General features: G+C 48.1%; 1 long non-coding RNA gene across 1 annotated transcript in view; it reads right to left on the bottom strand.

Moving 5' to 3' along the window:
* Nucleotides 1-71,664: 71,664 nt before the first annotated feature.
* Nucleotides 71,665-72,089, bottom strand: part of LOC140422791 (uncharacterized) — a 3,392-nt gene continuing 2,967 nt past the window's right edge. The window contains exon 2 of the long non-coding RNA XR_011947608.1: nt 71,665-72,089. This exon is cut by the window's right edge and continues 203 nt beyond it. This is a non-coding gene — a long non-coding RNA (uncharacterized lncRNA).

Genomic DNA, 72,089 nt, shown 5'->3' with positions numbered 1-72,089 from the left:
CTGGTTGATTCATTGTGTGCGAGACTGCCTGGAGATGGATTCTAATGATAGTTTCATTTGATTATGCAATAATGTGCATCCATTCGAGTGACGCGATTACATGTTTGAATCTGTCCAGGAGAATGAATTGGTTTTCTTCTGTTGAAGGATGAAAAAGAAGTAAACATTGGCCCAGGGGACGGGGTATTTGGGTGGAATCAACTATTGCAATTTTCTCAGGATTAGAACCTCCTTTGCCTCACCCCTATCAAGGCACTCTCCGGCAGAGCCTTGAACATCTTGCTGCCGAGATTTCTTTAATAAGGACATGGGGAGTCCACACCGGGTAACAATAAGAACAAATTTTTATTTACAAATTATATATACACACTCCACGGTAAACCCTGACCAGGTTCCTTTATGGTCGGTGTCTTACTGGCCACCCTTATATCCACCGGATAATTGAGACATCCTGACCCTAGCATAGGTCCCGTGTGGGATATTGCGGTTTTCCCACCTCTTCCTCTAACTTCTCATCAGAGGAACAGCTAGACCCACATGACTCGTCATCTGACCGTAGAGCACCTGGTGGAGAGGAAAAAGCTACAAATGGATCTCGATCTGATCTCCACGAGAAACGCAGTGCACCAAATCTGTCAGGCACGGGGGATCCTGTACGAGCATGGAGACAAGGCCAGCCGCCTGCTGGCTCACCAGCTGAAAAAGCAGGCAGCCATGAAAGAAATAGCCCAGATTAGGGACAACAGAGGCAAACTAGTAGCAGAGTCGCGAAAGGTCAACAAAGTATTCAAGGCCTTCTACCGGGGCTGTACACTTCCGAGCCCCCAGCAGGAGACTTGAGGATGAAGCAGCTCCTCGGAGGACTGGACATATCAATTGTGGGGGAGGATAGGAGACCGGGATTGGAAGCAGTGCTAGAACCGGGAGAAGTCATGGACAGCATCAACTCCATGCAGGCGGAGAATGCACCGGGACCAGGTGGTTTCCCAACAGATTTCAATGAAAGGTTTGCAACAGCACTGCAGGTTGGCCCCCACCTGCAGGAGATGTTCACAGATTTACTTGCAAGGGGCACCCTGTCACCGCCAATAGCACAAGCTTCAATCCCGCTGATATTCAAGAAAGGCAAAGACCGAACAGAATGCAGGTCTTACAGGTCTTACCCGTATCACTGTTAAATGCAGACACAAAACTACTGGCCAAGATCCGAGCCAACTTCGTACCAAAGATGGTAGCAGAAGACCAAACGGGCTTTTCAATGGTAGACAGCTAACATCGAACATCAGGCACCTGCTAAACGTGATCATGACCTCATCCGGAGGGAGAAACCCTGGACGCAGAAAAGGCCTTCGACAGAGTCGAATGGAAGTACCTCATAGAGGTAGAGAGGTGGTTCGGGCTTGGAGCGGGGTTCACCGCCTGGGTGAAACTCTTGTACAATGCTCCCACAGCGAGCGTTCGGACAAATACCACCAGCTGTAATTACTTCCAGCTGCAGAGAGGCACAAGGCAGGGCTGCCCGCTGTCCGCTTAGGGCGGCAAAGAGGGGAGGAGACAGAGAGCACCTAGTCCCACTCTCTGTGGATGACCTTCTCCTCTACATCTCAGACCCACAAAGCAAGGAAGAAAGGCGCTCTTGAAAGAGTTTGGAGCCTTCTCAGGCTACAAACTCAACCTGAGCAAAAGCGGGATTTCCCCGGTGAACCTGCAAGGGGGAGGGGCAGAGCTGAAACAAATGCAATTTAAACAGGCCCAATACAAATTCCACTACCCAGGATCCAAATCGCACATGACTGGACAGGGATCCACAAGTGGAACCTAACCAGCCTGATGGAGAAAGTAAAAAAGGACTAGCAGAGGAGGAACACACTCCCACTTTCCCTGGCAGGGAGAGTGCAGATGATCAAGATGAACATGCTGCTCAGGTTCCTCTTCCTGTTCAGATCTATTCCGATCTACATCTCCAAGGCCTTCTTCAACTCACTGGAAAAACTAATTATGCCGTTTGTGTGTGTGTGTGGGGGGTGGGGGGGAAGAACGCAAGGATCCCACAATCACTATTAGAGGATCTACTGGACGCGGACATCCTAAGGAAGGGGAATTGCGGCGACATGTATGGGCGACTACTGAGGAGGGCTATCACACAACTGGATGAGAATAATGTGGGACGAGGATTTGAGATATTAAATAGGATGTGGACTCTGGAGGAAGCATTGCATAGTGTCAACTCCACCTCCTAATGCAACTAAAAATGGTACACAGAGCTCACTTAACCAGAACCCGAATGAGCAGGTTCTTCCTGGAAGTGGAGGACAAATGCAAGTTGTGCCAAGGAGGCCCGGCCAACCACGTCCACATGTTCTGGTCTTGACCCAGACTTGTTGGGTTTTGGACAGCCTTCTTTGAAGCAATGTCCAAGGTGGTGGGTGATGTGTTGGGTGTTCTGGATCACAGACAGGTCACCAACACTTGAAGTAGTGCAACACTATTTTATTCAAAGGTTAACTATTTAAACATACTTGAACTGTGGGTAAATACGATACTAGCTTTAACTAAAGACCTTTGCCTTGTCCTAACCAGTTGATGCACTCAGCACATGGTGAATGTCTGTGTTGCAGGCTGTGAGTTCTGTGCTCCTAGCTAGCTGCTACTCGAATGAGCGGGAACTCTGATGCCCCCTGTCTTTATAGTGCGTGTGCTCTCACTGGTGATTGGCTGCGGTGTTGTGTATGTTGATTGGTCCCACTGTGAGTCCATCAGTGTGTGTCTGCACCATGATATACTGGTGTATATTATGACAGTGGGGATGAGGGTGGAGCCCTGCCCAAAAGTGGCAGTCTTCGGGGTATCAGAACAGCCAGATTTCTTCATGGGGAGGAAGGCCGACACCTTTGCATTTGCCTCCCGAATCGCACGCCAGAGAAGTCTGCTCAGCTGACAACCAGCAGCACCTTCCAGAGCTGCAGACTGGCTGTCCGCCCTAGCGGGATTTCTCCAAATGAAGAAAATTAAATTCCACATCCGGTGGTCAGAAGAGGGCTTCCTCAAAACATGGGAGCCATTCATCCAGTTGTTCCAAGACCTGTTTGTAGCCAATAACCAATATGCCAAACGAAGGGAGAGGGTAGCCATGGTAAAACAATGAGAGGTGTGGGGGGAGAGGGGGGAGAATAAAGAGGCATGGGACCCAACCATGCCCAGAAAATAACAAAATATACGGCATCACCCCAACCCAACTGGAACAGAACATAGGAGCGGACGAGGGAAGAAGTCATGTCAGTCGGTCAGAGTGAGAGAGAAGTCAAGAAGAAAGGGGGGATAGGCAGCACGATGGCGCAGTGGTTAGCATTGCTGCCTCACGGCGCCGAGGTGCCAGGTTCAATCTCAGCTCTGGGTCACTGTCCGTGTGGAGTTTGCACGTTCTCCCCGTGTTTGCATGGGTTTCACCCCCACAACCCAAAGATGTGCAGGTTAGGTGGATTGACCATGCTAAATTGCCCCTTAATGGAAAAAAAAATGAATTGGATACTCTAAATTTATTTTTAAAAAAGAAGAAAGGGGGGCGAGGGGAGCAGGGGACCCAGCCAGAACCAAACGCCGACCGGAAAATGAAAAACGAGGAGCTGTAACTATTGTGAATGACAAAAGATTATTGACATAAATAACAGAAGACGATCGATGTATATATATTTCTCTTTATTTTTCCTTTGTTTTCAATGTACGTCAATGCTTACCTTTGTTCGGTATATTACAAAAGATCCTCAATGAAAACATTTTTTAAAAAGACTTGAGTTATCCGCACAGGCAGATTGTCTCTGGAGAATGAGAGTCGTCGTCCACTATTATTAAGAAAATGTGTATTAATTCAATTCTACGTAGGCCACTGTGGTATGGTAAGGATGAAGAAGATAGCCAGGAGCTATTTTTGGTGGCCGGGGCTAGATGCCAAAATCAAGGAGAAGGAGGGAATGTATTTATTTTGTGCAAAGGTGGAGAACCTGCCACCATTCGCCCCATTGCACCCGTGGGAATGGCCAGAAGAGACTTGGCAACGGGCACATGTTGATTACACTGGACATTTGGATGGGCACATGTTTCTCATTCTAGTCGATGCTCATTCAAATTGGCCTGAAGCTGCCATCATGAAGTCAACGTCATCAGTGAAGACTATTGCGAGATTGAGTGAAATCTTCAGCAGATTTGGTTACCCTAAACAACTGGTGAATGATAATGGACTGCAGTTTGTATCTCAAGAGTTCATAAACTGCTTAAAGGAGAACAGAATTCAACGCATCCGGTCCGCCCCTTATCACCCTGCCACAAAGGGGCTGGCAGAATGTTTTGTGCAGACGATGAATCATTGGTTAAAGGTAACCAGTGAACAAGGTTCCTCGACTAAACGTTTGAGTCAATTCCTGCTCAAGTCCAGGAATACTGCGCACTCAACAACCCAAGTTTCTCCAGTGTTTCTAATGGTCAAACATCAACTACGTGTGGTGGTATGTATTAGGGGTAATACGGTACACCACGTGTCGACAGGCTATTGGTGGAGGGATGCCAGGTCCTGATAGGATCTGCCACCTACTGGACTCCACCCAGAAATGCCGGTATAAGAACCCAGTTTTTCCCTCCATTTCCCTCAGCAGTTGCATTCTGTAACCACGCTGCTGGGGATAAAGTTCTGCTTAATAAAGCCTTCAATTGACATTACCTCAACCTGCCTCACGTCATATTGACGGTGCTACAATTTATTAAGCAGAATTTAAATTGAAGAAAACGACGTGGGAACATGGAGCTCCCAATCACCCCGGAGTGCCTGCGCATCGCACCCCAAGCAGCTAACTCGGCCTCTATCTTCAAACACTGGATGGCATGCTTTGAGGGCTACCTCCGAACGGCCCCCGGCACACCGACTGACGAACAAAAGATGCAGGTCCTCTATTCCAGGGTGAGTCCTGACATCTACTCCCTTATCGAGGACGAGGACGGTTTCACCGGTGCCATCGCCGCGCTGAAGGATATCTACATCCGGCCCGCCAACCAGGTTTTTGCTTGCTACCAGCTCGCCACACGACGGCAATTTCCGGGGGAATCGCTGGACGAGTTTTATAACGCCCTGCAGATCCTGGGTCGAAACTGCAACTGCCCAGCGGTAACAGCGAGTGAACGCACAGAGCTCCTGGTCCGCGATGCGTATGTGGCAGGTTTGGCCTCTTCCCAGATCCACCAGAGGCTTCTGGAGAAAGAATCTCTGGGACTTACAGAAGCTCGGGCCCTGGCGGCATCCCTCGATGTGGCCTCGCGTAACGCCCGCGCTTACGCCCCCGACCGCACTACAGCCCCTTGGGCTCCGTGGACCCCCGCTGCGGTCGACTCTCCGACACCCCCCCCCCCACCCCAGCAAACCTGCGCGGCCAAAACACCAGACCAACCGGGGGGGCCCCGCTGCTATTTTTGCGGCCAGCCGAAACTCCCTCGGCAGCGATGCCCGGCCCGCGCGGCTACCTGCAAAAGCTGCGGGAAGAAGGGCCACTACGCGCCGGTGTGCAAGTCCCGCGGGGCCGCCGCTATCTCCGGGGAAGAAACGGGACCACAGACCAGCCCCCCCAGCGATCCACGTGTGACCAACGGATGCCGCCATTTTGGACCCCGGACGCCACGAGGGAGAGATGGGCGCCGCCATTTTGTCCACCCCCGACCGCGCTCGATCCGTGGACGCCGCCATCTTGGCTGAAAGACCCCGACACAGACGGCCACATACTGCCTGATTACGATGCTCAACTTCAACAACCACGTCTGGCTTCGACGACCCTCGATCAGTCGCGACCCCGGACTCTCCAGACTGCAACCACTACAGTCCTAGTGAATGGCTACGAGACGCCATGTCTTATCGACTCTGGGAGCACGGAGAGCTTCATTCATCCAGACACGGTAAGGCACTGTTCCCTCGTATCTCGGCCAAGCACACAGAAAAATTTCCTGGCGGCGGGATCCCACTCCGTTCAGATCACGGGGTTCTGCATCGCTAACCTAACGGTGCAGGGGAGGGAGTTCCGAAATTACCGGCTGTATGTCCTCCCCCATCTCTGTGCTCTGTCCACTCCTAGGGTTGGACTTCCAATGCAACCTCCAGAGTTTAACATTTAAATTTGGCGGCCCTATACCCCCACTGACTGTCTGCGGCCTCGCGACTCTCAAGGTTGAACCGCCTTCCTTATTTGCGAACCTCACCCCGGATTGCAAACCCGTCGCCACAAGGAGCAGACGGTACAGCGCCCAGGACCAAGCATTTATCCGGTCCGAAGTCCAGAGGCTGCTGAAGGAAGGCATCATTCAGGCTAGCAACAGTCCCTGGAGAGCCCAGGTGGTAGTTGTTAAGACCGGGGAGAAACAGAGGATGGTCATCGACTATAGTCAGACCATCAACAGGTACACTCAGCTAGATGCGTACCCTCTCCCCCGCCTATCCGACATGGTCAATCGGATTGCACAATACAAGGTCTTTTCCACCGTGGACCTCAAGTCCACCTACCACCAGCTCCCCATCCGCCCCGGTGACCGCAACTATACTGCCTTCGAAGCAGACGGGCGGTTATACCACTTTTTAAGGGTTCCATTCGGCGTCACGAACAGAGTCTCGGTCTTCCAACGAGAGATGGACCGAATGGTTGACCAGCACGGTTTACGGGCCACGTTCCCGTATCTCGACAACGTCACCATCTGCGGCCACGACGCCAATCTCCAAAAACTCCTCCAGACCGCTCACGCCCTGAACCTCACTTACAACAAAGAAAAATGTGTGTTCCGCACCGATCGTCTAGCCATCCTGGGCTACGTAGTGCGTAATGGAGTGATAGGCCCCGACCCTGAACGCATGCGCCCCCTCATGGAGTTCCTTCTCCCCCACTGTGCCAAAGCCCTGAAACGTTGCCTGGGCTTCTTTTCTTATTACGCCCAGTGGGTCCCCCAGTACGCAGACAAGGCCCGTGCACTAATCCAGTCCACTACTTTTCCCTGACGACAGAGGCATGCCAGGCCTTTGGCCGCATCAAAGCGGATATCGCAAAGGCCACGATGCGCACCATCGACGAGTCCCTCCCCTTCCAGGTCGAGAGCGACGCATTGGATGTAGCTCTGGCGGCCACCCTCAACCAAGCAGGCAGACCCGTGGCCTTCTTCTCCCGAACCCTCCACGCTTCAGAAATCCGCCACTCCTCAGTGGAAAAGGAGGCACAAGCAATAGTGGAGCAATATTACCTCAACCTGCCTCACGTCATATTGACGGTGCTACACTACGCACAGCATTTGATTTGCTAAAACTACCCAAGACAAAATAAATTGTTAGGAAAATGCAGCAGGATCCGGTGATACAGTGGGAGAACAAGGAGAAATGTTGTGTTTCTAGGCAGGGTCAAAGCGTTCTGGCGAGAAATTATACCACAAGTGAAAAGTGGATTCCTGCCATCATCTTAGCACAGACAGGACTGGTCTCCTGCACCGTACAAACCTAAGCTGATGTATTATGGGACACGCATGCGTCATCCTTTGGCGACAAGACAATCCATCAGTGGCAGTACTACAGAGAGTCCAAATCCAGCTGTGCCAAGAGACGGCCTAGACCTTCCCAAAAACCTGACACAAACCGAACCAGTTGGGGAAAACAGCACCTCAATTGGTAATTAAACACAGAGTTATCCTCAGATCACGTTGACTCCAGTTAAAATAACCACTGATGATGCTCACAACCAGCCAAAGACACCAGAAGTGGCAGCAAGTACTAAAAAGCAGACGCCTGATATTCACTGACAACCACACAGAGGATTTCTTGTCCAGCCTTGCCGGATGCCAGGCTCATGACAAATCCCATGCCCATGATGTCAATCACCCACTCTTGAACTGGGAACAGCCCATAGATAATTTGTGGCCTTTCTATTGAAGCTGCCAATTCTCCATTGGTATAGAGCAATGAAACGTTTTGAGGACATGTTAACGTATAACCATGTTGCTGGGTTGTGAAAGATGGCAGCGGTGAAGGAAGTTAAATGGGAAGAATTGCAAGTGCAGAATACTGCAGCGGGAAGTGGATTGAGGTGTTCCACATTGATTGCGGCAGAATGTAAGCATGTAGGGGAAGGGTTATGAGCCAAGGGATGATCGACAGTGCAGGGTTATGCAGAGAGTAATGAGACATACGAGTTAGGAGGCTTACTTATGCTATCATTGTGATATCACTCATCTTTTTTCAACATTTCAGCCATGTCCCGTTGGAGGCACTTTTTGCACACAGGTTGTCTGCTACACCAGGACACTCATGAAGAGTAGCTGGCGTGGGTATCTTCTTATCCCCTGCTGGATAGATCATCTTCTTTCTCCGCCAAAACCTTGAGTGCAACGTCTGAAAATTGCAGGGCCTTTGCCACTGATGTTATGTTTGCCATTGCGCAGAACACTCACATTTTCATGCAACTGAAGTGCATCTGCTTATAAAGAATTCAGGCTGCATTTAAATGTTGTCTGCAATGCGCAGAACAGTGCCACTGATTAGGCAAGCTGCCAATGAAGAGCCCAAGTAACACTGGTTGCTCACCTATATTATTCAAATTAATATGGGGCAAAAATTTGAAGCCTTCTTTGTAGAAACATGATGAGGAGCACGGTATCCATTCTGCATCTGAAACTGCACTTCTAGCCCCTAGATCTTTTATAGTTTATGTGTCCCTTGTGCAACTGCTCTATTGATTATGTTTTCACTGGTTAATTAATTGAGAAAAACATTTAAATCACTTGTGTCACAAGCCAGGTGCAATGATCTCATTGAATTCTTGCAGCAACATTACAAATAATTTGAACGCTACACCAGGCTGCCAGGAATAATTGTCCGATTCCCATTGTGTATAATGATACAAAAACTGCACCAGTAGCACTCCAGTTTCATCTATTTACTCAACATATGTTTTGTTAGAGCAGTAGTTTGTGCTGAATGTTTCTTAATTCCCGTCAATGTTTTGTGGCAGTGGTAAACAAGGCAATCCAACACCATTAATGCCACAGTGAATCAGTGATAGCTGACGTTGCTGTTGATAATGCTGCATGTGTCATCTGCTTGCTCGGCTCCCTCAGAGTAGTCCTTGACATTGACAGAACCAAGTTTCATCTCGCTCTTAATGCAGCCAAGCTAAATAACAGCCGATGAATTAACACGCGGGCCTGATGTTTGAGCATTGCTGAGGGATATGTGTTGAAGCAAATAACAGCTGCTGCCATGAACCGATTAGAAGATTGTTTCTCAATTATTATGAAACCACACTCAATCAACAGTGATCTTGTACAATTGAGTTTTATAGATGCAGTTACTTAGACGCTATTAACCTTGTAGAATTCACTTCAAGCGTCAGGGAGCTTATCTTTTCTGTTCTCCCTACGGCCTGTGGTATATTGGTCCTGTTAGATTTTTAAGTTTGCTTTACAATGTAATAATTGACTGGTGCAGTGAAGCAGTATGTAAACAAAAGCATTGCTTCTCTTAAAAGTACGTTCTTCACATAACTGTCCATGATTATTGATGGGTGTTTGTGTAATCTCACAGGAAACTATGAGACTTTAATTGATGCTCTGTACAAAGCTATGAATTCTGAACTCATGGTTTTCTTGGTTGGCATTTTTTAACAGTATGTCGCTATAGAACATCTAAGTGGGTGATCACTACTTTCCATTAATTAGGCGTAGCTCCTTCAGTGAACGTTCACAAGCACAAGAGGGAGGGACAGAACGATCTGAGGTAACCTGTAAATTAGAATGGTGAGATTTGAACTCAGCCTTGGCTGAATCTGCCTGAACTCTGCCAATCCATGCAAGTTCGAGCAACTGAAGACTTTTAAGGTCATTTAAACCAATGCCCTGGAGCAGCACAAATGCAGCCAAGGAGGAATTCCCCATTCTAGATGAGATGGATCTTCAATTGAATCAAATCTGAATATAGCTGCCAAATTTCAGATGTTCAAGGAAAGTTTGGTAAAAGAATCATCTTTTCCAGTGCAACGATATTGAGATAGTTGGCAGCTTGAAGACGTTCACTGTACATTTCCCAAGATTCTTTATGATATCAGTTTCTAAATCATATTCTGTTTAATCAATACTTCTGAATCTATTTTCACGATCCACTGATCTAATGAATAGAAAAGTCATGCTGTCATCCACAGAAAGTAACACATTCTGACAAGCCAGATGTGGAACTTGAGCAACATCCCTTCTATTATTGGAAAATATTGAATGATAATTAATTATCTGTTGCGACGGGATGGGAGAAGTGTGCAGATTCTCTAGTCCCACAACTCCACAGGTCGCAGCAATGGAGAAGGGGTTAATTCACCCACCAAAATGGACCCCATTGCTGCTAGGCCCAAAATAAAAGAGACTTTAACCAGACTTCTTTCAATACGCTCAGAACAATTGATTTATTATGAAAAGAGCCTTATTGTTTAAAAACATCCTGCAAAGTTGTTTAACATACAATTTGTAATCCGGAAAAGTAATGATTTACCCCCTTTTTAAGAATCCCAACACACATGCTTTTAAAATAAAAAGCTAACGTTTGAAAAGGTCTTGATGCTGTCAGACTGGTGCTGTAGTTGCCTGGAAGTCCTTTCCGAAGGATCTTTGGTGAAATATTGGGCAAGATTTAACCATCGCGTTGCGCCCAGCACGCCCGGAGCTGTGCCGAGTGAATAGTGGAAAGGCAAAAGTGTCGCAAACCATTCTGCTAATCACGTGGCCCGCTTCCGGTGGCAAGTTCCAGATCTCGCCCCAAAATGGTGAGAATATCATTCAGCCTCATTTACATTCATTTCAATCTCATCCGCGAGATTGAAGTCGAATGATGCGGCCTTGCGAGTATTACCAGACTCCCCAGTGAGAAATCGCGCTGATGTTGTACCTTTTCAAAGATATGAAGCTGGCATGATGGCTACTGAGGGGAAGCGAGGAGGTGAGTAGCCATTTCTATTTTCCGGCATGCAGCTCAAGGACCCCAGAGCTGCTGTCCCAGTGTCCCGGGAGTTTGGTGGTGAGGGAAAGATGTTGGTTGGTCAGCAGGGGTTGGTCAGCAGGCTGAAGCATTCTAAGTACCCCCTTTGACTGTGAGGAACCTCTAGCTTCACAGCTGAAGGCTATTTCAAATGAGTAATTAGCCTTGTGAGTGCTCCTCAGCTTCCTCGAGGGTACATGAACCACGTCTCAGAGGATTATTAATGCATACCATGTCAAGCAAACTTTGATGCCTGAACAGTATGCCTGAACTCATAGAGACAGCTGCCAATAGTTAAACACTAAAGAGCTGGGCTTCACTAATGTGGATCTTCTCACGACCAAAGGATAAGTGTGTGATTTAGGGGAGGGCACCTGAGCACGAACCCCTGACCTTTCCCGGCAGAAGTCTGGGATCTGGGGTCGAGGGGCTCCTGATGTGGCCGGGAGAGAGTGTGCAGAGCAAAGTTTGCCAGCACAACTGGTTCGCTGGATGGCACTCTCCAGAGAAGGCAGGACACATAAAATGGGGAGGATTGGAGGATTTGAGGATCACGGGATGGAAGCTCTAACTGATTGCCAATCTCTCTCCTTCTTCAATTCATTACAGATCAAAAACTGTTTGCTGGTGTCGAGAGGTTGCCCTCGCTGGTGGCAGCCGAGGTGAGCAGACGCCGAAGCAGGCAGCAGCGTCGACGGTGGCTGGTAACGGCACCCCATGTGCACAGAGTCACTGCATACCCCGAAGACTCGGCCACCCATCAGGCTAAGGAAGAACCCAAGAAGGAGAGGACAGCGGTGGCCCATGATGTATAGGTGTCGTTGATCATTCAATGAGCTGACGGACATCATGTGCTGCAGGAGACTCCGTCTCAGCAGAGAGACAGTGCAATACCTGTGTGATGTCCTCGCGGACTTGGAGGAGGAGGCCACCCATCGCCAGTGGCTATGAAGGTCACCATAGCCCTCAACCTTTATGCCACTGTGTCATTCCAGGGCTCGAATCGGGACCTGTGTGGCATTTCACAATCTACAGCCCAAAGGTGCATCCAGGAGGTGATGGATGCTCTGTATACCCGGCATCCAATTTTTTAAATTAAATTTTATGCCAAACACAATCAACAAATAAATATCACCCACTGATATAATAAATATCTACCCCAACATCCCCCCCAACCCATGGCGACAAACAGATCTTCAAATAGAGACGGAAAGAGTCTCCAGCTCACATAGAACCCCTCGTCCCATCCTCTGAGAGTGAACTTAATCTTCTCTAGTTGTAGAAATTCTGTCATATTCCCCAAACACACTGATATCTTCGGCAGCGCAGCCGACCTGCAACCAGGTAAGATCCGCCGTCAGGCAATCAGAGTAGACAATGACATCGGCCCCTTTTCCTTCTAGCAGCTCCGGCAGCTCTGAAGCACTGAAAATAGCCACCAAAGGGCACGGCATCATCCTAACCCCCACAGTTTTTGACAGAGTCTCAAAAAGTGATGCCAAGAATCCCCCCAACTTCAGGCATGACCAAAACATATGAACATGATTCACAGCTCCCCATCCATACCTCTCGTATTTGTCCTCAACCTCAGGGAAGAACCCACTCCTAGGAGCCCGACTCCTAAGGGCCCTGTGTACCACCTTGAACTGTATAAGGCTCATCCTGGAACAGGATACTGTTGAATTTACCTGGTGCATAATTTCACTCCAGGTGCCACCCCCCCCCCTCCCCATCAAAGCTCTACCCCCAATTCCTCCTTCCATTTCCATCTCCTATCCTCCACTAACACCTTCTACGTCTCCAACAATCACTCATAGATATCTGCGGTCCTCCTTTCCCCAGCTCATCCTGAGTTAAAAATTCATCCAATACAGTATACTTTGGCAGCTGAGGAGATGAGGAGAGCCCCTTCCATACAAAATCCCGCACCTGCATGTACCTGAACACCAACCCGTCTAAGAAATGCCTCATCTCCGTGTCCTTCACCCGGGTCTCAGATCTATACAGCCCTCGATAGGAGGCCTCGAATGTCTCAATAATTTTCTCCAGCATCATCACCAACCCTCCTCCCTCTTCCATCACCTGTGCAATCTCCCTTTGAGCTGTCTGCCACCTCAACTGATGGGCTAGCAGCCGACTAGCCTTCTCCCCATATTCATAAAGCATCTCCCTCGAGCGATGAAGCTGACCCAATGCCTTCCCTGTCGTCACTAAGTCAAACTCCCCCTTCAGTTTCTTCCATTCTGCCAGCAGCTCCCTAGTCAGGGGCACCGAGTTCAAAATCATTATCGCTGCATATTCCGCCCCCTCAATTCCCACAGAGTACAGACTGCCCCATCACATAAAATTCACTACGGGAGTATACCTGAAGACATGGGAAACAGGAAAGCTCCCTCTCTCCCAGATGCCTAAACCTCCATGGATCCACCCTGCCCATCGAGTCCATAAATGCTCCCAGCTCCTTCACCATACCCAACCTGGCTACTGACTTGGGGCTCGACCTAGGGTCTGTCCTAGAGTCTAACACCCAATTGAAATCGCCCCCTCCTCCATTGTCAGCTGATTGGGTGCATACGCATTTATTAAAACAAAGGCCCCCCCGCCAAGATCCAGATCCCGCTCACCATCAATAAACCTCGTTCTTGGATACCATACCTCCCTGGCCATCACAAATACATCCCTTTTACTGAACAGTTTCGCACCCTCCCTCGACTTGGTGTCAAACCCTGAGTGGAATGTCTGCCTCACCCATCCTTCTCTTCGGCAGGTTTGGTCCTTCACCCGCAGGTTGTCTCCTGAAGGAAGACCACATCTGCCCTCAAACGTTTTAATTGCGCGAACACCCAAGACCATTCAGCCCCTGCACATTCCACATTACTATCCTCAACAGGGGTTTCTAAAACCTCCACCTGTCGATTAAGGTCCGCCATCCTCACCTTACTCCAATCTCTTCCTGTCACCAAGCTTCCCTCTAGTCAGGGCTCACCCAAAATAGCCACACCCTCCATCCTCTCCTGTACCCAACCGAAAAATCGACTGTGGCACCCGTGATTTTCTTGGCGAGTTAAGCATTTTGAGCAATTTGCTATTTGGTTTCAGAGCGGCTTGCACAACATTTACTAATTTTTGCCAAACATTCATTTTGGAAAAAAAGTGATCGTCTCGGCGAGTTACGTCTCTGACTACCCGCCGCAGCTCCCTCCCCTACACTGCTTCCATTTACTAGCATCTACTGCTAGCATGGCAGCTCCCACCTGGAGATCACAAAGAACCTCACCCAAAACCACCCCTCCCCCAACTCTGCTTCCCCACCGCCATCCTTCGGAAAGCTCCTACCCCGGACTCCCCACCAGAACCCCCTCCGCGTACACCCCCCACTGCTCCAGCAGGAGAAAGAAACCCAAAATTCGGAACCACCCCATCATCGACCAAAGCAAGACCAACATGCGCAAAAAGCAACATAACACTTATAAAACGTGAATACACATAGACATAGAATTCGGCTCATCGTGTCTGCACCGGCCCATGGAAAAATTGCCCTACCTAAGCCCACACCTCCACCCTATCTCCGTAACCAAGTAACCCAATCTAACCTTTTTGGACACTAAGGGCAATTTAGCATGGCCAATTCACCTAACCTGCACATCTTTGGACTGTGGGAGGAAACCGGAGGACCTGGAGGAAACCCATGGGAGAATGTGCAGACTCCGCACAGACAGTGACCCAAGCCCGGAATCGAACCTGGGACCCTGAAGCTGTGAAACAACTGTGCTATACAATGTGCTACCGTGCCGCCCATATCAAGACAAAAACAGAAAAGTCCCACCCTTCGCCCTCCACCAACCCATGCTCTTTGACAAAGTCATTCGCCTCCTCCGGCATTGTAAAATAATATTCTTTGCCCTTGAAAGTCACCCAGAGTTCGGAACCCTGCTCCGAAAGAGCGCCACCTTGGTCTTGTTACAACCCACCCGCTATTTGGTCAGGTCAGCCCCCATGCCCTGATAAATCCAGACCCGATTCCCTACCGGCTGCAGCCTCACGTCAACTTTGCTGAACTCAAAGTCCTCTCCTTCTCCTGAAACATGTGCATCCGGATGATCATCGCCTGCGGCAGCTCCCCAGCTCTTAGCCTCTGTTGTAGTGACAGTTGGGTACGATCCACCTCCAGGGCTCTATCAAAGATCACTTCCTCGACCAGCTTCGCGAACATCCTCGACACGTAGTTTGTGGCACTCGTTCCCTCCACCCCCTCCGACAGCCCCACTATTCATAGATTCTGTCGCCCATAACAATCTTTTTTGTTAATAACCTTTATTAGTGTCACAAGTAGGATTACAGTAATGCTGCAATGAAGTTACCGTGAAAATCCCCTAGTCGCCACACTCTGGCACTTGTCCGCGTACACTGAGGGAGAATTCAGAATGCCCAATTCACCTAACAAGCACGTCTTCCGAGACTTGTGGGAGGAAACCAGAGCACCCAGAAGAAACCCACGCAGACACGGGAGAAGATGCAGAATCCGCACAGACAGTGACCCAAGCCGGGAATCAAACCCTGGTCACTGGCACTGTGAATCAACAGTGCTAACCGCTGTAACACTGTGCTAGATCATTCTCCTGGTCGTCCACCTTCGCCCTCAACATCTTTCAGGCCCATCCCAGCTTCGCACCCTCCGTCTTCAATAAGAAGTCTAACAACACCAGGTTAAAGTCCAACAGGTTTGTTTTGAATCACTAGCTTTCGGAGCGCAGCTCCTTCCTCAGGTGAATGAAAGGTTCCAGAAACACATATACAGACAAAGTCAATGATGCAAGATGATACTTTGAATGCGAGTCTTTGCAGGTAATTAAGTCTTTACAGGTCCAGACGAAGCTACTCGAGAGAGGGATAATCACAGGTTAAAGAGGTGTGAATTGTCTCAAGCCAGGACAGTTGGTAGGATTTTGCAAGCCCATGCCAGATGGTGAGGGGTGAATGTAAAGCGACATGAATCCCAGGTCCCGGTTGAGGCCGTACTCATGTGTGCGGAACTTGGCTATCAGTTTCGGCTTGGCGAGTCTGCATTCTCACACATCCTGAAGGCCACCTTGGAGAACGCTTACCCGAAGATCAGAGGCTAAATGTCCTTGACTGCAGAAGTGTTCCCCGACTGGAAAGGACAATTCCTGCCTGGTGATTGTTTCGCAATGTCCCTTCATCCGTCGTCGCAGCATCTGCATGGTCTCGCCAATGTACCACCCTTGGGACATCCTTTCCTGCAGCGAATTAGGTACACTACATTGGCCGAGTCTCGCGAGTATGTACTGCGTACCTGGTGGGTGGTGTTCTCATGTGTAATGGTGGTACCCAAGTCGATGATCTGGCACGTCTTGCAGAGATTGCCATGGAAGGATTGTGTGGAGTTGTGGTCACTGATCTCCCGAAGGCTGGGTAGTTTGCTACAAACAATGGTCTGTTTGAGGTTGCATGCTTGTTTGTCTGGGTTGGCCTTGGCAAGATGTTTGTCTTCATTGATGAAGTATTGAAGGCTGCGAAGAAGATGTCATAGTTTCTCCGCTCCAGGGAAGTACTGGATGAAAAGGGTACTCTGTCCATTGTGTCCCGTGTTTTCTGAGGAGGTCGGTGCAGTTTTTTGCCATGGCGCGTTGGAACTGTCGATCGATGAGTAGAACGCCCTATCCCGTTCATAAGAGGGCATCTTTCAGTGTCTGTAGATGTCTGTTACATTCCTCCTCGTCTGAGCAGATCCTGTGTAGATGGAGGGCTTGTCCATAGGGGATGGCTTCTTCAATGTGTTTAGGGTGGAAGCTGGAGAAGTGGAGCATCGTGAGGTTATCCATGGGCTTGCGGTAAAGTGAAGTGCTGAGGTGACCGTCCTTGATGGAGATGAGTGTGTCCAAGAATTCAACCGATTCTGGAGGGTAGTCCATGGTGGGATTGAACTTATTGATGTCACCATGTAGTCGTTTCAGTGATTCTTCACCGTGGGTCCAAAGGAAACAAATGCCATCGATGTATCTGGTGTATAACATCGGTTGAAGGTCCTGTGAGGGGGTCATGTTCAAACCTGTGCATGAAGATGTTGGCGTATTGAAGTGAGAATTTGGTCCCCATGGCTGTTCCCTGCATCTGGATGAAGAACTTGTTGTCGAAGGTGAAGACGTTGTGATCCAGAATGAAGCGGATGAGTTACAGAATTGTGTCTGGAGATTGGCAGTTGTCGGTGTTGAGTACTGAGGCTGTTGCAGCAATGCCATCGTCCTCATAGTGGGTGAGGACTCGGATTTCTGGCATTCCGACCTCCATCTTGGCTCTTTCCCGCTTCAATGGGCTATCTTTTCTTGTGGGGAGCAAGGACAAGGAATTGTGAGCCTCAAGCTTGATGGGTCATGCACACTTTTAACCTTTAAAACAAAACTCAGAGTAGTGTCCTTCCAGAATTAAAAAGCACATAGTCCTTGGAGTTATGGATTCCTCACATATCAAAAGTACAATGATTTGTACTGGAATTAATTACTTTATTTGGATAATAATTTAAATGATCTGTTTCCAAGACTTGCACACACGAGTTAAGACACCCACAATACTTTTTAACGTGGCTGCCAAGGACAGATTAAGTTGGCAAGTTTCCATCATTCTCAATAGTTCTCTTTGTGTTGCTTATCATTTGCAGGTATCGCAGCATTGATTTGTTTTTTTAACAATTTATTTTGTTTCGCATTTTCTCCGCTCGAAAATTATCCTTAATCCAAAATAACAGATGGCATTGGTAGCTAATTTACAAATTTAATATTATTGCACATGTGTGTGTTCAGCTATTTTGTGAAAGAAAATCTGAAATGTGGCATTGTAAATATTCAGCATGAATTTTGCACATGTTTACATCAAGGATAGCTCACTTCCATAATAGAAGAAAGACTCGACCAGCGTCAATTTGGGAGTTTAAAAAGTGGGCGTTATTTGTATTTTACTAATATCGCAGGACTGTATTAAAAGTGCAGCTGAATTGGGTTATTTATATGCATAGTCACATGTGCATTGTGACACTTGATTGATAGGGCAGAATCTTTACCATATTTTTTTCAAGGTGTCAGGTTCCAACTGAAAACCGACCTGTAGCTCTCCAGCTGCAAAGAGCAGTTTTCTTTCCAGATCGTGAGACTCTTTGAAGAAAACAATGAATGGGTGTGGTTTACGCCATCACTCTGGCGGAGCGAGGCCTGATAGAGCCACCACATGGCTGCACAGAGAATGGGGCGCCATGTTTAAAGGGCGTCCCCATTAGAACTGCAAGCATGGTTTTGTTGAAACTTCATTTGAAAAACTTCCCTCACTTCATCCTTCACACTCTCCCTCGACTGATTTTCTGAACCTGAGGAATGTACAACTACAGCACTAATATCAATGAATATATTAGCAGTGCAGCCTCCTTCATGCACTTTTTAAAAAGTGACACAATTACATTAATGCCAATATATAAACCAGTTAATCTTTTCAAATAAAAATGGTTTACTCCTTCACTATAAATAGTTCACTATCCATGTTTATCATTCATAGTTTATTGAACTAAAGCAAGTGGCTTCTTGTAATAAGGGTTATGCAACATTAACTTCAAAGAAAAATATAATGACTAGTGTGAAGAATACAACAATAACATTAATATGTTAATGCAAGATTTTTATCATCTTGATATCAACATATGAATGTTCAATCAGCTAACTCTGCCCTTTTCTTTGAGCTGATTCTTTATGCGGCTTGTATTAAGGTTGAATATCGTTGTAGGTTGCCCAAGAAGAGGCCAAGATACCAAATAAACTGTTGCTGTGGTAAATATTGCCGCTCTCACAGCATGGAGAAAATTTTCTGAGTTAAATTTCAAGGTAAAACAAAAGATCCCTGAATTTTCACCAGAATATGACGGGCGGATTCTCTGTTTGCCAACGGCGAAATCGCAAAACGCGATTGGGTTGGGAAATGGTTCCAACGCCAAAATCACGGCAGGCGCCAATTTGACACCAAATTTGACGCCGATTTGAAGCCAGTTTTTCTACCGTGAAAGTCGACAAATTCTGGGTTGGCGTCAACACTTCATCTCAGAAACAGAGAATCCCACTGACATCTTCCAAGAACTACCTAAAACATATGACTCTGATTCCCCAAGGAACCAAAAACAACTTTCCAGTCAATTTATTTTTTCCGCACATTTTTAAAATTCTTTTCATTCACCCAGTCTATCAGATTCCTATAAATGTGTTGTATTTGCAGTCCCAATGGCTCATTTCATGCTCTGTAGGCTTATACTGCATCTGACATCAGATTGAATAGATCCCTGAGCAACTGGCTTTGTGGCCATGGTTTGATTTTTAATTGAGCCACACATGTTTTATATTTTATATCTCAAGAGCTATGCAGAGATGACGTTCATTTTTATGGGTGGGATTTTATGGCTGTTCACGTTGGCACGAAGCACCCCCACCATGGGTTTTGTGGCGGTGAGTGATGTGTTCAACAGGAAACCCCATTTACAACGGCAGGACCAGATGATGCTGCCGGCGGCGACTGGTGTGTCGCCCTCCATTACTGCAAGAAACCACCATGATGGGAGAGGTAAATCCCACCCTGGGTGTGTCACAGGTTTTGTTGACTGTTAAGGACACCTGGTCAGTCCTGAACAAAGGTTAAGATACTGAACCAGATGGGTACCATTCTTTACATTTTTAAGACTTGCAGAAAAGATAGATTCGTTCCAGGAGTGATAATATAAGAAATTGAACTTTGGTTATTTTATAAACAAAACTTTATTGAAACAAAAGAAAAGAAAACAATATTTAAACTTTTACTTCACAGTTCTACCACTAACAGGTTATATGCAGTTTCTTAACTTTAACACATCAGGCCCCATTAAACAACACTTGGCATTAAAATACAGCTCTCATTCCACTTGCACATCCAGGCAAAGGCAGCAGTTTCATCTTGTAAGCAATCTTTCTTCTGTTAGGACATCCTGTTCAGAATCCTTTTTTCAAAGTTTTCTCTCTCTCTGGCAGTTTCCATGACCTGGTTCATGGCTACATATATCTTTAAGCTAGCAGGCTTCACGACCTGACTGGTTGCGCTCCACAGGTTTCCCGACTTATCTTCTTGGTTCCCCATCTGCTTCCTTCTTTGTTCACAAAATAATTTCTCTCTCTCTAATCTCCGCCTAACCCTTCAAATAAAGCTTTTCCCTCAAGGTGATCAAACTAGAATCTATTCTCGTTATTGGTTGCCAACCCATTCCTATTTAATAATAATAATCTTTAGTGTCACAAGTAGGCTTACATTAACACTGCAATGAAGTTACTGTGAAAAGTCTCTAGTTGCCATATTCTGGCGCCTGTTCGGGTACACAGAGGGAGAATTCAGAATTTCCACATTACCTAACAGCACGTCTTTCGGAACTTGTGGGAGGAAACCGGACCACCCGGAGGAAGCCCACGCAGACACAGGGAGAATGTGTAGACTCCGCACAGACAGTAACCCAAACCGGGAATCAAACGTGGGATCTTGGGACCCTGGAGCTGTGAAACAACGATGCTAATCACTGTGCTACCGAAAAGGCCAGAGCTATGCCATTTATATGCAACTTACTTCCATATATAGACCATTAGGTCATCAGACTCTGTTAATGGGATATTGGCTGATCATGTAAGAATGTCCCGAAAGACAATGGACCTTTGGTGAATTACATTATACATTCCCTAACGAGTTTAAGTCCAAATGGGATCATGTGACTCAGCCAGGTATGGGTGTATCCCTTTGAGTTCGGGCTAACAGCATTTTCCTTCAATCTATTTCAACCTTTAAATTATCCGCTTCATTGTTGGACCCTATTTCTGAATCCAAATTTCTAATATCTCCCTATCATGATATAACTGGGCTTTAACATGTCGGCTCCATGCTTATAGCTCTATATTCCAGCAACTTCTGTGGTTTGTTTTCTATTCTCTGAGTCCACACCTGGGCTTAACTAATTAAACATAGCGTGCATCAACAGTAAAGAGTCACACTTAATCAAATATAGAACAACTGAACAATTGAACATTATGGGTGCGATCCTCCTGAATCACAACTAAGTGCTCCGGCCACTGGGAAAACCAGAGTGCTTCCTGCTGGCGCTAGCAGCACTGGAAAGACGAGATTCCCAGCATGCAAATGGCCTATTATTTTGCCCGTGTGAACCTCGCTGGATTCCCGTTTCCCTAGGCAAGTGATTCGCTGGTGTCAGGAATCACCTTCTTAGACTGACAAGCTGGAGCAATTTTTAAGCACTCCATTCACCACAGTGTCATTGCAGCCAAGGTGATGGCTGCAAGAAGACCAACTCCAAGGTTCCTGGATGGTGACATTGAAAGGACGTTGGACGCAACTGAGAACAGGAGTGACATCCCCTTCGCAGGGTCAACTGCAGACATCATCTATCTGTCATGAACCAAGCCTGGGATGAGGTGGCAGAAGCAGTAAGTGTTGGCAGTATGACCAAGAGGACCAGCATGCATTGCAGCTGCTATGGTGAGTAGCCAACTGTGTGCCTCTGGTATCACTTCAGTCCTTAACCTCTGGCATCTGCCCTTAATCCCTTGTAACTCTCTAACACCCTGCCTATGAGAGTCTCTCTCAGATCCCACCCCCCCAGGAATCCCCATCACAAAGACAAGCCCGTTGACTAGGCAACTTGTCCACACATGCCACCAGTTATTAATGCCACCAAACCTGGCCTGCTGCCACCTCACAATGTCCTTTCTGTGTCCCAAAGTATAAAGCAGGCCACAACAGGAAGCATCAGAAGACAGGCAGGGATATCCTGATACATGTTCTCACCCCTTCTGAGGAGAGGGCCATGGAACTCACAGGGGAGGCCGAGGAGCGAGAGGTCTGTGACATGGAGGTCGGCATGGGCTGAAGAAGTGAGAGTCCGAAGCAGCTTAAACCTGCTATCCTATCTCAAGTGAATCTTTCATCAACCACAGCCTTGTTCTTCTGTTGCGGGCTCCCAGCTAGATGAGGTCAGGCTGTCCGGGCTACATGCCCGAACTCTCGGCACTGCATTCACCTGCACTATCCACCAGCGCAGAGACAATCACCTCGGTGGGACATGTTAGCGGACAGGCTCCTGTGTCACCCTGTGGTGGGCACCACACACCTGCTTCAGCACATCAGGAGGCAGGAACTCTTGAGGGAGTAGCCAGTCAGAAGGCTGCCCGATGCCTGGGGACAGCTGCCCCCGAGGCAGATGTTGAACCTCTGGATAAATTGAGCTCATCACTGCAGGTGCAAAATCAGAGCCAGACTTTCAGCAACATTCCAGCATGTGCAAGTCCAACTGAAGGAGTCCAATCGTCTTAAGGTGCAGGAGGTGTTTCCGCTGATGTGGGACACCCAGGCCAACACTGTAAAGGTGCCGTCCGCCATGGAAAGAAAAGGACAAGGAGTCAGAGACATCTGTGAGGATGTCCAGGGCTTGGGTCACACTGTGATATCCATGGCTTAGGCACAGGACAGGAGTGCCCAGCCGCAGGTGGACATATCTCAGACACAGGCAGACATTGCAGCGGTGCTCCAAAGCTTGGCCCAGTCACAAAACCTGAGCCAATGCCCCTAACACAGTTTGGCACCGCCAGTTGGCACAGTGCTAACCGAGCAGTGTCAACCTATGATGGGGGCGGTGTTGGGGTGGGTCCTCTGGGCAGCTTTATGGGAGGTGTTCCCCTTTCGTGTGTTGCGGGGGGGCTGATGGCTGTGAGGGGGAGAGTGTGTCCCCAAGACTTCAGTGGTGGTTGTGGGGTGGGTGGGCGCAGTCACCTGATGCCTGCAAGGGGAGTGGGGGGGGGGGGGGTGAGAGGCCGTCACCCAATACCTACGAAGTGGGGGGGAGGGTTGATATTGATATTGTGGCCATGGGGGAGGGCCACATCAATTCTGCTGTGGTGGTGGGCTGGTAGGCCCCGACGCTTGTGAGGGGGGTTCAAAAGCTAATGTGGACGGGGGGGAGGGGGGGGCAGTTCAATTTCTATGCTGATCAGGGTTCCCATGAAAGGTGTCATTCCAATCTCTGTAGTACTGGCCTTTCTGGCTCTATCAGGCTCCACCCCACCAGAGTGATGGCGCAAACCACGTCCACTAATTTTTCTTTGCTTGTGGAGGCTCAAGAGCTTGACACTTTGAAAAAACATGAGAAATATCCACCTGATATGTTTCTCTATTTATGTACTGATTCTGATTTTATTTTTGCTATTTGCATTGTCGAAGACAATGCAGAAATAAGTAATACTTTAATCTGGAAGAGAGAAAAAAATGAAGTCAATGGGGCATCAATCATTCTGACACAAATAAGTTTGTAGTTCAGAGAAACATTTTGAGGCGACGCTAAGCAATTACACTAAAGCTGCCTTTTACATTGATTAAAGTGCTATTGAATTTGCACATGGACATTTCAGCCGACTGTAACCATTATTATTACATATGCCACTCACTGCCTTTTGTGATTGTGGTAAGAGAACCGTATCACACGGTTAACAAACATGAATTATTGCTTGGGGATGTATTCACTGCAGCAGGATACCAGCATGAAACTCTTACAGATGAGAAGTCCAGAGATAAGCTCTGCTAAATCTTGTGGCTTCTCCCAACATAACCTCAAACAAACAGTTTTGACACAGACACCTGGGGAGAATATTGTCACAGTTTTGTAAAGGTAAGTTAGATTGAATCCATATCTCAAGTATCTTTCATTTTAGATCAGGAAGACATACTCCGCTGTCAGCATTACCAGTTCTTTTGAGCAGTAGTTATAGCTCTTATGGGTATTCAAAAACCTTACAGCATTGTCTTATTCATACTAGATTCTGTCACCTATTCTCTTTCCTTATCATGTGAATCAGATCCACAATCTCCTGATATCTGTACTCTTGTGAAAAAAAAAGCTTCATTCCCTGAATTTGTTTTGGAATCTTGATTCAACATTATGAATGGCATTGTGCGCACAAGAGGGATTGATCAAGATATATTGATCAAGAATGGCCATACAAACCAATGATTCACTCTCCAGTCTTTTAACCAACTATAGCTGGGACAACACCAGGAGCCTACAGCTTTCAGTATTCCTTAAATTAGAGAGGAAAAACAAATAATTTGAATACTTCTACTCCTCATCCTACTGAATGATTCCTATTGTAACATGTACATGTGAGCATGCTGGAGCAGGATTGTAAAAACTCAAGGACATTAAGGTGAGGCAAAATGGCCTTTCCAGCTTCCGCTGATATTCAAGAAGATCATGGTTGAGCTCCGACATCAATTCCACTTTCCCCATCCTGTCCCCGATTCTCATTCCAGTCCAAAACAAAAGCTGAATTTTAATGTGTTTTCTACTCCACAGTTGTATAACTACTGACGAAAAATGTTAGCAGTCAACTGAGACCCGTGGATTTGTATTGCAGCTGGAATCAGTAAGTACAGAAGGAGGAAACAAAACTGGAGGAAAAACAAGATCCCTTGAACATTATTTGCATTACAGCTATAAATCTCTTCAATTGAATAAGTTGATGGGTTATATGGCTGCTTTACGATACAAACCCAATGACGCTGATGCTAGACATAATAAATGTAATAACTCAGATGTACCATATCTATATCATTTAATATTTTATATATTTCAATCTTGTTCCTTGTAATAACCTTCTTTCTGGAGCAAAGAGCTTAGCTTCACCAATCTTACCTCACAGCACATTCCGCTTGGGACCTATCTTATTACTTATCTTTAAACTCACTTTAATATAAATAAATTATTTGTGTGAGATAGCAACCAAAACTGAATGCAGTCAGTTTTATACATTCCCACCAGAGTTGCCAGAAACTTTAATCAATGAATCAAAAGTTTAAAACACCAGGGAAATGTTTTTATTCAATATTTATTGTGTGAAAATCAGTTCTTCTTGAATTGTCGCACATTGAAATAGTTCAGCAATTTTTCTTGTTTTATTTCAATGGCAAAATCTTTTGAAAAACATGAACGAAGTGGACAATTGCAATTTATTTTGTGTGAGCCATTTTATGACAGGATTACTGAACACTGTATCCCTGAAATAACTGGTTAGTGCAAGATTTTCTGTTTGCTTGAAAATTACAGCCATTTATTAGCAGAGCAAATATTCCCCTCCTTGTAGATAGTGTTTCGTTTTTAATGCACAGCAAATAACGTCAACCATGAGATGTGATCCTCCATGAGCCTGTTGGGTCAGTGATCTTTCTCCTACACATCTCTCAAACCATTGCCACGCCCTGTCCTAAAACACATGTCCTGTTGCCTCTCCAGACGCTGCTGCACTGTCGTTGCAAGATGAGTTGCCTTTGGGCCTTGTGCATTCGCTCGATGCTGCAGTCTTTTGTGAACTGGCAATGCAAACTAAAAAGGTAATCTTGATGGGACATGGCAAGCAGAAGAAAAAGCTCATTGAAGTGGAACATGTCCTTAGTATTTTAGACGTTTGTTGCTAAAGTGACGTATTTTGTTGCCGAACAGTCTTTCTGATTCTGTCAGCATCTGTTCTATCAATGCCAGATTTGACAACTCCATTGGGTTCACGCTGAACAAGATAACTACTGTTGAACGCATCGTTCACTAGTATTTGCATCGACAAAATTAAAATGAAATTTTTTGTCTTTAGTGACTTTACTTTTATGACACAATACGTGCTATCGCTGTGATGACTATTTATGCCCATTTTTGCTTTCAATTTTTAAATCTCAGCCTGCCCCTTTGACATCTTTTGGCTTTATAAATAAAATATACACTTTTTCCAATTAACTTTAATGGTAAGCACTGCCATTCCAGTTACATATAATTATACGTGCAAGGTTCAGACATATTGGCCCCAGATTTTCTGGAATTGTACAGGTATGGTTGTGGTATTTGTTTTGAGGACATTTGCACTGATTTATATTGGGCGGGACTTACCAGCTGTTCACAGCGACAGGGTATCCCAGTCCCATGCTGGTACACGGGTGTCCCAGTGATGAAGGGTGTGTCAACAGGAAACCCCAGTAGATCCCGCGTGCGGATCGCCCCACTGCTGAAAAACACGCGGCAGGGTGGTCGGTATATCCCACCCATTGAATTTATACCAGATTTTCATCAATCGTTTGCATTTTTCGAAGATCCGGACATCAAAATCCTTTGCTTCTCTATTATGTATTTCCCTTCCAGCCCGATGAAAAAGACACACTTATAGGAGGTTTCTGCACTTATGTCAGTAACGTATTGCCACTGGTTTACACCTGCAAATTTCACACAATCTAACGCAAAAGTCAACAGATATTCATATTGATGTGTTGAGTGTTCTGGATCACAAACAGATCGCCAACACTTGAAGTGGTGCAACTCTATTTTATTATAAGGTTAACTATTTAAACATACTTGAACTGTGGGTAAATACGATACCAGCTTTAACTATAGACCCTTGCCTAGTCCTAACCAGTTGATGCACTCAGCACATGGTGAATGTCTGTGTTGCAGGCTGCGAGCTCTGTGCTCCTTGCTGGTTGCTACTCGAATGAGCGGCAACTCTGATGTCCCCTGTCTTTATAGTGCGTGTGCTCTCACTGGTGATTGGCTGCGGTGTTGTGTATGTTGATTGGTCCCACTGTGTGTCCATCAGTGTGTGTCTGCACCATGATATACTGGTGTATATTACGCAAAGAGTAGTGAGGCCGTGGAATGCCCTACCTGCTACAGTAGTGAACTCGCCAACATTGAGGGCATTTAAAAGTTTATTGGATAAACATATGGATGATAATGATATAGTGTAGGTTAGATGGCTTTTGTTTCGGTGCAACATCGTGGGCCGAAGGGCCTGTACTGCGCTGTATTGTTCTATGTTCTATGTTCTATATTATGACATCCCCCCTTTTATATTAAAAAAAGTGTCTGCGTGACAATAAATAGTGTGTGGTGAATGTTCCTGACTATATGTGTGTGAATTATTTACAGGACAATGTACATGAAACTAAGGTATTTACATGGGAAGGTGCCGGGTGTCATAATATACATCAGTACATTATGGTGCAATCACATACACACACTGATGGACAGGCAGTAGGACCAACCAGCATCCATAACACCGCAGCCAATCACCAGTGAGGGCACAAGCACTATAAAAACAGGGGACAGGAAAGTTCCCGCTCATTCTAGCAGCAGCCAGGTCAGAGCACAGAGCTCACAGCCTGCATCACAGACATTCACCATTTGCTGAGTGCCTCACATAGCTAGTGATAGGAAAGGGTCCACAGTTAAGCTGGTATTGCTTATACCCACATTTACAATATGTTAACATAGTTGAACAGTTAATAAAATAGCGTTACACCACTTCCAGCATTGTTGGCTTGTTTGTGAACCAGAACACCCAACACAACATGGTACAAGGAGTGGCCACAATCTAGCACTTGTGAGACCGACCTGCAACTTCTAAGCATTCCGGCATCCTACAGCATGGAGAACATCAACCCGCTGCCGCCACTCCGCATCGCTGGCAATCTCGGAGTAAATTGGAAGATATTTGAACAGCGCTTCCAGCTCTCCCTCGAGGCCACGGACAGGGAGAATGCATCGGACACCAGGAAGATAGCCCTTTTTCTCTCCACGGCTCCACATCTTTAACTCCCTGACATTTGCGGACGAAGAGGACAAGACCAAGTACAAGACGGTGCTCCTCAATTTCAACACACACTTCAGTGTTGAAGTCAACAAAAGTTTCGAAAGGTACCTGTTCCAGCAGCGCTTGCAGGGTAAGGACGAGCCTTTCCAATCCTATTTAACACACCTCCGCATCCTCGCGCAATCCTGCGACTACGGGCCCACCTCTGACTCCATGATACGCGACCAGATTGTTTTCGGGGTCATGTCGGGCACTCTGCATCAGCAGCACCTTAAAGTCAAGCAACTCACCCTAGCGACTGCCATCGAGACCTGTGTCCTGCATGAGAATGCCACCAGCCAGTACTCCCACATACAGGCAGCTGAAACGGCGCGGCAAGGGCCCCATGAGGCGGAACCGATCTAAATGATAAAACACCTCCCGGGCCGGAGGAGGGCGGCCATTTTGCCCGCTTTCCGAGGCCTCCCGCGCTTGTACGCGCCAAACGAGGGGACGGTGACGTGGAGGAACGCGATGCGCAGGCCCGCACCACGCAAAACCATACTGCACATGCGCGGTGGCGCAACGAACGCACTGATGTCACGACTTGCGGCAACTGTGGCTCCGCCCATTTAAAGCAGCAATGCCCTGCAAAATCGCGAGAGTGCCTACGCTGTGGCAGGCTTGGCCACTATGCTGCCTGCTGTCGAGCAGCCCAGCCTGCCAACTCGCAATGATTTAACCAGCCTCGCAGGAATGTTCGGGCAATCCAACCCACTTTCACCGAGTCTGATCCTGACTTCATGCAGACCAGTGACACCGAGGACCCGAGCGAGCCTTTTCGAGTCGCTGTCATAAACAAGAACAGGCTGTCCCCGAATCGAAAGCACTATCCATTGTCGGTGCACAGCATTGATCCGGACGACGAGTGGTGTGCCACCCTGATGGTCAACCGATCCCAGATCAGATTCCGTCTGGACACTGGTTCTTCCGCCAATCTCCTCGCATGGTCAGCATTTCAAACCCTGGGGGTCAAACCAACAATTCTTCCATCCAATTGCCAACTGGTCAACTATAATGGCAACGTCATCCCCGCCACCGGGTCATGCCAACTCGAGGTGACGCACAACTCGCGAAAAGTCACCCTACCCTTCGAGATAGTGGGCTCCTCAAAGGACTCCCTGCTAGGCGCACAGGAGTGCAAGCTCCTCAACCTCATGCAGCACGTACATTCCCTCTCTCCAGAGGGCACGTCTGACTTCCAAGATGCGGACTTCAGGGCGCAATTAAGTGCCATCATTGCTCAACAACGAGATGTCTTCGAAGGCATGGGCACACTTCCCTACACATACAAACTCCTGCTCAAACAGGATGCCACGCCTGCAGTTCATGCACCTCGCAGAGTCCCAGCACCCCTCAAGGACCGCCTCAAGCAGCAGCTGCAGGACCTCCAGGACCAAGGAGTGCTTTCCAGGGTGACGGAACCAACCGACTGGGTCAGTTCCATGGTGTGCGTCAAGAAGCCTTCCGGCGAGCTCCGGATCTGTATCGACCCGACGGATTTAAATATTAACATCATGCGGGAGCATTACCCTATCCCCAAGCGTGAGGAGATCATGTGCGCGATGGCTCAAGCCAACATATTCACCAAGCTGGATGCATCAAAGGGCTTCTGGCAGATTCAATTGGACAAGTACAGCAGAAAGCTGTGTACTTTCAACACCCCATTTGGCAGGTACTGCTACAATAGAATGCCATTTGGAATCATATCAGCATTTGAAGTGTTCCACCGCATCATGGAGCAGATGGTGGAGGGCATCGAGGGTGTGCGCGTCTCTGTGGACGACATCATCATCTGGTCCACCACCCCACAGGAGCATATCAGTCGCCTCTAACGCGTTTTTATGCGAATACGGGACCAAGGCCTGCTCCTCAACAGAGCCAAATGTTCTTTCAGCCAGACCGAACTCAAGTTTTTAGGCGACCACATCTCCCAGTTGGGGGTGCGGCCGTATGCGGACAAGGTGGCAGCCATCACGGCCATGCAGAAGCTGGCGGATAAGAAGGTGGTGCTCCGGTTCTTAGGAATGGTCAACTTCCTGGGAAAGTTCATCCCTAACCTCGCTTCCCACACCACAGCTCTCCACAACCTAGTTAGGAAGATGACGGATTCCCAGTGGCTTCCCGCCCACCAGCATGAATGGGAGGAGCTCAAGGTCAAGCTGACCACCGCCCCGGTATTGGCGTTTTTGGATCCTGCAAGGGAGACGAAAATATCAACGGACGCTAGCCAATCTGGCATAGGGGCGGTGCTCCTGCAACGAGATGATGCCTTGTCATGGGCCCCTGTTGCCTATGCGTCACGGGCTATGACCCCCACAGAGCAGCGCTATGTGCAAATCGTGAAGGAGTGCCTCGGCCTGTTAACCGGTGTCGACAAGTTCCATGACTACGTGTGTGGCCTTCCCCAGTTCACTGTGGAGACCGACCATCGCCCGCTGGTCGGCATCATCCAAAAAGACCTCAATGACATGACCCCTCGCCTTCAACGCATTCTGCTCAAGCTCCGGAGATACGATTTCCAGCTCGTGTACACCCCGGGTAAGGACCTGATCATACCCGACGCTCTGTCCAGGGCAGCCACCACTCCGTCCGACCCAGAGGGGTTTGTTTGCCACGTCGATGCCCATGTGTCCTTCACGGCCGCCAATCTGCCGGCCTAACCCACATTCGCCGTGAAACTGCGGCTGACCCCCTGCGACAACGTGTGATGCGCAATATGACTGACGGATGGCTCAAGGGACAATGCCCACAGTTCTACAATATTTGAGACGATCTGGCAGTCATTGATGGCGTCCTCCTGAAGCTGGACCGCATCGTGATCCCACACAGCATGCATCACCTAGTTTTAGAGCAGCTGCACGAGGGCCATCTCGGCGTGGAGAAGTGCCGACGGAGGGCCCGAGAGGCTGTCTACTGGCCTGGCATAAATGAAGACATTGCCAACACTGTGCTCAATTGCCCCACCTGTCAGCGGTTCCAGCCGGCCCAACCACGGGAGACCCTTCACGGTAGCATTGTGGATAGCACAATTGCTTCACAGCTCCAGGGTTCCAGCTTCGATTCCGGCTTGGGTCACTGTCTGTGCGGAGTCTGCATGTCCTCCCCGTGTGTGCGTGGGTTTCCTCCGGGTGCTCCGGTTTCCTCCCACAGTCCAAAGATGTGCAGGTTAGGTGGATTGGCCATGATAAATTGCCCTTAGTGTCCAAAATTGCCCTTAGTGTTGGGTGGGGTTGCTTGGTTGTGGGGATAGGGTGGAGGTGTTGACCCTGGGTGGGGTGCTCTTTCCAGGAGCTGGTACAGACTCGATGGGCCGGGTGGCCTCCTTCTGCACCGTAAATTCTATGATAATCCATGATATGAGCTGGTCACGTCCCCTTGGTCTAAGGTAGGTGTGGACCTGTTCCATGCGCTCGGCAGGGACTATGTTCTCATAGTTGATTATTTTTCCAGCTATCCCGAGGTTGTACGCCTGAGCGACATCACGTCATCGACTGTTATCCGTGCCTGCAAGGAGACTTTTGCTCGTCACGGCATCCTACTCACTGTGATGTCGGACAATGGCCCCTGCTTCGCGAGCCAGGAATGGTCTAACTTCGCTAGCAGGTACAACTTTGTACACGTGACGTCCAGTCCCCTGCACCCCCAGTCAAATGGCAAAGCAGAAAAGGGCAACCACATCGTAAAAAGGCTCCTCTGCAAGGCTGCTGATGCAGGATCCGACTTCTGCCTCGCCTTGCTGGCCTATCGCTCGGCTCCACTGTCCACGGGCCTGTCACCAGCCCAGCTGCTGATAGGTCGCACCCTCAGGACCACTGTACCGTCAATTCACGTCCCAGACCTCAACCATGCTCCGGTCCTTCAGCGGATGCAACAGTCTCGTGCGCAGCACAAGGCGGCGCATGACGCGCGGGCGACTGATCTTCCTGCTCTGGCGCCAGGTGACAACGTCCGAATCCATCTTCCAGAGGGTGGCTGGTCTGCGACTGCTGTGGTTCTTCGGCAGGTAGCTCCCCGTTCATTCCTGGTTTGTCTGCCTGATGGCTCCATTCGCCGCTGCAATTAGCGTGCCCTTTGTCTGGTTCCACGCTCGCTACGTGATCCTCCACCGGTGCCATGCCCTCCTGTTGTCCCCGACCTGGACTTTGTAGAGTTTCCGGATACTCTGCATCCTCCTCACTTGGCCGTGGCCCAGCCCGATCCTCAGCCAGTGGCTCCTGGCCCACCCTTGAGGCGGTCAACCCGAATTCGTTGCCCACCTCAGAGACTTGATTTATGAGCCTTACAATGTTGGACTCAATGCTTTGTTCTTTCATTCTGTTTCAGCATTTCACTAGTTTGTTTATAGCATTCGTTATTAGTTTTGTTGTTGCTGGAACACTTTGTTTTTTCCTCTGCACTAGGCACCTTCCCGTGTATATAGACTAGCCTCATGTACATAGTCATGTAAATACTGCACACACATGGTCAGATACACTCATTACACGTTATTTATTCTCACATAGGCACATGTTCTTTGTAAAAAAGGGGGATGTCATAATATACATCAGTACATTATGGTGCAATCATATACACACACTGATGGACAGGCAGTAGGACCAACCAGCATACATAACACCGCAGCCAATCACCAGTGAGGGCACAAGCACTATAAAAACAGGGGACAGGAGAGTTCCCGCTCATTCTAGCAGCAGCCAGCTCAGAGCACAGAGCTCACAGCCGGCATCACAGACATTCACCATGTGCTGAGTGCCTCACATAGCTAGTGATAGGAAAGGGTCCACAGTTAAGCTGGTATTGCTTATACCCACATTTACAATATGTTGACATAGTCGAACAGTTAATAAAATAGCGTTACACCACTTCCAGCATTGTTGGCTTGTTTGTAAACCAGAACACCCAACACGACATGGTACAAGGAGTGGCCGCAATCTAGCACTTGTGAGACCGACCTGCAACTTCTAAGCATTCCGGCATCCTACAACATGGAGAACATCACCTGCTGCCGCCGTTCCGCCCAGACCCAACACAACACCTGGTGCAGAAAAGCAGTGTGTCTCACCAATAACGAGATGAACATTATATACAAACTACTTGAACGATTAAACAGAAGAACAGAACCAGAGAGTCCATTAGTGCAAAGTTCACAAATTAAGTCTCTGAGGTGGGTGACGAATTCTGATTGACTGCCTCAAGGGTGGGTCAGGAGATACCGGCTGAGGAGCAGGCTGGACTGCGTCAGAGTGAGGAGGATGCAGAGTTGGGCTGGCGACAGGCCTGTGGACAGTGGGGCTGAACGATAGGCCAGCAGGGTGAGATAGAAGTCGGATCCCGCATCGGCAGCCGTTTGACTATGTGGACGCCCTTCTCCGCCTTGCCATTAGATTGGGCGTACAAGGGACTCGATGTCACATGCACAAAGTTGTATCTCCTGGCAAAGTTGGACCATTCCTGGCTTGCGAAGTAGGGGCCATTGTCCGACATCACAGTGAGCAAAGGTGTCCTTACAGGCATGGATGACCGCAGACGATGTGATGTCGTGCAAGCGTACCACCTCCGGGTAGTTCGAAAAATAGTCTACAATCAGAACATAGTCGCTGCCGAGCGCGTGGAACAGGTCAATGCTGACCTTGGTCCAAGGGGACGTGACCAGCTCATGGGGCTGTAGGGTCTCACGTAGTTGGGTCGGCTGGAACTGCTGACAGGTGGGGCAGTTGAGCACTGTGTTGGCGATGTCGTCATTGATGCCGGGCCAGTACACTGCCTCTCGGGCCCATCGGCGGCACTTCTCCACACCAAGATGGCCCTCGTGTAGCTGTTCCAAGACAAGCTGGCGCATGCTCTGCAGGATAACAATGCGGTCCAGCTTCAGCTCCAGTACCAGCCTCCCCAAACAGGCGCCGGAATGTGGCGACTAGGGGCTTTTCACAGTAAGTTCATTGAAGCCTACTTGTGACAATAAGCGATTTTCATTTCAGGAGAACACCATCGACTACTGCCAGATCGCCTCTGATGTTGTAGAACTGCGGGCATTGGCCCTTGAGCCCCCAGTCCGTCAGGTGGCGCATGACACGCTATAGCAGAGGGTCAGCCGAAGTCACGCGGCGAATTTGGACGAGGCATTCATCCATGGCCGGTAGATTGGAGGCCACGAAGGCCACATGGGCGTCAACCTGGCAGACGAATCCCGCTGGGTCACACGGTGTGTTGACTGCCCTGGACAGAGCGTCGGCTATGATCAGGTCTTTGCCCGGGGTGTATACGAGCTGAAAGTCGTATCGTCGGAGTTTGAGCAGAATGCGCTGGAGGCGAGGCGTCATGTCGTTCAAGTCCTTTTGTATTATATTGACCAGCGGGTGATGGTCGGTCTCGACGGTGAATTGGGGAAGGCCGTACACATAATCATGAAACTTGACGACACCGGTCAACAGGCCAAGGCACTCCTTTTCTATCTGCGCATAGCGCTGTTCCATGGGGGTCATGGCGCATGACGCATATGCAACGGGGGCCCATGATGAGGCCTCATCGCGTTGCAGAAGCACTGCCCCAATGCCAAAATAGCTGGTATCTGTCGAAATTTTTGTGTTCTTCACTGGATTGAAAAAGCCAATACCGGGGCCGTGGAAAGTTTGGTTTAAAGTTCTCTCCATTCGTGCTCGTGGGCAGGAAACCATTGGAAGTCTGTCGTCTTCCTGACCAGGTTCCGGAGAGCTGTGGTATGGGAGGCGAGGTTAGGGATGAACTTCCCTAGGAAATTGACCATGCCCAGAAATCGGAGGACCGCCTTCTTATCCGCTGGCTTCTGCATGGCCGTGATGGCAGTCACCTTGTCCGCATCGGGCCGCACACCCAACTGGGAGATGTGGTCCCCTAGGAACTTGAGTTCCATCTGGCCGAAGGAGCATTTGGCTCTGTTGAGGCATAGGCCTTGCTCCCGTATGCGTTTGAAAACGCACTGGAATCGACTGATATGCTCCTGCGGGGTGGTGGAACAAATGATTATGTCATCAACATAGACGCGAACACCTTCAATGCCCTCCATCATTTGTTCCATGATCCTGTGGAATACTTCTGACGCCGATATGATCCCAAACGGCATCCTGTTGTAACAATATCTGCCAAAAGGGGTGTTAAAGGTACACAGTTTTCTGCTGGACCTGTCTAGTTGAATTTGCCAGAATCCTTTTGAAGCGTCAAGTTTGGTGAAGAACTTGGCCCGAGCCATCTCGCATGTGATCTCTTCGCGCTTGGGGATTGGGTAATACTCCCTCATTATGTGGCGATTCAGATCCTTTGGGGAGCAATACAGATTCTGAGCTCGCCAGAGGGCATCTTGACGCACACCATGGAACTGACCCAGTCGGTTGGTTCCATGACTCTGGAGATCACTCCTTGGTCTTGGAGGTCCTGCAGCTGCTGCTTGAGGCGGTCCTTAAGGGGTGCTGGGACTCTGCGAGGTGCATGCACCACAGGCGTGGCATTTTGTTTGAGTATGATCTTGTAAGTGTATGGAAGCGTGCCCATGCCTTCGAAGACGTCGTGGTGCTGGTCGATGATGGCATTGAGTTGCGCCCTGAAGTCCGCATCCTGGAAGGCGGACCTGTCATCGGGAGAGAGAGAGTGTACTCTTTGAAGGTTTAGCAATTTGCACGCCTGTGCGCCAAGCAGAGAGTCCTTCGAGGAGCCCACGATCTCGAAATGAAGGATGGCTTTTCGTGAGTTGCGCATCGCTTCGAGTTGGCATGAGCCGGTAGAAGGAATGATGTTGCCATTGTAGTCCAATAGCTGGCAGGCCGATGGAAGAATGGTTGGTTTAACCCGAAGGCTTTGGAAAGCAGACCACGCCATGAGATTGGCGGAGGCACCAGTGTCCAGGCGGAATCGTATTTGGGACCGATTGACCGTCAGGGTGGCACACCACTCATCGTCTGGATCAATGCTGTACACCGACAGCGGCTGGTATCTTCGATTCGGGGACAGCCTGTTTTTCATTACGACACCGACTTGAAAAGGTGCCTTCGGGTCCTCGGTGTCACTGCTGTGTGGGAGGTCGGAATCGGACTCGGTGACTGTGGGTTGAATTGCCCGAACATTCTTGCGAGGCTGGCTGAAGCAATATGAATTGGAAGGCTGAGCTGCTCGACAGCAGGCAGCATAGTGGCCAAGTCTGCCACATCGTAGGTATTGTCGAGATTTTGCGGGGCATTGCCGCTTTAAATGGGCGGAGCCACAGTTGCCGCATGTCGTGACGTCAGCCCGTTCGCTGCGCCACCGCGCATGCGCGGTGCGGTCCTGCGTGGTGCGCGCCTGCGCATTACGTTCCTCAACGTCGCCGTCCCCTCGTTTGGTGCGTACAAGCACGCGAGTCCACGAAAAGCGCGCGAAATGGCCGCCTTCATCCAGGCTGAGGCTCTGGAGGTGTTCAGTTACTTGGATTCGTTCCGCCTCGTGGGCACCTTGCCGCGCCGTTTCAGCCGCTTGTATATGAGAGAACCGACTGGTGGCATTTTCATGCAGGACACAGGTCTCGATGGCGGTCGCTAGGGTGAGTTGCTTAACTTTGAGGAGCTGCTGACATAGGGGGTCCGACTGAACACCGAAAACGATCTGGTCGCGTATCATGGAGTCGGAGGTGGGCCCGTAGCTGCAAGATTGCGTAAGGATGCAGAGATGCGTTAAAAAGGATTGGAAAGGCTCGTCCTTACCCTGCAAATGCTGCTGGAACACGTAGCGTTCAAAACTTTCATTCACCTCCACGCTGAAGTGAGTGTCAAATTTGAGGGGAACCGTCTTAAACTTCGTCTTGTCTTCGTCATCTGCAAAGGTGAGAGAGTTGAAGATGTGGCTGGCATGGTTCCCGGCTGTGGAGAGGAGAAGAGCAAGCTTTCTGGTGTCCGAGGCGCCCTCCCTGTCCGTGGCTTTGAGGTAGAGCTGGAAGCGCTGTTTGAAAATCTTCCAGTTGGCCCCGAGGTTGCCGGCGATGCGAAGCGGCGACGGAAGGCTGATGTTTTCCATGTTGCAGGATGACGGAATGCTGACGGAAGGCAGATCACTTGCAGCTAGGTCTAAGAAGTGCTAGTACGCAACCACTCGTGGTACCATGATTTGTTGGGTGTTCTGGATCACAATCAGGTCTCCAACCCTTGAAGTGGTGCAACTCTATTTTATTACAAGGTTAACTATTTAAACATACTTAAACTGTGGGTAAATGCAATACCAGCTTTAACTATAGACCCTTGCCTAGTCCTAACCAGTTAATGCACTCAGCACATGGTGAATGTCTGTGTTGCAGGCTGTGAGCTCTGTGCTCCTTGCTGGCTGCTACTCAAATGAGCGGGAACTCTGATGTCACCTGTCTTTATAGTGCGTGTGCTCTCACTGGTGATTGGCTGCGGTGTTCTCACTGGTGATTGGCTGTGGTGTTGTGTATGTTGATTGGTCCCACTGTGTGTCCATCAGTGTGTGTCTGCACCATGATATATTGGTGTATATTATGACACATATGACTGAAATGTCTGAGATTTAATCGTGATTTTACTTCTTACTGAGACTTGTACTAATTTTATTCACAGAATCACAGAATAATACAGTGCAGAAGAGGCCCTTCAGCCCATCGAGTCTGCACTGACTCATGAAAGACATCTGACCTGCCTACCTAATCCCATTTGCCAGCACTTGGCCCATAGCGTTGAACGTATGACATGTCTAATACTCATCCAGGTACTTTTTCAACGATATGAGTCAGCCCGCATCTACCATCCACCCAGGCATTCCAGGCTGTCACCACCCTCGGGTAGGAAATGTTTTCTTCAAATCCCCCCTAAACCTCCTGCCCCCCACCTTGAACTTGTGTCCCCTTGTAACTGATCCATCAACCAAAGGGAATAGCTGCCCTCTATCCACCCTGACCTTGGCCCTCATAATCTTGTACACCTCAATCAGGTCGCCCCTCAGTCTTCTCTACTTCAGTGAAAACACCCCAAGCCCATCCAACCTCTCGTCATAACTTAAATGTTGCATCCCAGGCAAAATCTTGGTGAATCGCCTCTGTACCCCCTCCAGTGCAATCACACTATAATGAGGCAACCAGAATTGCACACAGTATCCAAAGTTCTATACAACTCCAACGTGACCTCCCTGAGGCTCAAGCATTGAACAGACACCGTGTTCTGAAATCTTTCAGAAATGTTCAGTCACCTTCCACATGTTCAGAATCAGCTGCAATGGCCTCTTTACAAGACACAAACTAGTTCTTTAGAGTAATGTGGGTGTGAAACAGAGCAAGGAGGATATGAGAATGAGGCACCAGGAAAGAAGAAAACGCACTTGCTATTTACAATATTGGTGGTGCAATACTTGTGTTCATTTTCTGCCAAGTTTTATGTTCTGACAGAGGCAATGGAACTCTGCAGGAAAATACATTGTGAGTTCTCATTTGCAAGATCGGCAACAAAGGGAGAGGGATTTTTCAGCTCTTTCTGCTGAAGGGATCTTGCAGTCTTGCTGATGGTGACCCTCAGCACCCTCCACCCCCCTCCAAACACCCCCGGGGCTTTCCCTTTGCAGCAGGCCGATGAGCCATGCAGAACACCATAGACATCAGCGGAACGGAATGTTCCCACCGGCGGCCTATGGTGCGCTGAAAAACATATTGCGGGATGGGTCTGAAACCACACCCAAAGACTTTTGTAAATTTCACTGAAAATTTCTGCGTAATTGCGACTTAGTAAATAACAAATTCATTGTCATATATTTAATAATAAACTTAATTCACTGGCTGAATGCGCTGGGATAAAATGCTAGATGGTTTTGCGGTAGACTGGGCCATTCAAGATTTACGACAAAGCAAACCTGTAGTGAATAAAAGCTAGATTTCTGGACTTTGTGTCTCACCTGAAAAATGGATGGTAGACAGTGAAAAATGAGGATCATCTTGATCACTCCTTTAACGCCCCAAAGATCTCCTAAAATAGTTTGAAGTTTGCTTAAATATGCAAATTAGGGTTCTGAGCTATTTAGAACCATGGAATTACTACAGTTCAGTAAGTTCATAAGATATAGGAGCAGAAATAGGCCATTCAGCCCATCAAGTATGCTTTGCCATTCTATCATGGCTGATATGTTCCTCATCTGCTACTGTTATGGGCCAGGGTTTAGAGCTTAGAGAACCCTAAAGTGTATCATGGAGTTCACCTGACCCACAACTTTTAATAGATTGTGGTATGGGGAGCACACAGCTCACTCTATAGGTATGGTATTGCAGAAAATGGACCAATGGTTTTTAAAACAAAACAATGTTTATTCTATGAACTCAAGTTAACCTTTTTAAAACAAACAGTGACTTTCTTAGCAACCAGTAAATCAAATACACCCCCCAAAAACTACAACACTAAGTAACCTGTAAGCTGTCCTTTTACACCCAAAAGACTTAACAAACCTTCAAACAGGAGCACATTAGGTTTACATTTAATACTGAGACCTTTTTACAATTCTGAGTTCACCAAATGATCCATAGATAGTCTTTGGATGGCAGAGATCAACCGCAGTGCAGCTCACTGAAGAACACAGACACACTCAAGCTTTCTCAAACTGAAACTAAACAGCAGAAGTAGAGCTCAGCTCCACCCACACTCTGACATCACTCCAGTAACATGAGCAGCTCCATTTCTTAAAGGTACATTTCTTAAACACCCATTTCTTAAAGGCTTCTCTCACATGACACTACCTACAATGTTACAGACCAAGAGTTGGATTGCGAAATCATCCAGAGCATCACCTCCCTTGAACAAATGACCTAGGAGTGGGTGTAGGCAATTTAGCCTTCCGAGCCTAAACACCCTCAATGTGATCATGGCTGATCCCAACCTGGCGTCAACTCCACCGTCCTGCCCATTCTCCACAACCCTTCAACCCAGTCGGAGGCCTTTCGGCCCATTGAGCCTGCACCAACCCTCTTAAAGACCATCCCACCTAGGCCCATTCCCCACCCTAACCCACAACCCCATGACCCCATCTAACCTGCACATCATTGGACACTCAGGGACAATTTAGAGTGGTCAATCCATCTAACCTGCACATCACTGGACACTCAGGGACAATTTAGAGTGGTCAATCCACCTAACCCGCACATCTTTGGAATGTGGGAGGAAACCAGAGCACCTGGAGGAAGCCCACGCAGACACAGGAGAATGTGCAAACTCCACACAGACAGGGTGGAATTGTCCCGTTTCCCTGATGCTGTGAGGCAGCAGTGCTAACCACCGTGCTTCCCCATTTGTAGGGACCATTTGCTAAACTCAGAAATCAATGCTTTGCCCTGTTGCAACACTCTCTGAATGGCCTCAATAAAGGTTCTTAAAAGGGCCAGGTCACAGATGGAACCGACTAATTTTCTGGCCTTCTCCAACCATTGAACTGGAATGGGATGCCCAGTTGGCACCCACAGCTTGCTGGTTGCATTTAAAGGAGGACCTGACCCACATTTGGTTTGGGCTTCACGCTAACAAGAAGTGCTGGGTGGAGAAGTCCCAGCGACACCTTTATGTCCATTCAGTTCAACTTTCATCCTGGGATTTTGTAATTGAAAGTAACACACACTGAGAGCTTGTATTGTGTGAAATTTGAACTACTTGCGCACTCGAAAAATAGTCGAGCTCTCTACTAACTATTATAGGATGGGGTGAGATATAACAGGCTTTACATGGGAAAACAAAACATCGATCGAAAGCCATAAAAGTCCCAAAAGGTAGCCTCATGGGAATCTGAGAAATTACCAATACCAGTAGAGCAGGCTTTAGTTCAATTGACTCCAACATAAAGATTCTAAGCTGGGAAGGTGTAAGCTATAATTATTGGAAATTTCAGGCGAGCCAAACTGTGATTGAGTAAACACACCAGTGAAGACAAATAGAAAGCCACAATCATGGATAAACGAATACAGGAAAAAGTGGAGCAGTTAAATAACATCGGAGCAGATTTTCTGGCCCTTCCCACCGGCGCGATCTTCCAGTTCCGCTGAAGGTGCCCCCCCCCCCCCACTTCTTTAAGCGGTGGGTTGCCCAGTGGCTGGATGGGCGAGCCACGCAAAATACCATAGCTGGCCAATGGCAAGAGGGCGGCATCGCCGTATTGTTACTGGACTCGTAATCCAAATACTCTGGGCAATGCTCTGGGGTCCCGGGTTCAAATCTCGCCACTGCAGATGGCGAAATTAAAAGTCTAATGGTGACCATTTAAATACATGAATAGGTTGGGAATAGAGGCATACGGACTCCGGGCGTGTAGAAGATTTTAGTTTAGACGGGCAGCATGGTCGGCGCAGGCTTGGAGGGCCGAAGAGCCTGTTCCTGTGTTCTTTGTTTCTTTGTTCTTTGTTGTCGATTGTTGTAAAGCCCAACTGGTTCACTAATGTCCTTTAGGGAAATAAATCTGCCATCCTTACTGATCTGACCTACATGTGACTCCAGATCCACAGCAATGTGGTTGACTCTCAGATAGGGATGGGCGATAAATGCTGGCCTAGCCAGTGATGTTCATGTCCCCTGAACGGATAAAACGTCTCCGTCATTGTAAAGCACAACGCCCATGCTCTGTCAACCAAATCTAACAATAAATAAGGTCAGAGTCAAAGTCCAGTAGATGAAGTCGGCATCATTTTAAAAAGGACTTTAGAATGATAATGAAAAATAGGGACTGGTCCAGTACTTTGTAAAATGACAAACATTAATCCAATGTAAATACAAAATAATGGTGTTAATATTTGGCTGATATTCATAATACATTGATATGTTTAGTACAGCATGAACAATTCAGTGGCGACTTCAAATACTGATCAATTGGAATTAAATATATAAGATATTTCATATTGAAGCAAGAGAGAGCCTGGAAATAAAAAAGAAATTGAACAAAGTCAAGCGAGCATTCGCAAGTTATAAAGGAAAGAACATGCACCAGATATCTAAGATATTATGACAAATCTCATGATAGGTCGGCAATGTTATAGCTGAATGGCTGCAAAATCTCCAACTTTATCTAAAAAGATGAGAGGATATCTGAGGATCTGTAGAAAAATAACTTAGTGCCATAATAGTACTGATATGGAGACCCCCATCTGCAAATGTAAGATATGTACCAGGAGTTTATCTATTGCTTCGACTTGTGAAGCACATGCCGAACAATAAGATGGTATTAAAGACACCAAGAGTGAACACTGTTGCTGGACTGAATGCAGCTGGAAGAAGCTAATATTTACACGCAATATCTGGGGAATAGCTCAGTATTATTTTGTTACCTTTGTCTCGATGTTCTGTATGCGATGACTCACTGGGAATAAAAAGGTTTCATCTACTATATCTCATGAGGATCACTTATGTAAAATGTTAAGGTTGTCTAATAGTAGCAGGAGTGCAGTCTGAACAGACTGTAAGCAAATATAATGTCAATCTCTGAAGCTGCTGTTGACTGATGTCAAGTTTGATGGCGGGCAGTAAAGTTCATGGCATCTTGATTTATATTGAAAGATGTGGAAAAGCTCTCAACTAAAAACCAGACATAGAGCTGTGACATACTTTTGACAGAATGGCAGCAAGAACCACTCAATAATTCCAGACCTGTTAAAGGTGTGTCTCTGGGCCTGACTATCAATTTTTTAATCTTCTAAAGGTAGAGAAATCTGCATATGAATAGTGCACCAGCATAAATCATTGCACAATATGGAGACTTGCATCTACGTGAGCAACACAACTTTGTATTGAGAAGGGAAGTTGCAAGGCAAGTAGTCATGGAGCTGGATCTCCGCCGGCGGGATGCTCCGTTTTGCCGGCAGCCTGGGGGTTTCCCCACGACATGGGGCTGCCCCACATTGGGAAACCCCATTGAATAGCCGGCGAAATGGAGCATCCCGCTGGTGGGGTAAGACAGAAATGTGGCGCTGCAAGGAGGAGAATCCAGCCCATGGTGCATAAAGTATTGAACAGACAACTCATATTGGAACCAATGTCGAATTGTTGCTTAAAATTGAGAACTCTAACACACTTCTACAGTTAATTCTTGATACACTATCAATTGCGACAAGACAAGAGTAGAGAGTAATCAAGGCTTTATTAAGCAGAGATGTGTTGCCTCCTGCAGCTGCTACCAGAAATGGTAGCAGCTCGGTGTGCACACACATTTATAATCCGCCCAATGGGTGGAACCAGCAGGCAGGGATCTACCCCCGTACCTGTAGTACAGGAGCCTTACCGTATTACCTCTAATGCAAGTATTATACAAACAGTGGTGACTACCACATTCACCCCCTGTTAAAAAAGAGTCCAGCGGGGGTGGTGGATAACTATTTACAGGTATCTGAGAATTTAAAGTTTACAGTCTGGTGAAAATTTACAAATTTAGCCGGTCGGGTGCCTTGATCCTCCGCTGTGAGCGCCTCGGTCCCTGTGGTGATGCAGGTGCCGGCTTGGTCGCCTGTGACTCCGGGAGCGTGTTGTCCTCATCTTCATCCCCGGGTGGTACCAGTGGGAGGACGGATCGTCCTGGGGAGGGGGCTGTAGTGAGGTGCGCTGGGGGGGGGGGGGGGGGGGGGGGGTGGCGCCGGGGCAATCGGAGGGGGGGGTGTGGGGTGGTGTGGGGCCGTGGGTGGGGATCCAGCTGGTGCCAGGTCCCTGAGGGAGACTGTGTCCTGGCGGCCGTCGGGGTAGGCCACGTAGGCGTACTGCGGGTTCGCATGCAGCAGCTGTACCCTTTCGACCAATGGGTCCGCCTTGCGGAGCCGCACGTGTTTGCGGAGGAGGACGGGTCCTGGAGGTGCCAGCCACATTGGGAGCGAAACCCTGGAGGTGGTCTTCCAAGGGAAGGTAAGGAGACGTTCATGGGGGGTTTCATTAGTCGCAGTGCAGAGTAGTGATCGGATGGAGTGGAGCGCGTCGGAGAGAACCTCAAGCCAGCGGGAGGCCGGGAGATTTTTAGACCGCAGGGCCAGCAGGACGACCTTCCAGTCTGTCCCATTCTCTCTCTCCACCTGCCCGTTTCCCCGGGGGTTGTAACTGGTCGTCCTGCTTGAGACAATGCCCTTGCTGAGCAGGAACTGATGCAGCTCATCAATAATAAAGGAGGATCCCCGGTCGCTGTGGACGAGAGCGGGGAAACCGAACCGGGCGAAGATGCTGTTGAGTGCTTTAATGATCGTGGCAGATGTCATATCGGGGCACGGGATGGCTAAGGGGAATCTGGAGTATTCACGACCACGTTCAGGAAGTACGTGTATCGGTCGGTGGAGGGGAGGGGCCCTTTGAAGTCCATGCTGGGGTGTTCAAAGGGGCGGGAGGCCTTCACCAGGTGCGCTCGGTCTGGCCTGTAGAAGTGCCGTTTGCACTCCGCGCAGACGAGGCATTCTCTGGTGACAGCCCTGACCACCGAAATGGAGTAGGGCAGGTTGCGGGCCTTTATGAAGTGAAAGAACCGGGTGAGCCCTGGGTGACAGAGACCATCGTGTAGGGCCCGGAGTCGGTCCACTTGTGCGCTGGCCCATGTACCCTCGGGATAGGGCATTGGGGGGCTCATTGAGCTTACCGGGTCGATACAAAATCTCGTAATTGTAGGTGGAGAACTCGATCCTCCACCTTAAGATTTTATCATTTTTGATCTTGCCCCCCTGTACTAATAAACATGAAGGCAACCAACCATTGGCCAGTGAGGAGAGTGAATCTCCTGCCGGCCAGGTAATGCCTCCGATGCCGCATAGCTTCTCCCAATGGCTTGGGCCTCCTTTTCTTCAGAGGAGCGCCGAATTGCGGAGGCATGGAGTGTACAGGAAAAGAATGCCATGGGTCTGCCTGCCTGGTTGAGGGTGGCGGCCAGAGCGATGTCCGTTGCATCGCTCTCGACCTGAAAGGGGAGGGTCTCGTCGACCGCGTGCATCGTGGCCTTGGTGATGTCAGCCTTGATACGGTTGAAGGCCTGGCGGGCCTCAGCCGTCAGGGGGAAAACTGTGGAGTGGATGAGTGGGCAGGCCTTGTCCGCGTAGTTAGGGACCCACTGGGCATAATAGGAGAAAAACCCCAGGCATCGTTTGAGGGCCTTGGGGCAGTGGGGGAGGGGAGTTCCATGAGGGGTGCATGCGGTCAGGGTCGGGCCCTAGTACTCCATTTTCCACCACATAGCCAAGGATGGCTAAGCCGTTGGTGCGGAACACACACTTCTCCTTATTGTACGTGAGGTTCAGGAGTTTGGCAGTGTGGAGAAATTTGAAAAGGTTAGCGTCGTGGTTCTGCTGGTCGTGGTCACAGATGGTGACGTTATCTAGGTACGGGAAGGCGGCTCGCAGCCCGCACCGGTCAACCATTCGGTCCATCTCACGTTGGAAGACCGGGACCCCGTTAGTGACGCTGAAGGGATCCCTAAGGAAGTGGTAAAGGTAGCCGTCTGCTTCGAACGCAGTGTATTGGCGGCCGCCTTGCGGATGGGGAGCTGGTGGTAGGCAGATTTCAGGTCCACTGTAGAAAAGACCCGGTACTGTGCAATCTGATTGACCACATCAGATATGCATGGGAGGGGGTACGCGTCGAGCTGCATGTACCGATTGATGGTCTGACTGTAGTCAATGAACATCCTGTGTTTCTCCCCAGTCTTTACTACTACCACTTGGGCTCTCCAGGGGCTGTTGCTGGCCTCAATGATACCTTCCCACAGCAGCCGCTGGACCTCCGACCTGATGAAGGTCCTGTCCTGGGCATTGTACCGTCTGCTTCTGGTGGCGATGGGTTTGCAATCCGGGGTGAGGTTTGCAAACAGGGAAGGTGGGACGACCTTAAGTGTTGTGAGGCCGCATACGGTGAGGGGTCCGCCGAATTTAAGAGTTAGGCTCTGGAGGCTGCACTGGAAGTCCAGGCCGAGTAACAGGGCAGCGCAAAGGTTGGGGAGGACGTAGAGCCATAAGTTGCTGAACTCTACGCCCTGGACGGTGAGGGTAGCGATACAGTACCCCCGGATTTCCACGGAGTGGGATCCGGAGGCCAGGGAGATTCTTTGGGTAATGGGGTGTACCGCGAGGGAGCAGTGCCTTACCGTAGAGGGGTGGATGAGGCTTTTCGTGCTCCCGGAGTCAAAAAGGCAGGATGTCTTGTGCCCATCGACTTTAACCGTCGTTGTCACGGTTGCGAGGTTGTGTGGCCGGGACTGGTTGAGCGTAATGGAGGTGAGCTGCGGCTGGTGTTGGTAGGCCCCGGGCTGGTCGGCAGCGGTGGCAGGCGATGAGCGGCCAGATGAGGTGCCCGACGAGCAGGGGTCCTGAGGCACTGTCCAAAATGGCGCCGAAGATGGCGGCGCACATGGGGCGCACGTGGCGGGCAGCGTTAAAGATGGCGGCGCCCACTGACCGCACATGGTCTGCGTGGACGAAATTGGTGGCGCCCACGGGTCGCACTTGGGGGGTGCAGGAACAATGGGCCTGGATACAGCGGCGATCGACCGAGCCTAGCACACCACAGCGAAATGTCCCTTCTTCCCACAGGCCTTGCAGATTGCGCTCCACGCCGGGCAGTGCTGCCGGGGGTGCTTTGTCTGCCTGCAGAAATAGCATTTCGGCCCCCCGGGTTGGCTGGCTGCCGCGCGGTGCAGGCTTGGGGTTGGCTGGGGGCGGCCGCTGGTGGGGCCCATGAAGTCCATGAGGGCGCCGTGCGGTCGGGGGCATACAACTGTACGTTATGGGAGGCAACAGTCAGTGAATGTGCGAGCTGCCTGGTTGCCGCAAGGTCGAGGGTAAACACTTCTAATAGACGCTGGCGGATGTACGCTGACCCCATGCCCGTAACAAAAGCGCCCCTGATTAAACGTTCAGTATGTTCGACTGCCGAAACTGCCTGGCAATCACAGTTCCTCGCCAGGATGTGCAGGGCACGCCAGAAATCATCTAAAGACTCACCAGGGAGTTGCTGTCTCATGGACAAGAGGTGCCTTGCGTACAGTTTGTTGATTGGGCGAATATAATGTCCTTTCAGGAGCTCCATTGCTTCCGTGTAAGTAGGTGCATCCCGGATAAGGGGAAAAATATCGGAGCGCACCCGTGAGTAAAGGACCTGGAGTTTTTGTTCTTCCGATGGTTGGTCCATCGTGGATCGGAGGTAGCTCTCGAAGCAAGCGAGCCAGTGGTCGAAGGCCGACGCGGCATTGGCTGCTTGCAGGTGCAGCTGTAGGCGATCAGGCTTGATGCGTAGTTCCATCGCTGTAATATCTCTGCTTAATAAATTGATGCACTATCAATTACGACGAGACGAGAGTAGAGAGTAATCGAGGCTTTATTAAGCAGAGATGTGTTGCCACCTGCAGCTGCCACCAGAAATGGTAGCAGCTCGGTGTGCACACACATTTATACTCCGCCTACTGGGCGGAACCAGCAGGCAGGGATCTACCCCCATACCTGTAGTACAGGAGCCTTACCGTATTACCTCTAATACAAGTATTATACAAACAGTGGTGACTACCACAATTCTATTTGGAAATAAGACCCTGAGTATTAAAGCTTAGTTATCAAAAGATACTTGAAAAATTAGAGCTTCTTTGATCTTTTGTGTTTCAAAAGAAAGCTGTGAAGTGTTGGCCAAGAGCAAGTGAAACATGAAAATATAAGAAAGATTACAGAACAAAGGCTGACTGGACTTCAGAAATGATTTCCACAGAAAAGTTATCTTATTTGCATGCTTGGAGTCTTTATTCATGATTTTTCATCTGGTTTGCAGAACATTTGTTCAATGTCATTTTATTATCCATCAAAAATATATGTAACGGCGGCAAAATTTGGCTTAGTAGCTTTCATGGTTTTAATGCTATGAGGGCTGGTTGAGGTTACAAAATGGCAGGGCATGACCACTTTCAGCTTGGAGAACCAAATGCAAGCCTTTTGTGCCTGCTCCAGAGGTACCCAGAGTGGGCATACCGTGATGTTAGCCAGCATCTAATAATGGTACAGCTTAACATTTTGGACTAATTTTCAAGTGGGATGCTTTTGACTTTGCACAAGAAGAGAGGCTGGTTCGGCTGGGATTGTTTTCCCTATGGCATAGAAGGCTGATCAAGGTGTACAAAACTCTGAGCGGCAAAGATAGGGTGTAGAGGGGTCAATAATCAGGGAGCATAGATTTAAGGTCAGGGCAGGTGGTTTTGAGGGGATTTGAGGAAAAACATTTTCGCCCAGAGGGTGGTGGGAATCTGGAACTCGCTCCCTGAAAGGGTGGTAGAGACAGAAACCTACACAACATCAAAGAAGCATTTAGATGAACACTTGAAGAACCATCACATATAAGGCTATGGACCTAGTGCTGGTAAATGGGATTCAAATAGATAGGTGTTTGATGGCTGGAGGGCCTATTTTGTGCTGTAAAACGCTATGGGCAGAATTTTCCCAAAATCTGGCACAGTACCAGGTTCAGATGAAAACCTAAGTGTGTCTTTCCAGATGCACAGCCGAGTTTTCACTCCAGATTTTCTGGCACTCAGTGCAAAGCGAGTCTGGGGGCATGGTTTGCACCATCACTCTGGCAGGGTGAGGCCTGATAAAGCTGCAAGGCCGGCTCTACGGATATCGAGGGGACACCTTTGAAGCAAATTATACTCCAACCCCCCCGCCATGGACACAGAAGTCCCCTTCCTGGAAATTGTCCCATTGGGCAGATGCAGCATGGGTTCATAAAGGGCTGGTCGTGCCTAACTAATTTTGTGGCATTTTTTGAGGGCATTACCAGTGCGGTAGATAACAGGGAGCCAATGGATGTGGTATATCTGGATTTCCAGAAAGCTTTTGACAAGGTGCCACACAAAAGATTGCTGCATAAGAATTCGATGCATAGCATTCAGGGTAAAGTAGTAGCATGGATAGAGGATTGGTTAATTAATAGAAAGCAAAGAGTGGGGATTAATGGGTGTTTCTCTGGTTGGCAATCAGTAGCTTGTGGTGTTCTTCAGGGTTCAGTGTTGGGCCCACAATTGTTCACAATTTACACAGATGATTTGGAGTTGGGGACCAAGTGCAATGTGTCCAAGTTTGCAGAGGACACTAGATGAGTGGTAAACCAAAAAGTACAGAGGATACCGGAAGTCTGCAGAGAGATTTGGATAAGTTAAGTGAATGGGCTAGGGTCTGGCAGATGGAATAAAATATTAAAACATGCTGCTGTGCAGAGAGACCTGGGTGTGCTAGTGCATGAGTCGCAAAAAGTTGGTTTACAGGTGCAACAGGTGATTAAGAAGGCAAATGGAGTTTTGCCCTTCATTGCTAAAGGAATGGAGTTTAAGACTAGGGAGGTTATGCTGCAATTGTATAAGGTGTTAGTGAGGCCACATCTGGAGTATTGTGTTCAGTTTTGATCACCTTGTCTGAGAAAGGACGTACTGGCACTAGAGGGTGTGCAGAGAAGATTCATTAGGTTAATCCCAGAGCTGAAGGGGTTGGATTACGAGGAGAGGTTGAGTAGACTGGGACTGTACTCGTTGGAATTTAGAAGGATGCGGGGGGGATCTTATAGAAACATATAAAATTATGAAGGAAATAGATAGGATAGATGCGGGCAGGTTGTTTCCACTGGCGGGTGAAAGCAGAACTAGGGGGCATAGCCACAAAATAAGGGGAATTAGATTTAGGACTGAGTTTAGGAGGAACTTCTTCACCCAAAGGGTTGTGAATCGATGGAATCCCTTGCCCAGTGAAGCAGTTGTGGCTCCTTCATTAAATGTTTGTAAGATAGAGACAGATAGTTTTTTGAAGATTAAAGGGATTAAGGGGTTTGGGCCGGAAAGTGGAGCTGAGTACAAAAAGGATTAGCCATGATCTCATTGAATGGCGGAGCAGGCTCGAGGGGCCAGATGGCCTACTCCTGCTCCTAGTTCTTATGTTCCTCAAGCATCGGGGCTACCCTCCCCCCACCATGCAAGCATTGGGGCACTATCCCCTCTCCCCACTCCCCCAACACCTCGCAATCATCGGGGCATTCCAGGGGGCAATGCCATGGGGCAGCGCCAGGGCACTTCCCAGCCATGTCCCTCACCACCTGGAGGGTATAATTACCCCCAGTCTCATCATCACAACTGGTGTTCGTTTTTGAAAACCAGCAGTAATTCTCACCGGTGTGATGTCATGACGGCTGGGTGGGATGTTACATTGAGGACGGAAGTAGAAGCTTTAAGCCCTATAATGAGATGCAAATTTATTATTAAATATGCAAATAACGCCCGCGCCCTTCCTGGGTGTGAACCTGATTATGTTGATGATGGGAGGCATGGGCGGGGAGGTCTCATTCAAAGATCTCGCTGGGGCAAATCCCGTTTTTGGCCTGTCACGAGATTTAGTGGTCATTACAGGATTTGTGCTCATGGCTAATGCAGCTGGAGTGGCTGCTAAATCATGGCCTGTGACTCTGTGGCCCTTATAGTTGGTTAAGTCAGCAAGGATTGGTGCTGGATGTTTGGAAGGAGTTGTGAGTTTCTGAAAGGCCACTACGCATACCACTTGCTCCCAGTCATGCATGCTGCAGTTGTAGTTCCCTTTGCTCAGCAGGCTGGGCAGCAAATGGTGCCGAAGCAGCTCTAAAGCCAATCTTCTCACAAAGGAAGGAGTAAGAGGAGGGGGAGGGGTCTCAGCAGAAGGCCTTGCTATCTCATATTCTCCTACCTGCTCTGAGGCTGGTGTGTTTGGTGACTGCCCTTCACCAAGAAGGTGGTCACAGAACTGTGCTATATCTTGGAACTAACTGTACAGCCTCAGAGCAAGATGAGTGTGGTGCTGCCTGTGGCCATCAAGGTGACTGCAGCCCAGAATAAGTAGATTCTTCCAGGCTGGAATAGATTGCATCCCCAATATATTGCAGCTTGTTGTCCATTATTCCATCTGCGAGGTCACAGAAAAGAAACATCATTGTTTTCTCCCTCAACAGAAAAAAAATTGAGTAGGGGCAAGCAGTTTTGCCAGGATAATGGGCCCCCCCATTATGCAGCAAGCCCTCTGTTTTCAGTATCGGGCTTTCCAACATGGTTATGTTTCAAAATGTCTTCTTTAACTTAAGGTAAGATTGGGAATTTTTGAAAAACATCTGCTCCAATACAGGCCCATATATCTACTCCAATACAGAAACCTTTTGAAATATCTAGGGCAGCTTTCACTGCTTGCACTGGTGGCCAGACAAGAGTGTGGGGGTGGGCGGGGGTAGCTCCTTTACAGGCCCCTTGTGCGATTAGAGGGCTTCCCCAAGCTTCCATCAACATGATTTTACTGTTCCTATCTATCTCAGGGCACTCAGTCATCTTCAAAGACCTGCTCGTCTGGCCCCACCGAGACACCACACACCCAACCTCAACTTATCTTTGCATCCAGCTCCATTGATGATCACAGTTGGGACTGGTGGCAGTTCCAGCAGTGACCACTGCTCCTGGTAGTGCTGAAGGGACCAGAGAGCTCTTGAAGACAGGATTTGTTACCCCAGGAGCAGGAACCAAACCCACCTCAAACTCAGTTTTGACTGAGGCAAATGACCAAACAACTCCCAGGAAGCGTTTTTGGCATTTGAATATCATGATGAGGCTGCATGCCTTCATTTAATCAATCATTATATTTTAAACCTTATAGAGCCTGCTTCCCAGGGCCTTGGGAAACTCAGCAGCTTAAAGGTGGTGAAGAGGGTTAAATTTATAAAGTATGTGCCATTAAAGTACTGCTTTTGTGTAGGGAGAAGCAGGAGTACTTCCTGCCAGACCAAATAATTCTCCTGGATTCTCTTCACCCCTCCGACGCTCAAGCACCATTGAGTCCACCTTCCAACCATCATCTGACCCATCATCCACACAGTCAGCACATCGCTTGGACCATCATGAGATGCAGCACACTCATCCCCCACAATGGTGTGGACCCCTGAATTACTATCAGATCCACCAGTGTCGGACTTTAAAAGGTAAGAAGAACACTCTGCTGATACATATTCCAGACACTGAATTATTTTAAAAAGATGTCAACAATATATTTTCCTCAGGCTTAAAACTGAACTCATCACGTGCCAAATAAACAGGATACTGCAGCTTTAAAGGAAATGCAGGGTTTTCAGTTTATGACTGGAAAAGCTGATCATCTGCAGTGCCTGTGGTGAATAAGATTACAATTTCAGATATAGTATGTTGTACTTTAAGAATTACAACGTGTTATCACAACTGCCAGCAGAATGCAGACAATAACCAGTTCTGCGGTAATAAGGGTAGATATTTTTAAGGTAAGATTAGCTGGGGTTAAGTCCAAAGTAAAATGCTTCCTTTGATTTTTTTTTTAAGGAAAGATTTGATTTTGTGTGCTGCTGGTTTGCGAAATAATAAACCCTGCTGATTTTTAATAATTTTCTCTGTGTAAATGAAGGATTATGCCAAAATCTCCAAAAAGGTACAAAATAAAGATTATTTCCCAGTCTGGGTCGGCATCTGACTAAAACTTTTCCCAACCTATTTGTTTCACTTTGATGGTAACTGTGGTAGTCACCACTAGTAGTATATTACATGTATTACGGCACTGCCCGTATATTAGAGGTACAAGGGTAAATCCCTGCCTGCTGGCTCCGCCCGGTAGGCGGTGTATAAATGTGTGTGCTCGCCGGTGCTGCAGCCATTCTGGTTCCAGCTGCAGGAGGCACAACATCTTGCTCGATAAAGCCTCGATTGTTCCAGTATTCTCGTCTTTGTGGTAATTGATAGTGCATCAATTTATTGAGCAAGATTTTTTAAACGATGGATCTCCGCATCAAGCCTGATCGCCAGCAGCTGAGCCCTCAAGCAGCCAACGCTACATCCACCTTTGACCACTGGCTAGCCTGCTTCGAAAGCTACCTTAGAACCGCCGCTGAGGAACCCTCGGACTCGCAGAAGCTCCAAGTCCTCTATTCACGGGTGAGCCCTGACATTTTTTCCCCCTCATCCGGGATGCGCCCACCTACTCCAAAGCGATGGAGCTCCTGAAGGAATATTACGTTCGACCAGTAAATCAAGTATACGCCAGGCACCTCCTGGCCACGAGACACCAACTTCCCAGGGAGTCTCTGGACGATTTCTGGCGTGCCCTCCACATCCTGAGTAGGAACTATGACTGCCAGGCAGTTTCGGCAGTCCAGCACACAACTTTTAATTAGAGATGCGTACGTCACGGGCATGAGGTCTCCATACGTCAGCCAGCGGCTACTGGAAGGCGGTACGCTCGATCTTGTGGGAACTAGGCAGCTCGCTAATTCGTTAGAAGTGGCCTCCCGTAACGTCCAGTCCTATGCCCCTGACTGCGCTGCACCCTCGTGGGCCCCACCAGCTGCTGACTCCAGCCCACCCTCCAGCTCACCGCAAGCCTGTGCCGCGCGGCAGCCAGCCAACTCTGGGGGGCCCAAGTGTTATTTTTGCGGGCAAAATAAACACCCCAGGCAGCGCTGCCCGGCGCGGAGCGCGACCTGAAAAGGGTGTGGGAAGAAAGGACACTTCGCTTCTGTTTGCCAGGCCTGGTCGGTCGCCGCTGTTTCCAGGCTCGGCGTTCCTACACCCCCAGGGGCGCCGCCATTTTCCCCTTCGCAAGCCACGTGCGGCCCGTGGGTGCCACCATCTTCTTCACCGCAAGCCACGTACGGCCTGTGGGCCCCGCCATCTTTGATGCCGCCCGCCATGTGCACCCCGTGGGCGCCGCCATCTTCGGCACCATTTTGGACGGCGCCTCAGGACCCCTGCTTGTCTGGCCATTCATCGCCTGCCGATACCTCTGCCACCGTTGACCATCATCTGCCGCAGCTCGCCTCTACCACCCTGGATCAGTCCTGGCCCCGCAACCTCGCGACCGCGACGACGACGGTGAAGATCGATGGGCACAAGACGACCTGCCTTTTTGACTCTGGGAGCACAGAGAGCTTCATCCACCCCACTACGGTAAGGCGCTGCTCCCTCCCAGTATACCCCGTCACCCAGAAAATCTCCCTGGCCTCCGGATCCCATTCTGTGGAAATCCGGGGGTACTGGATCGCGACCCTCACCGTCCAAGGCGTAGAGTTCAGCAACTTCCGGCTCTACGTCCTCCCCAACCTCTGCGCTGCACTGTCATTTGGCCTGGATTTTCAGTGCCAACTCCAGAGCTTAACTTTAAAATTCGGCAGACCCCTACCCTCCCTCACCGTCTACGGCCTCATGACCCTTAAGGTCGACCCACCTTCCCTGTTTGCGAACCTCACCCCGGATTGCAAACCAGTCGCCACCAGGAGCAGACGGTACAGTGCCCAGGGCAGGACCTTCATCAGGTCGGAGGTCCAACGGCTTCTGCGGGAAGGGGTCATTGAGGCCAGCAACAGCCCCTGGAGAGCTCAATTGGTGGTAGTGAAGACCGAGGAGAAGCACAGGATGGTCATTGACTACAGTCGGACCATCAATCGGTACACGCAGTCGACGCGTCCCCCCTCCCATGCATACCTGACATGGTCAATCAGATTGCACAGTGTCGAGTCTTTTCCACAGTGGACTTGAAGTCCGTCTACCACCAGCTCCCCATCCACCCGGAGGACCGCCAATACACTGCGTTCGAAGCAGGTGGCCGCCTTTATCACTTCCTTAGGGTTCCCTTCGGCGTCACTAATGTGGTCTCGGTCTTCCAGCGAGAGATGGACCGACTGGTTGACTGGTACGGACTGCACGCCACCTTCCCGTACCTAGATAACGTCCCCATCTGCAGCCATGATCAGCAGCACCACGACGGAAACCTCCAAAGATTCCTCCACAAACTCCTTAATCTCACATACAATAAGGAGAAATGCGTGTTCCGCACCAACCGCTTAGCCATCCTTGGCTATGTCGTGGAAAATGGAGTCCTCGGGCCCGACCCCAACCACATGCACCTCCTCCTGGAACTCCCTCTCCCACATTGCCCCAAGGCCCTGAAACGATGCCTGGGATTTTTCTCCTATTATGCTCAGTGGGTCCCTAATTATGCGGACAAGGCCTGCCCACTCATTCAGTCCACAGTTTTCCCCCTGACGGTTAAGGCCTACCAGGCCTTCAACCGCATCAAGACAGACATCGCCAAGGCCACGATGCACGCGGTCGACGAGTCCCTCCCCTTTCAGGTGGAGAGTGATGCATCGGACGTAGCTCTGGCCGCCACCCTCAACCAGGCGGGCAGGCCCGTGGCCTTCTTTTCCCGCACTCTCCATGCCTCTGAAATTCGGCACTCCTCTGTCGAAAAGGAGGCCTAAGCCATTGTGGAAGCTGTGCGACATTGGAGGCATTACCTGGCCGGCAGGAGATTCACTCTCCTCACTGACCAATGGTCGGTTGCCTTTATGTTCAATAATATACAGCGGGGCAAGATCAAAAAATACAAGATCTTGAGGTGAAGGATCGAGCTCGTCACCTATAATTACAACATTTTGTATCACCCGGGGAAGCTCAACGAGCCCCCTGATGCCCTATCCTGCGGTACATGTGCCAGCGCACAAGTGGACCGACTCCAGGCTCTCCACTATGACCTCTGCCACCCGGGGGTCACCCGGTTCTTCCATTTCATCAAGGCCTGCAACCTGCCCTACTCCATTGAGGTCAGGACCGGCCAAATAGAGCGCACCTGGTGAAGGCCTCCCGCCCCTTTGAACGCCTCAGCATGGACTTCAAAGGGCCCCTCCCCTCCACCGACCGCAACACGTATTTCCTGAATGTGATTGATGAGTACTCCCGGTTCCCTTTCGCCATCCATTGCCCCGATCTGACTTCTGCCACAGTAATCAAAGCCCTGCACAGCATCTTCATTCTGTTCGGTTTCCCCCCCTATATCCACAGTGATTGGGGATCCTCTTTCATGAGCGATGAGCTGCGTCAGTTCCTGCTCAGCAAGGGCATCGCCTCGAGCAGGACGACCAGCTACAACCCCCGGGGAAACGTGCAGGTGGAGAGGGAGAACAGGACCGTCTGGAAGGCCGTCCTACTAGCCCTGCCATCTAAAAATCTCCCGGTCTCCCGCTGGCAGGAGGTTCTCCCCGACGCACTCCACTCCATCTGTTCGCTCTTCTGCACCGTGACTAATGAGACACCTTACGAAGGTGTGTTTGCCTTCCCCAGGAAGTCCAGCTCCGGGGTCTCGCTCCCAACATGGCTGACAGTTCCTGGACCCGTCCTCCTCCGGAAGCATGTGCGGACCCATAAGTCAGACCCCTTGGTCAAAAAAGTCCACCTCCTACATGCAAACCCGCAGTACGCCTACATGGCACACCCCAGCGGGCGTCAAGACACAGTTTCCCTCCGGGACCCGGCACCCGCGGGATCCCCACCCACGACCCACGACCTGACACCACCCCCCCCCCCCCCCCGGTTGCCTCATTCACCCCAGCGCCACTCACCCTCCCTCCAGCGAACCTCACCACAGCCCCCGCCCCAGCAGGATCCGTCCTCCCACTGGTTCCACTCAGGGGTGACGAAGACGAGGACAACACGCTCCCGGAGTCGCAGGTGACCAAGTCGGTGCCCACATCACCACCAGGACTGAGGCAATTGCAGAGGAGGGTCAAGCCCCCGACAGACTTAATTTATAATGTTTTCCACCACCCCCACCGGACTCTTTTTTTTAACAGGGGGTGAATGTGGTAGTCACCACTAGCAGTGTATTACATGTATTACAGCACTGCCCGTATATTAGAGGTACAAGGGTAAATCCCTGCCTCCTGGCTCCACCCAGTAGGCGGTGTATAAATGTGTGTGCTCTTCTGTGCTGCAGCCATTCTGGTTCCAGCTACAGGAGGCACAACATCTTGCTCAATATAGCCTTGATTGTTCCACTATTCTCGTCTTTGTGGTAATTGATAGTGCGTCAGTAACATTTAAGTCATGCGAGTGAGTTCATTCAACACTCAAAATCAGGTGGAAATATTACCTAAACTTTCACAGTATAGAATTTGTTTTGTATAGTTAATCCATTAAGGAAGTATACCATGGAAAAGATGCATTCATAAGAAATTTCACCTTCTGGAAGATGAGTTTCAGATTTAACTCAAACATTTTTGCGTCACCTATTATTTAAGATGGTTATAGAATGGTAACCAAATTTGATACATTTAATTATTTTTATTCATTAAGTGGGTGGCATGGTTGCACAGTGGTTAACACTCCAGGGACCCAGGTTCGATTCCGTCTTGGGTGATTTTCTGTGTGGAGTTTGCACTTTTTCCCCGTGTCTGCGTGGGTCTCCTGCAGGTGCCCCGGTTTCCTCCCATAGACCAAAGATGTGCAGATAGATGGATTGGTCATGCTAAATTTCCCCTTAGTGTCCAAAGGCCAATTGGGGTTGCAGGAAAAGGGCAGGGGAATGGGCCTAGGTGCCCTTTTGGAGGTTTGGCGCGCACTCGATGGGCTGAATGGCCTCCTTCTGCACTGCAGGAATTATATGATTTAAGAGATGTGGTCTTCACTGGCTAGGCCAGCATTCATTGCCCATCTCTAATTGCCCTTGAGAAGGTGGTGGTGAACTGCCTTCTTGACTGCTGCAGTGTACCCACTGTGCAATTAGGAAGTGAGTTAGAGGATTTTGACCCAGCGGCAGAGAAGGAACGGTGATACATTTTCAAGTCGGAATAGTGGGTGGTTTGGAGGGCAACTTCCAGGTGGTTACGTTCCCATGTATCAGTTGCCCTTGTCCTTCTAGATGGTAGTGGATGTGGGTTTGGGAGGTGCTGCCTGAGGATCTGGTGAGTCCCTGCACTGCATCTTATTGATGGTACATATTACTGCTATTGTTTTTCGATGGTTGAGTGAGTTAATGTTTGCTGATAGGGTGAAAATCAAGTGGGCTGTTTTATCCTAGGTTGCATCCAGCTTCTTGAGTGTTGTTGGAGCTGTACCCATCCAGGCAAGTGGAGAATATTCCATCACACTCCTGAGTTGTGCCTTGTAGATTGTGGACAGGCTTTGGGGAGTCAGGGGGTAAATTACTTGATGAGGTTCGATTCCCTGCTGGGTCACTGTCTGTGCGGAGTCTACACGTTCTCCCCGTGTCTGCGTGGGTTTTCTCCGGGTGCTCCAGTTTCCTCCCACAATCCAAAGACGTGCAGGTTGGGTGGATTGGCCTTGATAAATTGCCCTTAGTGACCAAAAAAAGTTAGGATGGGTTATTGGGTTACGGGGATAGGATGGAAGTGAGGGCTGAAGTGGGTCGGTGCAGACTCGATGGGCCGAATGGTCTCCTTCTGCACTGTATGTTCTATGTTTCTATGTAAGATTCATAACCTTTAACCTGCTCTTGTAGCCATCATACTGAAATGCACTAGTCCAGTTAAGTTTTCAGCCAATGGTAACCTTCAGAATGCTGATAGTCGGGGTTTCAGTGATGCTAATGCCGTTGAATGTCAAGTAGCGATGTTTAGGTTCTCCTTGCTGGTCATTGCCTGGCACTTGTGTGGCGTGAATGTTACTTGCCATTTGTCAGCCCAAGCCTGGATATTGTCCAGGTCTTTCTGCAATTAAACATAGACTACTTCAGTGACTGAGAAGTCACGAATGGTGCTGAACATTGTGCAATCATCTTAAAACATCCTTATGATGGAAGGAATGTTATTGAGGAATCAGCTGAAGATGGTTGGACCTGGGACAGTACCCTGAGGAACTCCTGCAGTGTTGAAATGGAGCTCAAATGACTGACATCCAACAACGAGAATCATCTTCCTGTGTGATAGGTATAACTCCATCTAGCAGAGAGTTTTCCCCCTGATGCCCATTGGCTCAGGCTTTGCCAGGGCTCCTTGACACCACATTTGGTCAAGGGAATTGAGGTCTAGGGCAGTCACCCTCACCTCACCTCTTGAGTTCAGCTCTTTTGTATATGTTTGAACAACGGATGTAATGAGGCCAGGAAATGAGCAGCCCTGGTGGAACCAACATGCAGTGTCAGTGAGCAGGTTCTTGCAAAGCAAGTGCCGTCTTTTAGCACTGTGAATAATCCTTTCCATCACTCTACTGAGGATTGAGAGTAGGCTGATGGGCTGGTAATTGGCCAGGTTGGATTTGTCTTATTTCTTGTGTATAGGACATACATGGGCAATCTTCTACGTTGCCGGGTAGATGCTAGTGTTGTAGCTGTATTGGAACAGTTTGGCTAGGGGCGCAGAAAGTTCTGGAGCACATGTCTTCAGTACTACTACCGGAATAGTGTCAGGGTCCATTGCCTTTGCCGTATCCAGTGCCTTCAGCCATTTCTTGATATCACGTGGAGTGAATAGAATTGGCTGAAGATTGGCATCTGTAATTCAGGGGCCAGCCAGAGGAGATTGAGGCAGGTTATCCATTCGGCACTTCTGGCTGAAGATTATTGCAAATGCTTTAGCCTTATATTTTAGCACTGATATTCTGGGCTCCCCCATCATTGAGGATGGGGGTATTTGTGCAGCCTCATCCTCCAGTGAGTATATCAGTTGTCCACCACGATACCCAACTGGATGTAGCAGGACTGCAGAGTTTGCATCTGATCCATTAGTCATGGATTCATTTCGCTCTGTCTATTTCTTGTTGCTCATGCTGTTCACGCAAGTGTTGTCGCTGCACCAGGTTGCCACCTCATTTCAGTTATGCCTGGCATTGTTCCTGGCATGCCCTATTGCAATTTTTATTGACCCAGAGTTGATCCTGTAACTTGGTGGTAATGGTAGAATGGGGGATATGACGGGCCACAAGGTTGCAGATTGTGGCTGAGTACAATTCTGCTGCTGCTGATGGCCCACAGCACCTCATGGTTGCTTAGTCTTGAGTTGTTTGCTCTGTTCTGAATCTATCCCATTTAGTATGGTGGTAGTGCCACACAACACGATGGAGGTTACCCTCAATGTGAAGACGGGACCTTGTCTCCACAAAGATTTTGTGGTGGTCACTCCTACTCATACGGTCATGGACAGATTGAAACTGTGGCAAACAGGTTGGTGAGGATAAGGTCAAGGATGTTTTTTCCTCTTGTTGGTTCCCTCGCCACCTGCCGCAGACCTGCTCTAGCAGCCATGTCCTTAGTGGCTCAAACAGCTCAGTCTGTGGTTGTGCTACCAAACCACTCTTGATGATGGGCAATGAAGTTCCCCCACCCTGAATATATTCTGCACCCTTCCCAGCCTCAGTGCTTCCTCTAAGTAACGTGAATGGTCATCAGCAAGAGGTTTCCTTACCCATGTTTGACCTGATGCTATGAGACTTCATGGGGTCTTCAGTCGATGTTGAGGACTCCCAGGGCAACTCCCTCATGACTCTCCCACTGTGCCACCACCTCTGCTGGGCCTGTCCTGCCAGTCAAACAGGACCTCCTCAGGGATGGCGATGGTGATGACTGGGGCACTATCTGTAAGGTATGATTCCTTGAGTATGACTATGTAAGGCTGTTGCTTTACTGGTCTGTGTGACAGATCTCCCAATTTTGACCAAACCCCAGATGTTCATACGGAGGACTTTGCAGGGTCGACAGGGCTGTGTTTGCTGGTGCCAATCCGGCTTCATTCCTTCGAAATAGCCCAGCAAGCCATTCAGTTGTAGCTAGCTGCTAAAAAGTTTCATAGGAACCAATTCCAACCCTCCCCCTGACAGCGCTATGAGACTGTTCTAGTGCCATTATTAACCTTACAATGTCTTTCCAACCACATCTCTGTGCCAACACTCAGACTATCTTTTTCTACCTTCACAACATCACCTGACTCTGGCTCTGCCACAGGTTATTTACTGCTGAAACCTTTGTTGTTACCTCTAGATTTGACAATCGAAATGCCCTTCCATCTCCCACCCTTCATAAACTTGAGATAATTCAAAAGGATCCTGGGTCCTAATGCACTAATTTCCATTCACCCATCACCTCAAAACTCACTGACCTACATTGCTTTCTGGTTAAGGAATGTCTCAATTTTAAAATTCTCATCCATCCTTGTTTTCAAATCCATTTCTGTAACATCTTCAGCCCTGACAACTAGCCAAGATGTCTGCGCTTCCTCAGTTTTGGCCTCTTCTGCACTCCGATTTTAATCGCTTCACATTTGGTCATTGTATCTTCAGCAACCAAGGCCATATTGGAATTCTGGAATTCCCTCCCCCCACCTTTCATCTTCTCTATGTCACTTTAAGATCCTATTAAATGGGCTATATATATATATATATGTACTACGTGCTATTGTTGTTGGGGGTTATCCACAATCAATTCATACAAGGATCAAATCGGTGGTTGACTGATGTAGGGAGAAGGCATAATAGCTGCCTGGAAACATGGCACAAACTTGCATTACCTTTTTAGTGGTGACCACAGGCTAGGTGCACATAAATGAGTTAAAAAAACCTTCCTATTAATGGAAGCTCCGAGCAGATCTTCTGATACCTCAGTGGGCTATGACCTACTGCATATGAGGGAAACCAGTATTGCTGCAAATCTCAGGAATCCATTATTTTGTGTCCACACTGTAGGTGATATTTTGATTGGCCTGCCAAACATTGTTGATCCGCTGGATGCACTTGTACACTGCAAATGCTAGAACATCCCACAGATACTCAAAGTTAAGGCACTGCTGATTTTCACAGACATTGGTGAAACATAGCCAGTTGGCCTGACAAGGAAGAGGTCCTCTTGCAGGAGTCTGCGGAGGTCAGTGACAACCTGGCTCGAGTCGCACAGCTTCCTCATTCTCCACAGATAGGTCCAAGTATTTCACTGGAAGAAAAACAGAAAATGCTGGAAATACTCAGCTGGTCAGGCAGCATCTGTGGAGAGAGAAACAGATTTAACATTTCAGATTGGTGAAATTTCATAACCTCCATTAAAGCACAGTGAAAGACAGACACTCTGTCCTCTGCTGCAGGACAAAGCAGTGCACAATAGAAGGAGGCTGAGCAGAATTAGCAAGGGACATGAGGTTCCGTCCCTTCACAATACCCACTTCACCCTGCAGATAGCATGATGATCAAGCTGCTGATGGTGTGACCACGCTGGGACTATGTGCAGCCAATGCCAAAGGGTACACTGAGCTGTTGGTTGCATTGATGGCCTGCTACTTGTCACTGTCAAGCAGCATGGAGGAGTCAGACTCCAAATGACAAAGGGCATTGCGCAGAGCTTCAACTCTTTGCAACCCCTGCTTCATCTCCCTCTCATCCTGCAGACACAGAGGCAGTGCAACTGCTTTCAGCTTACCTGATGCAGCCTTTGTGTGGGCTGATCACCAAATCCTCTGTCCTCTCTCTCCCTGTGAGGATGCAGCAATACTCCTAGCCAACTCAAAAAATGACCTATGACACCTCCAGAAACACTCCAAAGTACTTCCAGAGACTTTGCAAAAAAAGAGGTTATTCCAAATGACCTTACGCTAAAGTTGAATGCCTGACCCTTTAAGTCACACTAATGCTGGGTCCCTTTTACTGTTGAATACATTTCCTTTGGCGACTGAAAACCAATTAAGTACATTGGACCTGAATGGCCCAGGTTAGTGTCATAGCAGTCAGTGGGCTGAGTGGCCTAATGCCAGCGCCAATTCTGATGTGTCTGGTGCTGCGAGGAACTGCCCAAACTCGGGAGCACCTTTGATTTCCATAGCACCATCTCCTGTCATGCTTACAATCTGTTTTACGCCCAGGCTGTTTTAGTAGCACAAATTAAAAGCCATAGAGTATTCTGAGTTTTAAATCACTCATCAAGCCCATTCTGTTTGTGCTTTATTCAATGAAAGTCTTTGATCTTCACTGTCAACACACTAATCCCTGTCATTTGAATGCAGTGTGCTGGATTATATTATAAATGCTAGTCCTAGGCCACAAAGTGCTTTTGCAGTGCTAATCATTATAACTTTTAAACCCATTAAATTGAACACATGCTACTCTTTAAAAGCGTGGTTTTCAGGTGATTTAATAAAGTCTAATGTTACAGGATTGTTACGAGAGGGAGATATTAGCAACTTGTGTCCAGAAATGGGATTGAAGTTGTAGCAGGCAATTTAGGGGTTACACAGACTAAGGGAAAAGCTGCTAGCACGGAGTCAGAGGGATACGCCCACTCCTGGCCTGAGTTACATTGTCCTATTCAGACTTAAACTCGTTAGTGGGTATACACAGGATGGTTCCTGTTCAGCCAGGGTCACTCAAGGTCCATTGTTCTTTGGGACACGCCTATCTGATTAGGTATTAGCTCATTACAGAGTCTGATGGCCTCTTTGCCCGTCAATTGTAGGGTAGTTGCGTATCAATAACATGCTTCTGTTCTTTTGTATAAACGGGAGTGGGAAATCAAACAGGCAAGATTACAATGATGGGTTCAAATCTGGAAACCCCAGGAGAGAACATTTGTTTGAGGGGCTGAGAAGACCTGGGTGGGAGAGGAAAAATTCTGTTTTGAACAGGTGGGGAGAAGGATTTGAAAAGTCACCGAAAGGAGGTCATGGATAGCTGCCCCAGACGACTTTCGAAAATGGTTCTGACTAATAGCAGAAAATTACTTTGTAAATGCAAGTATCATCTGTGCCCGTCTGTGTAAGGGAAATGAGAGCTGTATGTTTATTTGAAGTGCTGTTTAATGGAAACTCGTGTGTTAAAGTTAAGAAACTACATGTAATCTGTTATTGTTAGGGTTGAAGTTTAAAAGTTTAAATATTGTTTTTCTTTTGTTTTAATAAAGCTTGTTTATAAAATAACCAAGCCCTATTTCTTATGATATCACTCCTGGAACGAATCGATCTTTCTGCACCGCCTTAACAATTAAGAACGTTATGGTTGTGGTTCAATCTCTTAGAACTCTTGAGAGCTGTTCAGGCAACCGTAACAGAATGTACAAGTGTAACTTGTTTTAGTCACAAAGCAGAATTTACGAGGATAAAGCACCAATTTGCTTCATTAACTTGTTTAACACATTGTAAGCAATTGTGTTTTTATAGGCTTGCCTGTGAGAGATTAATATGCCAACAGTATTAATTATCCTAAGGTAAATAATGTAATCACCTCTAAAAATAAATGTGTTTTCCAATTAAGGGGCAATTTAGGGTGGCCAATCCACCTACCCTGTACATCTTTGGGTCGAGGGGGGGTGAGGTGAGACTCACGCAGAAATGGGGAGGGAGAATGTGCAAACTCCACATGGACTGTGACCTGGCGCCGGGATCAAACCCAGATCCTTGGCGCTGTGAGGCAGCCGTGCTAACTACTGCACCACCATTCCACCCCAGATCTTGCAATCAGACAGACAATGTGACCCCATCACAGAAGAACATGAACTTGGAATATGAGAACATTGCAGTTCCAAATGACATAAAAAGTTATCAATTCAACCTGCTGGGTGCTGGGTGAACTCTCGTTCTTTGAATTCTCCGAATGAGACGTCCTTTATCTAGTTTTTAAAATGCCCCCTGTTTATGTAAATCCTAGATTCAATACAAAATTTCCAGTTTGGGGGTCTATTCAACTAATGTCAACACTCAAAACCTAAGGATCCCAATTGTTGTCTCAGGAATGACAATATGGGTGGAGGTCATATTACAGCAAAACCATTGTGTTTATTATACATTCCAGCTTGGCCAGTCAGAGCAATCTGTTACTTTATGAGCTGATATTTATTAGCATAATTAATCACTTAAGATAAGAGATGGTAATAAAGTCTTTGCAAAGTAGTTTTAACTGAGCTCTTTATCAAAGGTTTGTAGCATGTGTTTCTTGATGATTGGGAAACTGGCCAGGGAAATGATGGAGGTTTTGAACAGCTCAGGTGGGTATTTAAACCAAAATAATCCCGCTAGCGAGGGACTGGAGTGTTTCCCACTGGCGTTAGGAACGCAGCCCAGGTAGGATTCAATGAAACTTTTAAACATTTTTATCAAAGGGCGGGCTTTGCGCTGGCCTTGAGAGGAGTGGGGCCTTAACACACTGACAGGTTCCGCTCCTCAGAGATTGGGGCGTCGTTTTTGAAGGGTGCACCGATCTCAGGGTAATATTGCAGCATCCCCTGCCAATCACTGGCCAAGGCCACATCACAATTGCGAGTAACGGTCCCCCCCAATCGCTGGCAAACTCCCTGCCAGGCACCAGAAAGGCCAACGCCCCAAGTAAGCGACGCCCCATTATGGGTTCAGCAAATCTCTCCCCCCCCCCCCTCCACTTTATGGTTTTCCCTTGAGGCCCCTGCCCCTCCACCTCCCCCCCCTCTCAGACCCCTTCTGCAGCCCTCTCAGAATCCCATTCAACCCCTCTTCAAAACCCCTTTGTTCCCCACCCTTTGACTGTGCCAACCAGGTACCATGGAGTCCACCCCCTCTTCACACTTGCCTCCAGGGTGCCGAGGGGTGTCCTTCAAGAGAGGTGGGTATTGGCGGGAGGGCTTTGGTTGGGCTGGAGGGGCTCAGGTCAGGGGTCTTTCCCAGGATGGGGGTTATATGGCAAGTCTTTTGCCTGTCGCCTTGAAAATCATTGCACTGTCTTCCAGCATGTCAAGTAATATCTGCTTTGTTTGGCCCCTTGTTCCGCACTGTAACAAATCACTGTTTGTCGATGTACCATTTGTCAATGTTCTCTGTTGATTATTTTTTTGTCTACTGTGTACGTACTGTGTACATTCCCTCGGCCGCAGAAAAATACTTTTCACTGTACTTCGGTACATGTGACAATAAATCAAATCAATAGTAGTTAAAAGTATTCCCTCTGATGTGTTGGAACTTTTCATGTCTCTCCCAGCATGTCAAGTTCACAGATCATTCAGAAGAAGGTGTAAGTGTTCCCATTAATATGTCGGAATCTTTGATTTCTCTCCCAGGATGTAAAGTTCAAAGATGGAGGCAAGTGTGGAGAGGGTGCTCACCCCCTTGTCCTCCCTCGGAGACCAAGGCGCCAGGTCACCACTTGTCAGGACCTGCATTAATTCATGCCCATATGACTCCTGGCTAGGGGGGCTGGAACATTCCAGAGGCTGATGAATTGGGCTTTCTACCTGATAATTACATTCAAATGAATGGAAATCCTAATTAGCATGTTCGCATCTGTTCTGGGCGAGAACTCCAAAAACTGTTTATTCCTATTTGGCGGAAGAGTAGAAAGGGAACTGTGGCCAAACCATGGCTTGTAAGGGAAATTCTAGATAGTATTAGATTCAAAGAAGAGGCATGCAAATTAGCAATAGAAAGTGATGGAGAAAATTCAGCAAAGGCGAATCAAGGGATTGTTTAAAAAGGAGAAAATACAATTTAAAGTAATTTCGCAGGGAACATAAAAACTGACTGGAAAGGTTTCTATAGGTATGTAAAAAGAAAAAGATTGATAGTAACGAATGTAAGCCCCTTGCAGTCGGAAACGGCGAAATTCATAACGGGGAACAAAGAAATGGCTGAGGAACGAAGTCCGTACTTTGTTTCTCTCTTCACAAAAGAAGACATGAATAATGTATTGGGTGTTCAGAGAAACACAAGTTTCAGTGAGGATCTGAAGGAAATTAGTATTAGTAAAGAAATGGTTGTGAGGAAATTAATGGGATTGAAAGCAGACAAATCTCCAGGGCCTGATAATCTTCATCCTAGAGTACTTAAGGAAGTGGCCCTAGAAATAGTGGGGTCCATTGGTGGTCATTTTCCAAATATTTTGGACTCTGGAATTGTTCCTACAGATTGAAGGGAAGCTAATATAACCCCGCTATTCAAAAAGGGTGGTATCGAGAAAACAGGGAACTATTGACGAGTGAACATAACACTGGTAGTAAGGAAGTTGCTAGAGACCATTATCAAGGATTTAAAGCACAGAATTTGAAAAGCAGTGGTATAATCAGACAAGGTCAGCACGGATTTATGAAAGGGAAATCAAGAATTCTTTGAAGAACTAGTAGAGTGAACCAAAGAGAACCGGTGGATGTGGTTTATTTAGACTTTCAGAAGGCTTTCTACAAAGTCTTACAGAGCAGATTACTATGTAAAGTTAAAGTGCATGGGATTACAGATAGTGTCTTGAGATGGATTGAAAGCTGGTTAGCAGACAGGAAGCAAAAAGTTGGAATAAATAGGTATTTTTCTGATTGGCAAGCAGTGACTAGTGGGGTACTGCAGGGGTCTGTGCTAGAACCCCAACTGTTCACATATATTAATGATTTGGATGAGGGGACTAAATGTATTTTCTCCAAATTTGCAGATGATACAAAGTTGGGTGGGAGGGTGAGTTGTGAGGAGGATGCAGAGATGCTTGAATGGGATTTGGACAGGCTGAGTGAGTGAGCAAATGCATGGCAGATGCAGTATAATGTGGATAAATGTGAGGTTATCTGCTTCGGTAGCAAAAATAGGAAGACAGATTATTATTTGAATGCGTGTAAATTGAGCATGGTGAATACTCAGTAAAACTTTGGTGTTCTTGTGCACCAGTCACTGAAAGTAAGCGTGCAGGTACGGCTGGCAGTAAAGAAGACAAATGTCATGTTGGCCTTCATAGCGAGAGGATTTGAGTATAGGAATAGGGATGTTTTACTGCAATTGTACAGGGCATTGGTGAGGCCAGACCTGGAGTATTGGGGGCAGTTTTGGTGTCCTTATCTGAGGAAGGATGTTATTGCTGTGGAGGAAGTGCAGCGAAGGTTTACCAGGCTAATTCCTGGGTTGGTGGGACTGTCATTAGGAGAGACTAAAACGATTAGGAGTATATTCATAGGAGTTTCTATGAGAGGGGATCTCATAGAAATGTACAAAACTCTAACAGGATTAGACAGGGTAAATTCAGAAAGAATGTTCCCAATGGTATGGGAGTCCAGACTAGGGGTCATAGTTTGAGGATAAGGGGTAAACCTTTTAGGACTGAGGTGATGAGAAATTTCTTCACCCAGAGATTGGTGAATCTGTGGAATTGACTACCCCAGAAAGTAGGTGAGGTCAAAATGTTGTGTAATTTCTAGAAGGAATTAGATGTGGCTCTCAGGGCTAAAGGAATCAAGGGATATGGGCTAAGGCAGGATCAGGGTATTGAATTTCATGATCAACCATGTTCAGTATGAATGATGGAGCAAGCTCGAATGGCCGAATGATCTCCCCCTGCTTCTATTTTCTATGTTTCTATCTATCTAACCTCATCACATTCGGCAGGAACTTAATCATGGCTGGTGGAGCAGGCTGGGAGACTCGCAACTTGTTTGGCCCTCACACCTGACCGAAAGGGCCATTGTGATTCCCGCCTGTGGGAACAGCAGAATCATGCCTAAAAGCTCATTTTTTGCAGGGTGTATCTCGGTTTTCTCTGGCAAATGTCAGGCAGAGAGTGCTGTGTAGACATTTTCAATCTTGGAGGCACTTTGGCTGTGTTTGATCTTAATCTGAAGAGGAAAGTCATTGCCATCCATGGTGACAATATATTTCATGAGATCAACAACATGCACAAGAGGGTGGAGCAGAAGAGGGAGATGCACTGCAGAGAGATACATAGAAGATGGGCTGAGATCACAGACATTACACATGTCACAAGGCTTACAGAGAGAGCTCAATTTCCTGGAAGTCAGAGAGGGGAAATGTTTGCACAGGTCAAAGCTATCATATCAGATGGTGAAAGATGTGTGCAGCCTCCTACTGAAAGTCTTGTTTCTCGATCGTCCAAATTACCAGTGCCTGTGAAAGTGACCATTGTTTTATTCCAATTATTCAATTGTTTGGTGTTTGATTGTGTCTGTCTGTTGACTGTTGTCTGCTCTGTGTGCTGCTAGTTGAGCCTGTGGGTGTGGTTACAACAAACAAAAAAACTGAAAGCAAATAGTACGCACGAGAAATGAAATGAAAATTGCCTATTGTCACAATTAGGCTTCAAATGAAGTTACTGTGAAAAGATCATAGTCGCCACATTCCAGCGCCTGTTCAGGGAGGCTGGTACGGGAATTGAACCGTGCTGCTGGCTGTGGTGTTGGGTGCTCTGAGGTACAGATGAACCAACACGGTTGTGATTGGTACAACGCAGTTTTATTCCAACTAGTTATTTACACATCTGACTTGGTACTCAGCATGTGGTGACTGTGTGAGTGTCTTGTTAATGAGGTCCTGGCCTTGTCCTGTCTCCAGATGGACTGGCCAGCAGGTGTCGTGTTTCTTGTCTTATACTGTGTCTGCTCTTGTCTGTGATTGGCTGCCGTGTTATGTGTGCTAATTGGTCTGTTGGTCTGTCTATCATCATGTGTGTGTTATGATGTGTGTTTGAATATCATGACACTGGCCTGCCTTGGTCTGCTTTCAAAGCCAGCGATTTAGCCCTGTGCTAAACAGCCCCTTTAAAAAAACTTCTGTAATGATGTCACATTCACACAGAGAGCCTGGTGAGAGTAATTCCTGTGTATCTCCGAGGCACAGGCTTGACGGGCCGAGTGGTCTGCTCCTGCCTCTAATTCTTGTGTTCCTGCTAAAGTGGAGGTGGATAAATATTTGCTACATCAAGGAATAGAGGGCTATGGGGAAATGGCACAAAAAAAACTGAAAGCAAATAGTACGCACGAGAAATGAAAGGAGTTGAGGCTGACATAGATCAGCCATGATCATATTACAAACCTAATAGAATTCTTTGAGGAAGTGACAACGTTAATTGATGAGGGAAGGGCTGTAGATGTCATATACATGGACTTCAGTAAGGCGTTTGATAAAGTTTCCCATGGCAGGTTGATGGAAAAAGTGAAGTCGTATGGGGTTCAGGGTGTACTAGCTAGATGTATAAAGAACTGGCTGGGCAACAGGAGACAGAGAGTAGTGGTGGAAGGGAGTGTCTCAAAATGGAGAAAGGTGACTAGTGGTGTTCCACAGGGATCCGTGCTCGGACCACTGTTGTTTGTGATATACATAAATGATCTGGACGAGGTGGTTTGATTAGCAAATTTGCAGATGATACTAAGATTGGTGGAGTTGCAGATAGCGAGGACTGTCAGACAATACAGCAAAATATAAATAGATTGGAGAGTTGGGCAGAGAAATGGCAGATGGAGTTCAATCCAGGCAAATGCGAGGTGATGCATTTTGGAAGATCTAATTCAAGAGCGGACTATACGGTCAATGGAAGAGCCCTGGGGAAAATTGATGTACAGAGAGATCTGGGAGTTCAGGTCCATTGTACCTTGAAGGTGGCAACGCAGGTCGATAGAGTGGTCAAGAAGGCATACAGCATGCTTGCCTTCATCGGACGGGGTATTGAGTACAAGAGTCGGCAGGTCATGTTACAGTTGTATAGGACTTTGGTTCGGCCACATTTGGAATACTGCGTGCAGTTCTGGTCGCCACATTACCAGAAGGATGTGGATGCTTTAGAGAGGGTGCAGAGGAGGTTCACCAGGATGTTGCCTGGTATGGAGGGTGCTAGCTATGAAGAAAGGTTGAGTAGATTAGGATTGTTTTCGTTGGAAAGACGGAGGTTGATGGGGGACCTGATTGGGGTCTACAAAATTATGAGAGGTATGGACAGGGTGGATAGCAACAAGCTTTTTCCTAGAGTGGGGGTGTCAATTACAAGGGGTCACGATTTAGGTGAGAGGGGGAAAGTTTAAGGGAGATGTGCGTGGAAAGTTTTTTACGCAGAGGGTGGTGGGTGCCTGGAACGCTTTGCCAGCGGAGGTGGTAGAGGTGGGCATAATAGCATCATTTAAGATGCATCTAGACAGATAGATGAACGGGCAGGGAACAGAGGGAAGTAGATCCTTGGAAAATAGGTGACAGGTTTAGATAACGGATCTGGATCGGCGCAGGCTGGGAGGGCCGAAGGGCCTGTTCCTGTGCTGTAATTTTCTTTGTTCTTTGTTCTTGAATGGTGGGGAAAGCTTGAAGGACCTGGTGGCCTACTCCTGCTTCTAATTCTTGTGTGTAAAAAACACAACAACCACCACTCTCAATTTCTTCACCTCCACATCTTTACCGATGTTAAATCAGATTCCAGGCTGCACATAAGTCTATAAGGGAGACACTGATGGATCTGAGCTGAAAATTATGTAAATTTTCCCATTCCCCTCTAATGACAGTAAGTAAGAATGTGCAGATTTATCTCCCTGGTTGGATTCCCACAGGTTCATGGCGTTACTGATTAAACAACATAGCACTCTGAGCACCACTGATGTGTTGAGTAGGTTGGGTCGATGTGGCCTGCACTTGATGCAGTGTAGCGAGAGAAAGACCTCCAACACTTGATCAAATGCAACACGATTTTATTCAACATCCAAACTATTATACATGTTCAACTGTGGGTTGACACTATGCTGACTTATCTGGAGACCTGACACTAGCCTGACCAGACTAACCTAGCTACCACATGGTGTAGGCACTGGCTAGCTCACGAGCTCTGACTGTCTCAGAGGCTGTGTCCCAAGAGAGCAGGAAACTGGTGCCCTCTGGCTTTATAGTGGTCGTGTCCTGTCTGGTGATTGGCTGCTCTGTTCTGTGTGCTTACTGGTCATCCTGTGTGTCAATCACTGCCTGTCTGCACTCCATTGTATACACATATGTATATTCTGACAACCATCACAGCAATCAACAGGTTGTATACCATTCAGCTTGTGTGCACCACAAGAGGTTCATGCAGGTCAATACCAGATTGGTTGGGAGTTGTTATGATGTACTAATACTGCAGCAGTCCAACATTCCAGGCCTTTCCATTCCAGGAAACAGGTTCAAGGACTTGTTTATCAAGAACAAGTGCCTTCAAACCAGGTTAATGACACCTGTGAGGAAGCCCAGCAGCAGCACTACAACAAGAGCCACACGATCACCAGGCTTGTCATTGATCGAGTTATCAGAATGTCGAAGATGCACTTGCGATGCCCAGATGAAACTCCCTCAGCCAACTAGGGTGTACAGAGAGCAGTACTGTACTTTACCCTGCGCAACATAGCGCAATGAATGGAAAATGACGAAGGGGATCATCACTAATCTTCGGATAAGAAGAACATAGAGAAAAAACGAGGAGGAGAAAATGAAGATGGAGAACCCATTACTAGTTGGCTTCACTGCTGCCAGGAATGCTTTAATATTGCAGTAAAACATAAGAAATGAAATCATCCAATACATTCCACCATTAAGATTATTCCCATCCTTCCCTTTGCTAAATAGTCTTTTGAACACTCATTCACCAATTCAACATCAGCTCAATCAATCTCGTCTTCCATTGACATTATGAAACAGGTGAACGTGTGCATTGGATCTTGAGAAACAGTGCGAATCAATAAATGTTACGAGGCGTGACAAAAAACTAATAAAACTTAGCAACAGAACATTTTGTCAAACAACCACTTGCAAGCTTGTGATGAATTATAATTTCTTCAGCGTACACTTTTTATCGCTTTTATGTAGTGTCAGAAAAGGTCCATATAGATTCCTGCCCTGGTTGCAGAGATACTTCTGTTCTGTGTTCTCTGG

This window comes from Scyliorhinus torazame, chromosome 5 (genome assembly GCF_047496885.1).
Source record: "Scyliorhinus torazame isolate Kashiwa2021f chromosome 5, sScyTor2.1, whole genome shotgun sequence".
Lineage (NCBI taxonomy): Eukaryota > Metazoa > Chordata > Chondrichthyes > Carcharhiniformes > Scyliorhinidae > Scyliorhinus > Scyliorhinus torazame.
The sequence above is the reverse complement of the archived record's forward strand: the minus strand, read 5'-3'. Positions and strand labels throughout refer to the sequence as shown.